We start from the raw sequence: 66,618 nt of genomic DNA on the forward strand, positions 1-66,618 counted from the left end.
AACACACTATATCAACATAGGGGGAAATAAAATTAGTTAGGTTGTTAGAATATTTCTACAAGATTTAGACAAGTGTACAACTGTCATTTTTCTGTATTTTCCTTTTTCTTATTTTCCTGCACAGAATACTTGTATATAAAGATTGAAGATGATGATAAATAAGGCATCAAAAAATTTCCACAAACGCCTCCTACATTTCCTACATATGGTTTTTAATAAAGTCCATATATTTTTAAGTGTTTTCATATTCTAGCGCTTCATAATAGCAACAGATAATAAATGGAGTGGTTTTTAATAATAATCTTTTTTTTGTCAGCTCAATATTGTCTAGAATTAATTTATTTATATATCCTTCTTTTTCACACGTAAAAGATTTCTTCAGCTAGAAGACCTGGCATATAAGTACTATTGTTTTACAGCATTGGTCAATATATGCCCATTTTTCTTGGTTTTTGTGCACATTCAAACATTTGTTGTAGCTGCAGTGCTGTAGTTGAGTTGGCTCAATTTAGAAAATGACTAATCATATAAGGAGCACAAAGAGAAAACGGAGTGTTGCTAATATATAGAGTTGATTTCAACAAAATTATTATCTCAAAAGTCATTACCACTTTTTTGTTAAAAGAAATTTTAAATCCAGAAGAAAAGTGACTTCCTAAAATATAATTAGTTGAATAGAGTTAGAAGCTTAAATAGTTATTCAACTTTGGCTACATCAAAGCGGAGGGAGTGTTTAATTTTTAAAACATAATTGTATAGAAATCTCAACTATTAAATTTAAAGTTATTAACGGTTGACAGCTCATAAAGTATTTGTAAGTGAAAAATAGATTGACTCTCAAAATTCAAACGATACCACATAGATTAAGACATATAAAGTAAGCTCATAAAATATTTGCAAAGGAGATCAACTCTCAAAAATCAATTTGTGCAACATAGACCATAACATATGAAGTAACTTTAAATTTATCTGCCTAAATTTAACGGAGCCAACAAACAATAAGTTGTACGTCCAAATTAAGTGTAATAAAATGTGCCCCAAAAAGGGGATAGGTAGCTATACTATTTAACAAGGTTCTCCAATTTCTCATTTGATCTTTCCTCAAATTACTGTTGTGTGCTTTTTACAACAAAAAAGAAGAAAAAATTAAAAAAAAAAAACAAGTTGTTGCATAGGGCTTGCCTACTGCGAGTAACCTCTCTTTTGTGGTTTGCACGCTATTACATAGAAAATGAGGATTTTAATTTTTACCATGTGTGCACTCAAATGATAGCGATTATGATTTCTATCCTAAAAAACGAAAACAAAGAAGACTATAAAAAGGATATGAATTAGTTTGTCTGTCCAACATATTGATCTGTATATACAGGAAAGCAGTTGTTCATTTTCTAACAGCCTTTTCTTTTGTTTTATAGTGATATTGTACTTTAGAAAAAAAGACCTTTTGCTAACAGCCATCTTGATCAAGAATGATTATACTATCCTTGTCTTTTTTCTTCTTTTAAATCCATATCAATAATAATAATTTACTTAATTTGCAGCATAATGACAAGAAGTAAATTAAACATTATGAAACTAGGTAATGGTTCTTTTAAAGTGACTTGTTTCGAATTGTCATTCAATCTAAAAGTTCAATTGTATTTTTATTTAGTGATTATGGAATATTATTGACTTTTTTCGATACACAGTAGAGTTTGTTCTTTCTCTTTGCACAAAAATAGATCCATTATTTGACATACCTCCTAAACTTCGTGTCATCTTTCTTCTTCTGTATAATATGCGCTTGATATGTATTTTTTCAATATACATTTACTAAAAGTAACTATTCAGAGGTGGGCGGAATCAAATTTTTTTAGTTTAGAAGTTTTGAACTATAATTTTTTTAATTGTTTTGAATAAATTATATATATATATATATATTATTTTAATAAGAACACAATGTTTGAGCTAAAATTACAGACTTCTATTAACCTATAATTCCCATTAATGTGGCTACACCATACTGAAAGAAAGACAATTAAATCAGGTGAATATTTCATTACACTAAATATTTTTTTATAAAAGCAAAGGAATTCATTTATATACATATAATCATTGTTTCCCCAAAATGAAAGATGTTCCAATTATTATCAGTGTTTTCAAATTCAACTAAAATCCCATCCAAGTACTGCACGGGAATTTTTAGGTGTATTTTATTTGGACATTGTTATTATATATATATTTATTTTATTCACATACTTATTTATTTTTGAATAATATTATATCGATATGAAGTATTTGAAATTTTATATGACAAAAGTTCAAATAAAAATGATCAAATTTAACCAACGTGTGACTAAAGTTTAATCAAAATAAAGTTAAACTTTAACCATATGTGCCCCAAGTTTAGAAAGAAATTTTTTTGGCAAGGAAAAAATTAACTGAACTTCAACCAAATGTACTATAAATTTAGCCAAAAATAACTAAACTTCAATCATATGAAACTTTAGGCATTTTACCTAAAATTGTGTTTTGTCAAGCCTAATCTCATACACCGCATATCTAAAATTATTTCAAAGTGAACATACTTATAAACTTGGAAAATTACAAATATATACTATTCGACTAACTAGTTTGAAATATCAACACATGCACTGATTGTATATATTGTGTTTATGTATATATACAAATTTAAAAAGGAAAAATTACGTGAGTTGGCAAACATCTCTAAGTAATTAGTTAATAGGGTATAGTTTAATTTATTTACAGTCAGTAAATATAGTTTCAGTTTTTTTGCCATAATTAATGGGACCCACCACCTCTTTGTATACCGAACCAACAAAGTCCTTCATATGCTTTTGTATATAATTTTATGCATAATAAAATTTATCTCTCCTATCCCCATTCCATATCTTTCTCCTAAAATCACTCTTCCACTTCTAATTTGAATTTTGAATTCCACCTTCTGCCTCCAGTCGTGCTTTCACTTTTCTCGGGTAACCACCAAAATCGTGGGTGAATCCATTTTTTTTTGTTTTTTCCTTCTTCAACAATTGTATATGTCTTATGTTTGTTATTTTTTCATATTTTTTTTAAAAAAAATCTTTCTTACTTATTAGATTATGAGTTTTTCAAAATCAGAATAGATGATTCATCTCCATCTATGAGGATTACGAGAGGTATGGCATTGCATGTCAGTGTTGTTGACAACCCACCTTCGTTTTTAATGGGTTTAAGAGAAAAGCCATAAACATTGACTCAGAGGAGAATGGATCTGCTTCATCATAAATTGACAAATCTGAAGAACATCAGGACATGATTTGCATGAAGTGTATGTTTATTTTCTGCTTAAATCATATTTTGTATATTAGTATCTGTATAATTTGTTAATATACAATTTTTATTTTGAAGTTTATGTATAATTTCTGCCTAAATCACACATGTATATTGATATATATTTATACAAATTGCTTGAAGTATATATGTATATTTTCTACTTAAATCACATTCGTATATTGATATTTATATATTTTGTTAGTTATATACAATTTTTGATTTGAAGTCTATGTACAATTTCTGCCTAAATCACATTTGTATATTGATTTGTGTTTATACAAATTGTTTGAAGTATATGCATATAATGATTTGTATATTGAGTTAATATATACAAATATTGCTTGAGGTATTTGTATATTTAAGTACCATATTCATATACACATACTCATATACATATAAATTTATAGCAATATACAAAGAAAATGTAAATACAAATATACCTTATTTATACAAATGTTTTAGTTTTGTTTAAAAGCATAAAACAGTGTGCAACACTTAACTGAAACATTTTGTATCTTTAATTTTTTTTTATAGGGAATTAGATTCATGCGCAAACATTCAGTTTTGTATATTGATATTTGTATATTTTGTTAGTTATATACAATTTTTATTTTGAAGTCTATGTATAGTTTCTGCCTAAATCACACTTGTTTATTGATATGTATTTATACAAATTGCTTGAAGTATATATGTATACATATAAGTAATCGTATAAAGTATAAAAAATTACTCGCATTAAAGAACACAATTGCACTCGAATCATATACAATTCATTTATACAAATTGTATCATTCAACTTTTTTTCAAACAAAAAAAAAGAATAGAATTGTTAATATACGATTTCTCTAATATTGTATAAACAAATACAATTTTTTGCGAAACATCCGAATCAATAAAACAAAAATTATTCGTTATTCAAAATTTTAACTATATACTATACAAATCAATTGTATACTTTCTTGCCGCTTCAAAACATGAAGTTTCCTTGAAAGAAATGATTACCTAGTGTTGAATATATGAAATTATTGATTAAGGGGATGCTTCAGTCGTTTGAGGAGACAAGATGTTATGGACTTTCTATCGCTGTAGAACTCTTTTTTGAAAAAAATATTTGATTTTGGACGTTTAGCTTAAATCATGGGTTAGCGCTCGTGATTCAATTTATTTAAAAAATAAAATATTGTATAAATTTTTAACCAAAAAAATATTATATACAAAATAAATGCTTAGTAGCAAACTACACTATACCTGGGGGTGTTCACGGTTTGGTTTGGGTCGATTATTGGTCAAAACCAAAATCAAACCAACTTAATCGGTTTTAAAATTATCAAAACCAAACCAAACCAAATATAATATACATTTATCGGTTTGGTTGTTTTCGGTTTCGGTTTGATTTGGTTTGGTTATTCGGTTATTAACCATACATAAAAATAAAAGAAACAATTCATTCAAAATGTGAAAAAAGTGACAACAATCCATTAAAACAAGAAAATAGTTAGAATAACTGGCATTACAGAACTTTTGATTATTGAATTTACTGAATAAAACTTCAAAATTCACTATTTTGGCATAGAAGGAAGAGACAATGACATTTTCAGTCCTACAAATAATTTCCATAGACACTCATATACATGAAACCAATAAGAAAAATGTTTTCACCTTGGACATTTTTCTTTCATAAGTAAATTATAAATAAATTTGATAAAACATATATAAAATCTTTAAAATTGTTTATGAATATAATATATTATGTATGTATAATAATAATATTTATATATATAACTTGTTGGTTCAGTTCGGTTATTTCTTNNTTATTAACCATACATAAAAATAAAAGAAACAATTCATTCAAAATGTGAAAAAAGTTATAACAATCCATTAAAACAAGAAAATAGTTAGAATAACTGACATTACAGAACTTTTGATTATTGAATTTACTGAATAAAACTTCAAAATTCACTATTTTGGCATAGAAGGAAGAGACAATGACATTTTCAGTCCCACAAATAATTTCCATAGACACTCATATACATGAAACCAATAAGAAAAATGTTTTCACCTTGGACATTTTTCTTTCATAAGTAAATTATAAATAAATTTGATAAAACATATATAAAATCTTTAAAATTGTTTATGAATATAATATATTATGTATGTATAATAATAATATTTATGTATATAACTTGTTGGTTCAGTTCGGTTATTTCTTAGATTTTTTCGGAACAAAATCATAACCAAACCAAATACTATCGGTTCTTAACAATCTAAAACCAAACCAAACCAAAACCCAAATTAAATCGGTTTAGTTTGATTTTTCGGTTTGAATCGGTTTTTATCCAAACCATGTATATCCCTAACTATACCAATGAAATGTAATTATATAAATTATACTCATAGAACGTTATTTTAAAAAATCTATTTACTATATATGAAATTTTTCCATTTAAAAACTAGTTGATCGAAGTATTTTGATCCGTAGTCTTTGTCCCAAATGCACACTTCTATATGCCAGGGCAAAAAGGAAAGTCCAGTCCAACCTATTATTTGGGGGCCTTCTTGCCATCCGTGGCCCATATAAACCTAGCTCAAGAATCAAGAATCTCATCTTACTAGTATAAAGAATGTCTAGAATCTGGATACCCGCCATTCTTTTTTCCCGCCAATCTACATCTCTCCATTACTCGAGAAAAAATGGATGAAAAATTTGAGGAACAGGGCAAGCTTCCCGAGCTTAAACTTGGTAAAACCCTAATCTGTTAAATCTTCCATTATGTGTGTTATTAAATAGATAGTGATTCTGGGTTTTAATTTTAGTTAGTTTGATTGATTGATATGTGTTTAATGTGAATGGTTTCGTTTTAGATGCGAGGCAAGCTCAAGGGTTTCTTTCATTCTTCAAAACCCTACCCAAGGTAAACGTTTATTCAGATTGTTCATTATTTCTACCTTAGCAGAAACAAAAATTATTCTGCTTATATGGTTAGAGGGTTCGCTTAATGGAGAGCTCTTATTTTCTTTGTTGCAGGATGTTAGGGCAGTTCGTCTCTTCGATCGTCGGGTGAGCCTTCTTTCGTATCTCTGCGCTCTTTTTCTCTTTTTGCAATAATTGTGCTGTCGGGACCAACTTGCACTCCGTGGTTTAGGTAGATGGAAAGAAATGCGTAGCTGTTTTTTTTTGGTTCTAATGTGATTCTAACCCTGGTCTCTTGTGGTCTATGTTTCAACTAGGACACAATTTTATTAAATGTGTGTGAACAAAATCCCACATTGGTAGTTGAAAAGAAAGTAAGCTACTTATAAGGTGTTGGATACTTTTAGTGTCGTGAAGCCTTTAGGGAAAAATCATGTCGTCTCCTTGTTTTTTTTTAACTTGGGTGCCTTGGTGCTTGCCATTATTATTTGTCTTTGCAACTATATAGTTAAGACTACATTCATTTGTGCCATAATTATTTGTCTTTGCAACTATATTGTTAGACTACATTTATTTGTGCGTGTCATAGTATGTTTTTTGTTTAAGCTAATAGTTCCATCTGAATTAGGTAGGTCTCACTTTTTCTTTCTTATCTCCATTAACTGATAGTTATTTCCTTCTCTTTTTTTTTATGCTTGCCATACTATGCCTTTAAGGTTGTGCAGCATTCCCAAACATTCCGTCTTTACTGCTACCTATAGTTTTTGTTGGCTGGTTGAATAGCCTGTTAAAACTTCTTTCTGTTTCTATGTCTTGTTTTATGTCTGGTAATTAGGTGCTATTAGTTTGAAATTTGTTCTGTGAAGTCTAAACCTTCATGCATGTGTGTGATCTTTGGTCCTTTCATTGTTTAACCAGAAACCGTTTTTGTTTTTGTTTTTGTTCCAGTGTGCATTTTCTTCTTTCATAAAATATAATGTATCCTTTCCTTTTAGGACTATTATACTGCCCATGGAGATGATGCAACTTTCATTGCAAAGACATATTACCATACCACAACTGCTTTACGGCAGTTGGGTAGTGGAGTTGGTGCTCTTTCCAGTGTTAGTGTGAGTAGAAACATGTTTGAAACAATAGCTCGTGATATTCTCTTGGAGAGGATGGATCGTACTCTTGAATTGTATGAGGGCAGTGGTTCAAACTGGAAACTGGTCAAAAGTGGAACCCCAGGAAATTTTGGAAGTTTTGAGGATATTCTGTTTGCTAATAATGAAATGCAAGATTCTCCAGCGATTGTTGCTCTTGCGCCAAAATTTGATCAGAATGGATGTACAGTTGGGTTAGGCTATGTTGATGTTACTAAGAGAGTCCTTGGTTTAGCAGAATTTCTAGATGATAGCCACTTCACCAATTTGGAGTCTGCTTTGGTTGCTCTTGGTTGCAGAGAATGTCTTGTACCAACAGAGACTGGGAAATCCAGTGAGAGCAGGCCTCTATATGATGCAATATCGAGATGCGGGGTGATGGTAACTGAAAGAAAGAAAACTGAATTTAAAGGTAGGGATTTGGTACAGGATCTTGGTAGGCTTGTCAAGGGTTCAGTAGAACCTGTTCGAGATCTAGTCTCTAGTTTTGAATGTGCAGCAGGTGCTTTGGGGTGCATACTTTCCTATGCAGAACTACTTGCGGATGAGAGCAATTATGGAAACTTCACAGTCAAACAATACAACCTCAATAGTTACATGAGATTAGATTCTGCTGCTATGAGAGCACTGAATGTTATGGAGAGCAAATCAGATGCTAATAAAAATTTTAGCTTGTTTGGTCTCATGAATAGAACCTGTACTGCTGGAATGGGTAAAAGGTTATTGCACATGTGGCTGAAACAGCCGTTACTAGATGTAGATGAGATTAACTGTAGACTGGATTTAGTTCAAGCATTTGTGGAGGATGCTGCACTTCGCCAAGATTTGAGGCAGCATCTGAAAAGAATTTCAGATATTGAGCGGCTGACACACAATCTTGAGAGGAAAAGAGCCAGTTTACTGCACGTTGTAAAACTCTATCAGGTTCTTTTTCTGTTCTCTGTTTCTCCATCTCCCTCTTGTTCGCCTGACTCCGTAGTTTTCAATCAGCTACACAGAGAAGTACAAATGGCTTTAATCCCCTCTTCTCTTAGCTAAATAATGCACAGGTTCTGGCATAACTTTTTCTTTTCTTCATGTGCAGTCTGGCATCAGAATACCATATATCAAAAGTGTTTTGGAACGTTATGATGGGCAATTTGCACCACTAATCAGGGAAAGGTATATTGATTCTCTTGAGAAATGGAGTGATGATAATCATCTGAATAAGTTCATTGCTCTTGTGGAAACTGCTGTTGACCTTGATCAACTTGCGAATGGAGAATACATGATTTCTTCTGCATATGACTCAAATTTATCTGCTCTGAAGGATGAGCAAGAGACATTGGAGCAACAGATTCATAATTTGCACAAACAAACTGCCAATGATCTTGATCTACCTATTGATAAGTCTCTTAAATTAGATAAAGGAACACAATTTGGACATGTCTTCAGAATTACCAAGAAAGAAGAACCAAAAGTCAGGAGACAGCTAAATTCTCACTACATTGTTCTTGAAACACGTAAGGATGGGGTAAAGTTCACCAATACAAAACTCAAAAAACTAGGAGATCGGTACCAGAAGATCTTAGATGAGTATAAGAGCTGTCAGAAAGAACTGGTAGCTCGGGTAGTTCAAACAGTTGCGAGTTTCTCCGAGGTATGTATATATTTGATATATTTTTGTTGAGCCTCCTCTTCTTCCCCAGCGCATTTATCTGAGTTTACCAAGTATTGGCTTTCCAGGTGTTTGAAGGTTTAGCTGGTTCACTTTCTGAGTTGGATGTGCTACTGAGTTTTGCGGATTTGGCTTCCAGTTGCCCAACTGCCTACTCAAGACCAAATATCAGTCCACCAGTAAGGACATTTTTTTCTCTTCCTGTGTAAGATGATACTGATGCCATGTTAAATAAATTATATACAGCTAAATTTGGTGATTTGCCATATAGGATACGGGAGATATTATACTTGAAGGGTGTAGACATCCTTGTGTGGAAGCTCAAGACTGGGTCAACTTCATCCCTAATGACTGTAGACTAGTATGTGTCCTATAATGTTGAAATGTTCTGGTCTCTGATATTTTCTCTTCACAGCATTATAACATACTTCTCTGGTCTTCCCAGGTTAGGGGAGAAAGTTGGTTTCAGATTATCACAGGCCCCAACATGGGTGGAAAGTCTACCTACATTCGTCAGGTGTGAGTTCAGTATTTTGCTGAAAGTTCATTTTGCCTTATTTACAATCTCACTAGGTATGTGAGGGACAAGTTGTCCATCAAATAAATGTTGATGTAACTAGGAATTGCTTTTTGGTTATTCCTGCTTGTGAGGCTGTTTCTGTATATTCAGTTATTTACAGAATTCATAATCATTTGCTTGAAGATCTAGGGACAAGTTGTCCATCAAATAAATGTTGATGTAACTAGGAATTGCTTTTTGGCTATTCCTGCTTGTGAGGCTGTTTCTGTATATTCAGCTATTTACAGAATTCATAATCATTTGCTTGAAGATCTGATTCTATTTGTATTCCAGTATTTTTCTGTATTGAGTATTCATGCGTTATTCCTATATTAAATCCGTCTCTCTAAAAAGTACCTTAATTATTTGGCAAATTTTCACCAATAGGTTGGTGTGAATGTCCTGATGGCCCAAGTTGGCTCATTTGTTCCATGTGACAATGCTACCATTTCTATTCGTGATTGCATTTTTGCTCGTGTTGGCGCTGGAGATTGCCAGGTGAGAACATGTCCTTGTTGAATATCTAGATATTAAAGTATCTACTGATGTCTTAAAAGTCCACCCCGTTCTAGTTCTGATTAAGTGTCTCATTTTCCAAAAATAGTTGATCTACATGTTAAATTAGCTTAAATAAGTTTCATCTAACTGGCTTGTTCATTGTGTTGTAGATGTTTTCTACTTCTCTTTTGGTATTATGCCTTTTTAGTGAAAAGGTTGTGCTTGATTATGGAGCTGAAGTTGTGTCTGCATAGGTTTTTAAAAAAAATCAGAAGTCTTTGCACATAAAGTTGAATTGCATTCAGTGTTACTGCTCAACAAAATTATGTATTTCCTTACTAAGTGAGTGATCTTAATCTCCAAAAGAAAAGGGAAACCTTGTATATGGCCTTGCCTTTAGTAAGTACTTGATTCCACAATCTCATCAAATGCGCTCCTGGCTCTCCTATGTACTCAAAAGGAATGGAGAACTTCAATTTATTCAGCTTCTTTAAAGTTTGACAACCTCTGCCCTCCAAATAGTCCCATACTATGCATGCGGGAACTATCAATGTGTTTAATCCACACCTAAGCCTTCTGACTACTTGCTGCAACAGTGCAAAACACATCTTCAACTGCCTGTTGCATAGCTCACTCATACTAAACACATTAAACATCAGTACATCAGGTATAGGGTCGATCCTACCTGCCACACCAATTGGACAATAATGCCTTGAATTTCACCACATTTGTCCTACTTTCTGATGTTGTAGTAGAATGACCAATGTCTTTCCCTGCCTCTTCATACACGAAGTGTTCGGGACTAGATATTTAGGTTAGAAACAGCTGGTATTTCATAATCTTCCATTTGCCCAAAAATAAATTGTATTCTTTTATGTGTTGTTTGTTTATTTAATAGTTGTCACTATTTTGTTCTGTTGGTTTCCTGAATAACTAAAGGAACTAAGAGACCTGTGTTTTTCCTTCTTCCTCTTTGAATCAGCTGAAGGGGGTTTCTACTTTTATGCAAGAGATGCTTGAGACTGCATCAATCTTGAAAGGAGCTACTAATAGATCATTGATTATAATTGATGAGTTGGGCCGTGGGACGTCGACTTATGATGGCTTTGGTGAGTTTCTAATTTGTGAATTTATATAAACATCGTTTCTTAGAAATTTCAACACTTGTATTTTCTGGACTTGGTTTGCTCTCTTGTATTGCATCATTACATGATATAGATGTCCTGGACCTGTCATGTAACCCATGTGAAGCTTCCCCTTTAATTTGATTGGTATGAGGTTTTTTGCGTAAACATCCTTTTCCACATGGGAAAGAATACACAAGCAGAGTAAAAACCATTATATGTGTTGTCTCCCAATATGCTTTCTGGTAAATATTCTCGTCATGGAATAAGGGCATTACTCATAATCTGTCTGCAAGAAATCTATAATTTGGTGATTTATTGAAGTTTAAAGTGAGTTATACTAAAATGTGATTTTGGCTATCTGATGCACGTTAGCAAAGGCATTGCAAACAAACATTTGAAATAGTAGGATTGCATTGGAGAGTGAACATTGCTGAACTAGGGTTTATTTCCTTGGCAACTTTGTTAAGTCATCAGGTTGTTTCACCACTACTTCATAACTGTTTCGTGTATTTTACTCACATTATCAGGTTTAGCTTGGGCTATTTGTGAGCACATTGTTGAAGAAATTAAAGCACCAACATTGTTTGCAACTCACTTTCATGAGCTGACTGCATTGGCCAATGAGAATGGAAACAATGGACATAAGCAAATTGGCGGTGTGGCAAATTTTCATGTCAGTGCACACATTGACTCTTCTAGTCGCAAGCTAACTATGCTTTACAAGGTATGTTTATCTTCCTCTCTTTCTGGCTACTTCTGGCTCATTCTTGTCTTGTCCCAGTAATTTTGAAGTGTTTTTTTTTTTTTTTGGTAAACTGTGAAAAACTTACCATAACCAACAAAGTAACAATACACACTAAAGAGCACCTAACAACCAATACCACTTCTAGGAAGGGTGTAAAGGATAGAGGGGCCTCAACAAAATCAAATAAACTAATTACAAGTCAATTTCTGTATGTATCCTCGACACCTATGAGCTTTCCTAGACAACTTAAGAAGGTCTAAACACTCTACAATTTCCTTGATCTGGACTATCACTATGTCTGCCTGTACAATTGTATGCTTAAATTTTTTCGAGTTTCTAGCTCTCCAAGTGTGATATATAACAGCTCCCCATATAGCAGCCACTATCTCTTTTTTGAATTGCTGCCAATGCTTAGCTTTGTTACTTTTCAGTTTTCAGCACTTGCTTAACTTCACCTGCTAGTTCTGCACATCAGCCCATGTCAGTATTTTTTCACTTACTTGCTTGAACCAGTCACTCTCAACAAATAAATGCTTTGTAGTTTCTATCAGTTGTCCATCGCATAAACAACATGTACCATCTTCATCGCATAATTTTGAAGTGCTATGAGTAGTTTATTTTCAGTTAAATTTAATTTTTTTAAAACAGTTTCTTTCCTGATCAACTTGCAACTGTCAGGTTTGAGAAAGTTTGATCTTTATTTAGGATGATTTTTAAAATATAACCAGGGAACTTTTGTATCACTCACATAAGTGGAGTAGTAGCTAATATGGATATCATAAAAAAATGATAGAAAATGCACTTGTTATGCTTTATAAACATGTGGTTTCACAACATTGCTTCATAGCTGATTGAATTCAGCTTATGGTGATCAGTGAGCACTTTCCATTAATTGCTTAGTTAGTATATCTCCGTACCCTATTTATGTCAGAATCTGTTTTATATATGTTATGGCTTCACATGCAATCTGAAGTTTATTTGATGACCGCACCAAAACATCACTTGAAGTAGTTGATTTCACAACTTTTAACTTTTAATATAGAACTCTTGTAAACATGGACTGAAAAACTAGTTTCCTGTGCTTTTTAGATTTTGAGCAGTTGCTCAGCATCTAATTGTTGTGCCCTTCCAGGTTCAACCCGGTGCTTGTGATCAAAGTTTTGGTATTCACGTTGCAGAGTTTGCCAATTTTCCACAAAGTGTTGTGGCCCTGGCCAGAGAAAAGGCTTCTGAGTTGGAGGATTTCTCTCCTAATGCTATGATGCCAACTGACAGTAAAGAGGTATTTTCCTTTGGTTACTTTCCTATGCTCATCACAAATATCATTAAAAAATCAGTGTCCTTTCATTTAAATTTAGGATCATGTTTGTCTGTTGGCAACCCTGCCTAGATGCATTCTTAAATCTCCTTTGTTTCAAAATCATATGCAAGATTGCTAAATAGGTCTGGTCTACCTATATGATAATGTAAAAATGGTCGTTCTGTTATTTAAGCTTTTGGTGATCTTAATCATTCAGATCTCATTTGATGCTTTTGAATGGTCAATGGTGTCATAGTAAAACTTCTTATGGCATCTTGCTCTGCTCTGTTGCTTATTGCTTTTATGTGTGTGTATTAGGGTGCACTTATGCACTTGCATGCTGTAATATCCTCTTGGAAAACAATATAGTGGCACTATCACATGTAACTTTATTTTCCCCATGTCTTCTTCGAGGCAGGGGACATGTAACCAGATTTTAGTTCAAATACCAACCGAGAGTACTACCCTCAAGTTTTTAGTTATTGTGGATGTATAATCTTGTCTTTGTTCTTCCAGGCAGTCTCAAAGCGGAAGAGGGAATTTGACCCACATGATGTGTCTAGAGGTACTGCCCGAGCTCGTCAATTCTTACAGGATTTCACTCAGTTGCCTCTGGATAAGATGGATCTAAAGCAGGCCTTGCAACAGTTGAGCCAAATGAAGACCGACCTTGAGAAGAATGCAGTTGACAGTCAGTGGCTTCAGCAGTTCTTTAGTTCTTCAGATTAGAACTATCTTATATAACTTGGGCCAAATTTTGAAGCTGTATTTAAATCCTTACCCCCGAACATGATCCTCTGTATATTTTTGTATGCATCCTGTGTTATTTATAGTAAATGTTATGTTATGGTCACCCAAAAGAATTACGTTAAACCCCAACAATGGCGGTACAAGAAGATCCAGCATCCATGACATTACCATTTAAATTATCGAACATTTTGTGATAACATGATCAAGATCCCTATCATATTTAATAACTCATGCTTTCTACCTTGAAATTTAGCTTCTCTTTTTATTTACTACTGTAATATTAGAGATTATGTGATTTCTTTCAGAAGGTATCCAAACTTAGGCTGGCCAAGCCTAGCTAACTACTTTCAGCTCATATTTAACATGTTATCAAATCCAATTACATCAAATTCTGGCAAAATAGAACAATGAAGTGAAACATTTAGGAGAGATAATATTGTAAACGGATTTTCTTATGAAGAACACTATTAATGTTCGGTGATATATTGAATTTAATGTCAGACTTTAAAATTCCTCTTTTTTTTTTCTCTCCGTTCTTGTTTGCACAAAAATTTAAGCATAACTGTGAACTTGGAAACCAACCCCTCTCGGAAATAGAGTAGTATTTACAGAGAGAGCATAAGTAGACATAAATTTGACTGGTAGTTGAATGAACACACAAGAAAAAAGTAAGTTTTCTAGTGTAGTTAAGTCTTTGTTGCACCTGGAACCATTACTCCAGTATTTAATTAAGTGCAGGTCAACTCTTACTTTGTTGCTCTAAACTACCCACAATACCATAAATATCCTGACATTAATTTTGCAACTAACCAAAGAAATATACTCTATGTGTGAAGTCTTTTTTCCGCACCAGCTTATACTAATTTTACGAAATACCTGCCACTTCCCACTTCCCACTAGCAACAAGTACTAACCTTTAAATGAAGAATAAATACGGGAGGGAAAAAACATCTTTTCTTAAAACTCAAGAAATGCCTTCCGTAAATGAAAAGATAGTGGACGAGAAAGAAGATAGGAAAAGTAATAGGAGAAGAAAAGAATTAATGTGCCACTAAATTTATGGATTATTTAATAATGCAATTAAATCCTAGAAGAAAATGTCTCTGTATGTGACTTTGACAGGAAAAGGTCACTGAGATTTGAGGCATTAAATCAGATATTCCTTGTTGAAAATTTGGTAGGAAATTGATAGATTATCTTGTAATGAAGCATTGATTGAGCCACACCAAATAAACATAGAAGAAAATTGGAATTTTGAAATATATCATACTAATATATGAATGTACCACCAACATGGGTTGTGGTGCTCTGATGGGAGTGCTTCACTCTTAACCAGGGGTCTCGGGTTCGAGCCTTGGGTATAGAGAAAATCCTGTTGGGAGCACCACCCCCGAATGAGCCCTGCAGAGCGCGATCCGAATTTAATCGAAGCTCCAATGTAGGCTCCAGACACCGGGTGAGAAATCAAAAAAAAAAAATGAATGTACCGTTTTTTATAATATACTAATAAAAAAATAATATTAAACAAATTAGAACGTTGGAAGTACCGAATAACAGAAAAAAAAAGAAGTTCGTGTCAAAGCAAAGAATTAAAATTTATTTTCTCATTCCGTTCCTTTGTCAAAATAATAAAGAATGAAGAAAGATCTAGAGAATGAGCAGATGATTTCAGATAATATTATTTGGTGCAATTTTGACCAGTTTTAAAAGAGTATTCATCCATTTTTCCCTTACAAACAAATGTTAATAATATACACTTATCTGCCTTTATTCTTAATTAATCTAATTAGATAAAATTTTCGGATAGAAGAATTTACACAATGAGTGATTACTGGAGATATATACCAAGGGGAAAAACCACTTGTAGTAACAAGTCCCTCTGTTTCCCTTCACTTCTCATATAACTAATGTTTTAACTCAAAAATCTTATCCCAAAATAATTTTTATTTTAAAGAGTGCTTTCAAGTTTTTTTTTTTTTACCCTCTCCAGGAGCTCCCATCCCTTTTGCTCCCTTGATGACTCGAACTCGCAACCTTCGGGTAGGAAGTGAGGGGTGCTTACCATCCGAGCAACTCTCTCTCGTCAAGTGCTTTCATGTTAAAAACTGTTTTACTCTAAAAAAAATTTAAAAAATCTAATAAATTAAATAATTTAGTAAATTATACTTTTTATTTATTACATTAAAAAAAGGGAAAAGGGTAAAAAATGACCTTAAACTTTGCGAAAGGAACAAAAATGTCCTCCGTTTATAGTTTGACTCAAAAATGCCCTTGCAATCAATACTTTGGTCCAGAAATGCCCCTATATTTACTAAATGAATCAAAAATGCCCTTTTTTGAATAAATATATTATTTCCCCTCCTTTTAAACATCTCTTCCTCCTAATTAAAATATTATTAAAGAATCATGTTCTTGTTTTCTTTCTTTTAAAATCACTTAACAAATAAAAATGTAGGAAATGTTTTTTTCTTCTTAATCTCATTTTATCAATTAAAATATAATAATTCCGTGTACCATTTCGACATATAATATATGTCATATATAAAATATCATAATATATCCATCATTAATTTATATTTATATAAGAAGAAATATTTTTATTTTTTATTTATTTTTTGAATTAAAGTAAGATAAACATTTTCTAATTTAAAAATTATTATTAGAAATAGAAATTTGTTAAAAAGAAAACAAATAATATATTTATTTGGAAAATGTGCATTTTTGACCCATTAAACAACAAGAGCAATTTTGGACTAAAGTATTGACACAATAAGGATATTTTTGGACCAAATTATAAACGAATGGAATATTTATTCCTTTCACATAGTTTAAGAGAATTTTTGATCCTTTTCTCTTAAAAAACCAATCAAGCTTTACGTACCCTTGTCATTAGGTGATAAAAATGTATGTACTATTTTTCGTTCACTTTTACTTGGCCTATTTTGAATTTTGTACTACTTTTAAAAAGGTAAAGGAGTATACATACATACAAACAAATAAGTGGGAGTTAGTTTTTACCGGTGAGTGCTATGTATGAAAGCTTGCTTCCCTCCATTAATGCATGGTTTCTTATTCAAACTTTATACGTGAGCTCCTTTCCTTTCTCTCTTTTCTCACCTTTCGCCTTTTCCTTCCTCCTATTTATATCCATTCCTATCTTCACTTCTTACATTCATATGTCATTTCTCTTTACAACAAACTATAATGGCCTCCTCGTCATTTTCCAATTTCCTTTCCTTCATCATCACTATTTCTTTCCTTCGTAATGCTCTTTGTCGTCCCTCGTTAACTTCTTCACTACCACATTCCCAAATCCTCGATGTATCAAAGTCCATTCAGAACACTCTTCAAGTATTCTCTCCCAATATCAAATCTCTCCAACAACAAGAAGCAATAGAACAACAACAACAACCGCTTTATTCGTCTTCCTCTGCATTCTCTGTATCAATCTATCCTCGCTCTTCAATTGTGAAACCCCAACACACAGACTATACATCTCTCACTATCTCCCGACTTGCTCGTGATTCAGCACGAGTGTCCTCACTCAATGCTATGCTTCAACTTTCTCCCACTAATTTTACTTATTCTCATCTCAAATCGGTTAGAAACATGTCGGGACCTGAAGAATTTCAGACCCCTCTTATATCTGGATCAAGTCAAGGCAGTGGCGAGTATTTTGCTCGGCTAGGAGTTGGAGAACCTGCGAAGGAATTTTACATGGCTATTGATACTGGCAGTGATATTAATTGGCTTCAATGTGAGCCCTGTGACGAATGTTACCAACAAACTGATCCGATTTTCAATCCGTCTGATTCCTCCACATACAATCAGCTCTCATGCGACTCACCGGTGTGTGCGGCACTTGAACTCTCGGGCTGTTATACCGATACTTGTATGTATCAAGTCTCCTATGGAGATGGTTCGTTTACAAAAGGGGAATTAGCGACTGAAACGGTGTCGTTTGGAGACTCTGGATCGTTCCCTAATGTTGCTATAGGATGTGGCCATGATAATGAAGGGTTATTTATAGGGTCAGCTGGGTTGTTAGGTCTCGGCGGCGGTTCATTATCTCTTCCATCTCAAGTCAAAGCGACGTCGTTTTCCTACTGCCTTGTAGATCGTGATTCTGATTCCTCATCGACTTTGGAATTCAATTCCGCCGGACCTAGTGACTCGGTGTTTGCACCATTGCTTCGTAACTCGAGGAGGGATACTTTTTTCTACGTAGGTCTCGAAGGAATCAGCGTCGGCGGCGAGATGTTGCAGGTTCCGGCGAGTATTTTCCAGATGGACGATAATGGGAGGGGAGGAATTATCGTGGATTCTGGAACAGCGGTGACTCGTTTGCAGAGCAGTGCTTACAATGCTTTACGTGACACGTTCGTGAAGTATGCTCAGAATTTGCCGTCAGCCGGGGAATTCGAGTTGTTTGATACTTGCTTTGATCTATCGTCGATGAGTACGGCGAACGTTCCGACGGTGGCGTTTCATTTCTCCGGTGGGCGAACGCTGCCGTTGCACGCGCAGAATACCGTGGTCCCGATAGACTCGTCGGGGAAGTACTGCTTAGCGTTTGCTCCGACGGATGAATCAATATCGATAATCGGAAATGTACAACAGCAGGGGACACGTGTCAGTTATGACCTGACTAATAACCTTGTTGGATTTAGTCTTGATAAATGTTAGTAGTGGCAAAGCTGCATTAAAATAAAAAAGACTTTTAAGTATGAAAGAGAAAAGAGACAAAGAACTGATCCCAATAAAATATTTGGTGTGCTATAATGTTGTTATCATCTGAATGGCGTGATGACTTGGTTTCTGGGCATAACAACTCCCAGCTCGAACTTAAATATACCACAACATATATTGGTGTGATAAACTTTAATAGAATTTTTTTATATCCAAGCTTGAACTTTAACAATACTACAAAACATATTGGTGTGGTGAACGTCAATAGAATTTCTTCATATTTAGAATTGAACTTAACTTCATTGCATAGAAATATATAAATTTGGCTGGCAAGGCTCATAACATGTTGGTGTGCTAGATAGACTCAACCTCAATGCATAAAAATATATGAATTTGACTGGCTAAACTCGCAACATGTTGGTGTGATGAACTAGGCTCGAACTTATAACTTTAATGTGTGGAAATATATAAATTTGGCTGGTCATTAATTTTGATTCTCCATATCCAGGCTCGAGCTTATAACTTTAAGTATAACTTACATAAATCTCATAGTGTAAAGAGTAAATTACATCTTATCCCTACTATTTTTCTAATTACAATAATCCCTTAAAATTTGTACCTTTTGGATACATAATTCACCATCCGCATACATTAATTCTAATAGAAGAAGAATCCTTTTGTTGCGCTAAAAAGGGAATTAAATCTGAAAATCTAATTAAATCCATAAATTACGCTTCCGTTTCTTCTTACTCTCAATCATACATAGGCAAATCCAGAACAAAAAAATTCAAAATTTGAAATTGCTCCCCCCTGTTCAACGAAGAAACCTTTCAGATTTGATTCAAAAACTTTGTCGAAATTATGGGTTAGAGAGGTGAGTTATGAAGGATACAAAAGTGATGAAATTGTTGTTGGACAAACGATTTCCTTTTGAATCTTCAAGTTCATCGAAGATGTTTTCAATTTTGGTTCAAGTTGTTTGGATTTGCTATGTATACCCTCTGTTTTTTAATTTTTTAATTTGTATATTGATATATAAGTCGTGAGACATTACTAGTTTGATGTTTATGTAATGTGTTTTTAGATCCCAAAATTCTTCTTGCCATTCTTTCAAAAAAATTCTCAATTTTTAAAGCAAACTTGTCGACAAATTGTACTAATACAACATGAACATGTCGATCTTGTTGAGACATTCCAGAATCTGAGAAAGTGAGGTGAGGTATGAACGATACAAAAGAGATGGAATTTTTGTTGGTCAAATATTGGTTTGTGAATCTCAAATCAGTCATTGCAACTGAATTAGAGATCGATGAGTAAAGAAAAAAATTGGAGTTCTGATACATTGTTGAGATGAAGAAACAAGAGTTTGGATTTTTAATGTATCCGTTATGCATTGATACAACAAACAAAAAGGCTGAAGAGATGCATAGCTTTGATAGATCAGTCATACCTTTTATGATGTTGTGAAATCGTTTTTTGAATTTCGTTTTCGAGATTAATAGATTTATCAATATATTACTATTTATGTATCCTGTTTAAATTGATAAGTGTTGTATTTCTACTAGTTACATTAAATAAGAAATTGTTGTCCATAAGATGTTAGGTTTAAGATCGATACATTATTGTTTGGTAATTGTTATGTATCAGATAGATTTAGTATATATTCGAATTTACGTATCATGCATAAAAAAATAGTGCATGATATATTATTATTTATGTAAATTATTTTGTTTGAGAGCAGAATCCATATGTATTAGGAATTTGTAGATGAAAAGGTTGATACATGATAAATAATACATTTGGTAGAATTTTTGTATCAAGTATCAATACTAATTAAGGTTATGTATCAAAACTAATATTTGAACACGATACATTGTGCATGATAGAATTGTAATGTATCATGATGTTGAAACGAAGGCAATATATATTAGTTTAAGAAACAAAATCAACTAGATACATTAAAAATTTGAACCTATATGTATCAGAAAAGATGAACAACCAAAAAATTGAAAAAAAGTCAACAATCTAATCAACGGAAAGCAACGAATTGGGTAAGCCCAATACTGAAAGATCGAACCACTGGAATGAAGTGTATCAAGATCGCCATTAGAAATTCCTGGAACAATTCCAAATGCACTCCAAGATGAACTCTCTACATTAGCAACGTTTTTCACCCCTCTTCCGGTAAAAAAACTAAGAGTTATGTCATAAGATTGATGATCAATAAACAGATGAAAAACCGACAACAAAAAATTGACAACAAAGCATTATGTTAGCAACCACAGTTACCTGCCCATATCTCCTCGTCACATGTGTTTAGGAGATCCTTTTGTCAATGTTTAATCAATCACAATATTATTTTTTTTTAGTTTTTAAGATGAAAAAAAAAACTAATTTTTTTTTAAAAAGAAATTAAAAATTGAAGTGATGGAAAGAAATCTATCTCTTGAATAACTTGAAATCATTAATTGGAAAGAGAAAAGATTTGAAATTCAAAAATGGATTAATGTAGTTAACTGTAGAGAGATTTGTGGCTTGAAAAAAGGAAAGAAAATCATGGGTATGATGTTCAAATTAATGTATCTGAAAAAGGGGATGATGGGAGCAAAAGAGGAAATTTTTGATATTTTTTGAAATGATAGAGAAAATAAGAAAATATAATAATAAATGGTGTAGGAAAAAAAGTAGAACGCCGCTGCCGGGGATCGAACCCGGGTCACCCGCGTGACAGGCGGGAATACTTACCACTATACTACAACGACTTGCTTGTTAACACATAGTCAGCCTTTTTTAATGTTGGGTCTTCAACATGCAACAACACCAAAACTTTATATCACTTTAGTTTTTCTGGATCCACAATATTAAAAATGCTAATTGTTGTACTTAAGATAGTGAAAGGCTTATGGGATAGGGGCATTATGCATTATGATATTAAAAAAGATAACCCTTACTAAACCGATTGTGAAGTGATAGATCGTGAAGTAAAAGTAGTTTTTATGAAACCAAATCTTACTTTAAAGACCAGAAAGCTTATGAAAGAGGTGATAGAGCAAAATCTTAAGTAAATAACTTATTGAAGACAATACCAAAAACATTATCTTCATGAATTTATTCAAAATGGCTCAAAGACTATTATGCCTTTCCTCAAAAGGTAGACATGATTGAACTACGAGTGAGCTTGACATATATATTTTCTTTGATACTTCTTTTAGAGAGAAAAACTTACTTAATGAAGATTTGAATTACTTTTGACTTTCGACTATTTTCATAGGAAAAACTAGATGTCATTATTACATGATCTANCAAGTTGTTTGGATTTGCTATGTATACCCTCTGTTTTTTAACTTTTTAATTGTATATTGATATATAAGCCGTGATACATTACTCGTTTGATGTATATGTAATGTGTTTTTAGATCCCAAAATTCTTCTTCCCATTCTTCCAAAAAAATTTTAATTTTTAAATCAAACTTGTCGACAAATTGTACTAATACAACATGAACATGTCTATCTTGTTGAGACATTCCAGAATCAGAGAAAATGAGGTGAGGTATGAACGATACAAAAGTGATGGAATTGTTGTTGGTCAAAATATTGGTTTGTGAATCTCAAATCAGTCATTGCAACTGAATTAGAGATCGATGAGTTGAGAAAAAAAATTGGAGATCTGATACATAGTTGAGGTGAAGAAACAAGAGTTTGGATTTTTAATGTATCCGTTATGCATTGATACAACAAACAAAAAGGCTGAAGAGATGCATAACTTTGATGGATCATTCATACCTTTTATAATGTTGTGAAATCGTTTTTTGAATTTTATTTTCGAGATTGATAGATTTATCAATATATTACTATTTATGTATCTTGTTTAAATTGATAAGTGTTTTATTTCTACTAGTTACATTAAATAAGAAATTGTTGCCCATAAGATGTTAGGTTTGAGATCGATACATTACTGTTTGGTAATTGTTATGTATCAGATAGATTTAGTATATATTCGAATTTACTTATCATGCATACAAAATTATTGCACGGCACATTATTATTTATGTAAATTATTTTGTTTGAGAGCAGAATCCATATGTATTAGGAATTTGTAGATGAAAAGGTTGATACATGATAAATGATACATTTTGTAGAATTTTTGTATCAAGTAATACTAATTAAGGTTATGTATCAAAACTAATATTTGAACACGATACATTATGCATGATAAAATTGTAATGTATCATGATGTTGAAACGAAGGCAATATACATTAGTTTAAGAAATTTGAACCTATATGTATCAGAAAAGATGAACAACCAAAAAATTGAAAAAAGTCCACAATCTAATCAACGGAAAGCAACAAATTGGGTAACCCCAATACTGAAAGATCGAACAAATGGAATGAAGTGTATCAAGACCGCCACTAGAAATTCCTGAAATAATTCTAAATGCACTCCAAGATGAACTCTCTGCATTAGCAACGTTTTCCACCCCTCTTCCAGTAAAGAAACCGAGAGTTATGTCATAAGATTGATGATCAATAAACAGATGAAAAACTAACAACAACAAAACTTATTTTGGCATTATGTTAGCAATCACAATTACCTGCCCACATCTCCTCGTCACATACGTGTTTAGGAGATCCTTTTGTCGATGTTTAATCAATCACAATTTATTTATTTTTTTAGTTTTTAAGATGAAAAAAAACTAATTTTTTTTTAAAAAAAAAATTGAAAATTGAAGTGATGGAAAGAAATCTATCTCTTGAATAACTTGAAATCATTAATTGGAAAGAGAAAAGATTTGAAATTCAAAAATGGATTAATGTAGTTAACTGTAGAGAGATTTGTGGCTTGAAAAAAGGAAAGAAAATCATGGGTATGATGTTCAAATTAATGTATCTGAAAAAGGGGATGATGGGAGCAAAAGAGGAAATTTTTGATATTTTTTGAAATGATAGAGAAAATAAGAAAATATAATAATAAATGGTGTAGGAAAAAAAGTAGAACGCCGCTGCCGGGGATCGAACCCGGGTCACCCGCGTGACAGGCGGGAATACTTACCACTATACTACAACGACTTGCTTGTTAACACAGTCTGCTTTTTTTAATGTTGGGTCTCCAACATGCAACAACACCAAAACTTTATATCCCTTTAGTATTTCTGGATCCATAATATTAAAAATGCTAATTGTTGTACTTGAGATAGTGAAAGGCTTATGGGATAGGGGTATTATGCATTATGATATTAACAAAGATAACCCTAACTAAATCGATCGTGAAGTGATAGTAGTTTTTATGAAACCAAATCTTACTTCAAAGACCAGAGAGCTTATGAAAGAGGTGATAGAGCAAAATCTTAAGTAATTAACTTATTGAAGACAATTCCAAAAGCATTATCTTCATGAATTTATTCAAAATGGCTCAAAGACTACTATGCCTTTCCTCAAAAGGAAGACATGATTGAACTACGAGTGAGGTTGGCATATCAATTTTTTTTTATACTTCTTTTAGAGAGAAAAACTTACTTAATGAAGATTTGAATTACTTTTGACTTTCGACTATTTTCATAGGAAAAACTAGATGTCATTATTACATGATCTATATTTAGTTATTATACCATAAATCAGTTTTAAGCTTGATTTCCATATATTTCTCCAATGATAAAAACTAGTATTATCGATAATAGTTTAACTACCTAATCGAGATCGACTATAGTCGAAGCTATACAAAAGTTCATGTTTTAACTACAAGCATTTGTAGTTATTCATTTGTCAACATTCCTTTTTTATTTCTTCTAATTTTCAGCTTCCAAACATAGGCTGATTGACGAATTTTAAGACTTGAAAGATCACAAAACATAAACATGGGGAGCTTGCTTAAGTTAAAGAATTGAAAAATAAATAAAAATATACAGATGGTTTTCAGAAACCGTAAATTTACCAACAAAGTAATTTTATAGAATACTTTTGACAAATGACTAATTTAGTGAGTTCAACACAACAATAATTATTATTTCAATTTAATATCAGGCTTAGAAGTGTAAGCTTACTTTTGACTACTTTCTGACAAACTGCAAGGACGTATTCCACTAGAATGGAATGCAGAATTGCAAAAAACTACAAATAAGCTTGATCTCGCAATTGAACCATCTATTATTTTAAACCGACTTCTCTATAACGTTAAACACATAATAATTGAAAATTTAGGGGTGTGCATTCGGTTTTTCGGTTTAGATTTTTCGGTTTTTGATTTTGTAAAAGTGTAATCCAATTCGATCCAAAATAAATTTAGTTTGATTTGATTTTCTGCTATTCGGTTCTGCTTTTTTCGGTTTGATTATTCAATAACATAACCAAAGTAATAATATTTAGTCCCTTAAATATACTTTCTAATATAAATCACAAGTAAAACTTAAAACACAATACTTATAAGTATACCTATTATAGATGTAATTTAAACATAAGATATAAACATAATCATCATCAAAGACAAAAACCAAAAAGGGACAAAAGTGGTTAACTTATAATTCGAATTTTTTCGGTTTTTATTTTTTAAAATCCAAAACCAAACCAAAAAACCAAACAAAGTAATTTATTAATCCAAAACCAAAAAACCAATCCAAATAAAAATTTGGTTTGATTTGATTTGGTTATTCGGTTTAATCCGAATAATGCACACCCTAATTGAAATACAGATGAGTATTCGCGATCGTGGGTTGAAATAATAATAAGATTAAAAAAAAAAAAAGGAAAGGAAATGACAAACAAGTATACAGGACAAATGAATTTTGAAATTCAAAGAAAATGTCTATATTTCAGACTTCGCATTATCCTTTCAATTGTATATTGCGCATAAACTGGGATAACCACCAGCAGAGGAAAGGACAAAAATAGTAAAAACAAGGAAAGAAACCCTGTGATAAATAGTTTTTATATTTTCTTCGCACTATCAAACTTGAATGAAACAACCAATGCATTTTTTTCCAACTATTTACATCATATGGAGGGTTGAGTTGTTCCGTTGTGATTAGCAAAAACTTGAGACAATGAAGGAGTCTATAGTGCATGAGGAAGATTGAGATTCTTATCACCGACAAGAGATTCTTCGCCATGGCTGCAGAAAATTCACTCAAGCTAGTAAACAAACATCTCATAAATTGTGATATGAACTAGTTCACACTGTACAAGATAAATTCACATCAGATGGAGGGGGGAGGGGGTTTATGAGATATTGTACCTGAGGTAGCTCAACGCTGACATCCTGTATAGGCAGGTGAATACTAAAATGTGCAATCCAATGGTGTAGAAGAATACAAATGTCCGAGCATATCTGCAACATCAAGTATCGCTTCAGTTTATTTCATATAGGGGAGTTGATTGAAGACCCAATGACACTTCAAGTATAGAAAATATTGTTTATAGAGCGAGAGAGCGCTCTGCTTACAGTTTTAAAACCCATGAAGAAGTTCAAGACGGCCAATCAACAGAGTAGTTGACAGGTTCATGTAAATTTTGGTTTTAAAGTGTGTAATTGTTATTTAAGGTACATATTGTACATCATATTTCTTCTAAACCGGAGGACCCCCTCACTTTTAATCATAGTTTTTTCATAGGTAAAACACTTCAAATGTTTAATCCTTCTGTGCTGGATAAAAAGTGGCACCTACAGTGACTATTTATCACAACATCTACTGATCGCAGCATACTGAAACTAGCTACTGTTTTAAAGACGTGAAATGCATAGGCTAAATGATGATTCAGACGAGATTCAGCATTTTTGAACAAGAAAACCCTCAGTTTCCATTTCGGTTGTAGGTGTAACCAACCTGCTATTAAGGATATGGCAGAAAGAAATAATAGAAAAATATGGTCGCAACTCATGAATCTATGCAGAGAAACAATAAACTGCAAGAAACACAAGATCTAAACAGATCAAATCATCCTAGCTACTGGGGTTGAGATATAGTTTGATCATCTCAATCAAAGAAAATGCAACTTGACTGTCTTCATCTCCAGGCTTAATCAGCACTACACTTTATATTGTTCATTGGTTTAATCAGATTCAGAAATGCAATTTCTAAGGTGTTAAGAGGTCCATATTAAGAACCAAGATGAAAGCAGGTACATCCGTCTGATATCATCGTTTTAAGCAGTAACTTATCTTCTTCTTTTAACTCGTGATAGCTGTTAAGTAACAGTAGCTAAGTTTCCTACATACGATGTATGTCCCCATGTGAAAAGGGATTGAAGACGGCCTTGCATGTAAGTCACAAAATTACTCTAATCCTCAGTAAAACAAGCGACTCATAAAACAAGTTAACGATCAGCATGATTGCTAAAGGAAATAAAGATGACTTAGACAAAGCATTGCATCAGTGAGATTAGTCTGAAATTATCATGGAACAGAAGTAACACAATTCCAGCCTGAATAGATAAATAATGTCAAGCTGAAAAAGAAACCATGATAACGAAGCTTACTTGTTACCAAGAAGAAAACGGCCACTACTGAGAGTAATCTTGTCTCTCAAACCTAATTCCTTGTATCTTTGATCTCTTTCCTGTCATAAGGGTAAAAAAGATTCGGTAAAATGAGGATCAACGATATCTAACAATATCAATAGACACAGGCAGGCGTGTTTACAGATTCAGCAATCAAAACAAAAGTAACACAGAAAACAACAGAGGAAAGATATCAATCCATATTAAAAATGAAAATACAGGGAAAACAAAAAGAAATGAGAATATATTGAAATAATTTAGATTGAAGTGGATGTCTATAAAATTTCAGTTAAAGGTAGTAAAAGAACATGCATATTTTTTCCTCTTAGCACAATTAATGACTCTGAAAATGGAATTTTGAAGGCCTAATAGCCTGGCAAAACCGAGGAGAAGCATATGTTGAAATTTATAGAAGTATCTAATCCCAATTTCGAAGTAAATGACTGAGAAGAAACTTAATTAAGGATGTGGCAAAAGAGCTGGAACCTTCTTCGAGAATGCCGCAAATGGATTTATGTCATCCTCATACATCTTCTTGTATTTGGATTCCACATCAGAGCTGAAACCACCTTCTAAATCCTCTACATACTGAGAGCCAGAGGGTGGAGTTTGAGAAAAATAAAAAGTGAGCAAATATTTAATCAACAACAGAGCCTGATAGAACAACCTTTTTTGATCCTCTTGAAATCACTCTTTCAGAATTATAATCCTGAACATAACGGATCTTCCCATAAAGTTTGACATTATCTGCTTTTGTTTTATCAAGTTCTGAGGTCAGTGATCCTATCTTCTCCTTCAGCTGTCTAATTTCCTAGAGAGATCAACAATTCAAGAATCACGTACTCTTGCCAGTAAAATGACGTGCAAAATAAGGTCTTACTGTGGGTAGGTAGAAATATAGAGAAAACAGTTCAATGGAAAAACCTCTTCAGTCTCCCGCAAACGGGTACGGAAACGGTCTCTTTGGTTGCAGATCACCTTAAGCATTGAGCTTTGATCTTGGTCTGAGGAAACATGCCTCTGCTCTTCATTCTATTTCAAAGGATGTCTCCCATTAGAAAACTCACATTCATAAAAAACACAGGAGATACGAAAATGTTTCTGGAACTTCAAATATACTAACTGGATGCACTGATCTACTGAAAAGTCAATTCAAAATGCAATGGTTACTTATCAACAGATGATGATCTAATCTACTAAATCTGTTATTCCTTTTTCTTTTTTCTTTTTTCTTTTTTTTTTTTTACTTGGGGGGAAGGTTAAGAGTTTTTTTTTTTTTATAAAATCTAGTCCCAACACCAAGACCACACATGTGACTACAAATCTATCAACAAGTGCAGACTATTCTAGAAGTGAAATTACAAAATCTATCGGCGCATTCCCTTCATACACATTTTCAAACCAAAAGGCAAGTATATTTGAACACTTGTATTCAGTCTAAATTATCTGTATCTGGTATGCTTTCCCAACCAATTTTACTTGCTAAAACAAACACCATTTATGGTTTAGAGCTGTTATTCCATGACTTACTTCTACACCAGGGGACTTCTGAGATGATGAACAGTTGCTTTTTTTTCTTTTCAACAAAGTCATCATGTACTCATAAATAGAATTTTACCCCAAGGGAAATATACATTATACATCTTTTCCTACAACTTTACCATCACAGCACTAAGGAGCTCAAAACACATGAAACTCTTCTGTACAAGTTACATGTTGCTATATGCTCCAAAAACAGAGATTTTAGAATATGACCAGTTGTTTCCTCATTTTCAGAAAATCTTCCTCTCTCTTGAATGATGGAAAAGAAGTGATTTCGTTCAATCACAAAAGTTAGACTTCAGATAGTGTTAGACAAAAATATTGATCCAAAATTCAGCATTATATTAAATCATTGTTTCTTCTTTTAATTGTTCTACTGGCAGGCCAGCAGGGATATAGTAACAAATCCCTGGGCTGAAGGATAACATGGAGAATCACCACCTGCAAAACTGTAAGTTTCTACCACTTACAATATTTGAAAGATTGGAAACTTCAGCAACGAAGGATAAAGATGTTCTGACGGAAGATCAGCAATATACAGGAGCAAGGACTCACTTCCAACGAATCAACAACCTTGTTTATAAGGAGGCAGAAACATAAGGAAGCAAGAAAGGAAGAACACTCACCTCTGAAGGCTCTGTTGCACCAGACTCTGATAGATCCCAATCATCAAATCGAGTACCTTTTCTATCTTTAGAACTATATCCCTGTGTAAAAAACAAGAAAACTAGTCTGAAAAAAGTTATAGTGAAATTAATTTAGCAACAAACTGCACCGTAAAATCCACCTATTCAAGAAAAGCAAACAGATTTACTTAGGCAAGTTCAGATCAACATTTATCTTGTTTCAGGCACTTCATATTCAATAACCATCAGAGAAATATAACAATTTTCTGCACTAGATATAACTACAAAAACATACAATGATTATGTGCAGAGAGATGTTCCAGCAAACAAGAGAGAGAGAGAGAGAGAGATTTTGAACATACCTTAAGAATATCATCTTCTAGCTTCTGTATTAATCTTTGTTGGTCATTAACCTTGGCAGTCAGCTCTACAACCTTTGCTTCTGCTGATTCCAGCAAAGAAGTCCTCTCAGAAAGTTGGACCTGAAAGCCATGAAATAGTATACAAATAATAGCAATAATGGATTTATTTCAAGCATATTCTGTAAAACTTCTCTGATATGATGAATTTAAATCATCATACTCTGTTTATCAATGATCAGCCGAGTAACTTCAAATTTTTTCCATGAATATAAATGACAACAGACATATAATTAGGGCACAAGTACTAATTACCTTTAATTGTGTTAGCTCATGCTCCACTTTTCGATTCTTGTCAAGAAGTAATGACTCAAGTTTGCTCATCTCTTGCCCACTGGTAGCAACTTCCCAATCTTCAGCTTCAATTGAATTGTAACCCACAGCCTACGTAAAGCAAAAAAAGAACTAAATGAAGACACACCAGAAACATTCTTGACATACATTGTGAATCATGGAGGGACAAAAAACAAAGAACTCATGAAGAAAGGAAGGAAGGAAGAAAGAAAAGGAGTCTGATTAATTGGAGACAATTGGCATAATACTGAAAAGGAAAAAAAGGGAAGGAGCCGAGGATCTTAGAACATCCAAAATCAGTTCTAAAGCTTTCTGTGCTATTTTTGAGAAGTTAGACAATAGAAGATTAACAAATAACTGTAGAGCCAGCATTGAATCTAGGAATGAGGACACAGGGGGAGAAAACATACCTGTAAGATCTTTACTTTCTTCCTCAAATCATCTATCAGCTTCGTTGTAGGCCGTGTTTGCAGCTCCTTCTTTAGTTCTTCAAGAGCAACCTCCTGAGGTATGTAAATAAGCTAGAAAAATTAGGGGAAAGAAAAGAAGAAAGATCTTGAAAGGATCCCAACAAAAAACACAACTACATTGTCTATTGCAAGATTATGGAGTTAAACCAGAAATGTCACCAGATTTTAAGCATCACCAGTGTAAAATTCTCAGCATAAAGGCTCTTAGAAGTTCTGAGTTCAATTTGTGGCATAACTACATAAGGAAGTTACTAGTACTTGATAGAAGAAATGTTGAAAAATAATTCAGAGCAGTCTAGATTACCCCACTTTGTGGGATTTCACGGGGTATGTTGTTGTTGTTGTCTAGATTATTGAAAAATATATCGTTTTGGTGAATATAAATAGAGGGAATAATACAACAGTAAGGAGTACCATTTTTTGAGAAAACAAGATTTAGAATGTTGAAGTGTGTATCCATCTCATCTAAAAGCTTAAACTATTAGAGAGAGCACATTTTTATTATTTAATTATATTTTCAACCGCCCCATCACATGCAGACCTGATTATCTTTTTCGTGGCCCAAGTATGTGGAAATTCTTTTTGGTGATGGGTGATGTTGAGATTCAACCCCTGGACCTGTGCCTGCTTTAGATACCATGTTGAAGTGTGTAAAGTCTTTAGATGATATGGTTACAGACTTCAACACAAGATATATTAATTAAGCGGCATTCCATATTCTTTTGGTACTGCAGATATCCTTTTTTTAAGAGAGAAAAAAAATAGCAGGCACTAAGAAAGTGGTCCTACATTCATTAGTTAAAGACAACACAAGTATACCTTTTGATAAGTAAAATCAATGAAGGACGGATTCTCACACATAAGAAAGTAAGCATAGGCATCTTATACCAATATCTAACCAAGAAAAAATTGTCTTCACTTTCATTTAACAGATCATTATTTTATTTTATTTTCATAACCATGGTGTCAGGGCCAGCTTGCACACACCTCGACTAATTCTACCGCCTACTTGCTACCTACCACCAATTCAAATACTGGATAACTCTGTCCACGAAGGCTTGGACAGTTGGAAAAAAATCATACGGTATTTTTGTCTCCACTGGAATATGAATTCGGAATCTCATGGATCTCAATACAAGTCATTGACCACTAGGCTACACCCTTTGGGTGCTATTTAACAGATCATTATGACGACAAAGATGTATCTACATTGTTAAAAAGAGTATGAGAACGTTTTTGTGCATCGACCATGCTATCAGTTAACGAATATTGAGAGAATATACCTTTTCATTAAGAAGAGAATTCAACTTCTTTATCTCATTGATGTGTTCTTCTCGCTCATTTGATAAGGTGTTCTCCAACTTATGAAGTTCCACATTTAGTTCAGAGATTATCTTCTCTTTGGCATACAGAGAATTCTCAAGAGCACTATCTGCATCCAGATTATCACTGAAAGCAAACGGTTTAGACTTGGACAATATATCTAAAACCATGCACAAACAATATACGACAGATTTCAAAAGGGTAAAAGAATAACAGAGATACACGATGAACATGGAAGTGTGTCATTGTCATCATACTGCATGCAATTTAAAAAATATTCCAATAGGACTTGAGTTTTCAGCTAGTGAAGTATTTAGGCTACTCTTCATCACAAGCTCATTTGCTCTACACAGAATTTCACACTTTCTTTGCCTTCTGCTTGGCATGATCGTCAGATTGAACTGCATCACTGTACTCTATTTTTCTTTTCAATAAAAGCATAACTGTACTCAATTATGTGAAACAAGTTTCTTTTTCCTTTCCTAATTTCATTTATAAACTTCTAAGGAGACTATATGGCAAGCCAAGAACATCTTTTTCCCCAGCCTCCACTTAATGCTAAAGATGTCCAAGCTTGACTACTAGAGATCATTGGCCAGTAGGAATGAACTCAGATGACCATCACAAGATGTATAGGTGCATATATACATACTTAAGAGGTCAGTGGGAATAAGATCAACTTATCAAACTAGAGAAGACACCTGTTCTTGTGATCATTATCTTCGTTTGCAGTCTGTAATTGTGAGCGCAACAATCCCTACATAAGACAAAGCTAAGGATTATTAATACATTAAATAAGCTTTTTAACCCACAAACATTTTTCCATATAAATCCTAAGTTCAAGATCCTATTTTTGGTTGTCCCGGGTTTAGCCTGGAGCAAAATCATGTCCAAAAAGTATCTGCAGCTAAAACGTTCTCTGTGGAGGATAAAGGTGAGACATTGGGGAATACTGAAGGTAAGGGCTATTTTTTTTTTAAAAAAAAATGGAAGGTAATGGCTAATTTAATCCTCCTACCTTTTCTCTTTCAAGACTAAGAAGGCGACCTTGAGCCCGTTCAACTTCATCCATTAGGAGATTGAATTCCGATTGCTTTGCGGCTCTCTCTTCCTCTAAATTACAAATAAAAAGGGTAAAGTTATTCATGAAAAGTGTTTCCATGAACAGAAGTCTAGAAGATCACATGAGTTAAGAAGTCAAAAGAGTAATCAAGTAAGGAGATCAATATGTTTATGAGAAGGTTAAAGAAAAGGCAAAGAGAAAAGTTCTTAGCGATTTTTATTTAAAGCTGCAGACTTACTCCAGAAACATGATATCAACAAACAACAGTATAAGTCCAGAATAGTAGATCACCTGATTGCGCACGAACTTCAAACAACTGGCTTTGTGCAAGTTCATGCAACTTTTGCATGGTAGAAACACTTTCTTGAGCTTGTCGTAATTGATCCTGCAGTAATTGCTCCCTGCATCAAAAAGAAGCACTGCAAATCATGATATGCCAATTCCATCCGGACACATATTACACCACAAACATATACTAAAATAAAGAGGGATGCAACTTTGTTCCAATGTTATTTATGTGGGACGGAATCAGAGAAAAATAATCATCCTTTTGCTCATTGTAAAATAACTGAGATGTTATGGAGTTTGTTTCTTGATATCAAAGGCTTACAGTGGGTCATGCCTAAGACATCTGGAGACTTACTAGCTTGTTGGAATTTCAATGGAGGAGTTGTAAATCAGGAAAGATAGTGGAAAAACATATGTGGGTGCATATGGTGGATAATTTGGAAGGAAAGGAACTCCAGATGTCTTGAAGAAGTCATATATTTTTGGTGGAATGGCGATTTTTTAAGTGACACAGAATCTCTGCAGGCATTATAGAATCTTTGCAAGTAGAACAAAGCTTTGTTTTTCCTTATCAAAAAATAAAAGAACAAAATATACTTTCGGAGTTTTGGTTGGCTTTTGTAAGTTGTAAAGATGGCTCTTAGCACAGCCTTTGTGCTAAATATTTTGGGAGAAGGCATAAGTACCCCCCTTGAACTATAGTGAATTCCTAACTGACACGTTATCTTTATGTGGGACCAACTACCCCCTTGAACTTCTTAAAAACACAATAAATACCCCCTGAAAAGTCATAAACAGTTTTATGTTAACGTAGCAAAAAACACGCGACTACCAAGTGTATATTTCATTTTTATATTTTTTAAAAACATGCAACTACCAAATGTTTTCTGGTTCTCTTCTGCCAATAGAATGTAAAATACCTTTCTTTTAAAACCTCAAGTGTTTTCTGGTTCTCTTCTGCCAAACTGCGTTGCTTGATTTCTACAATTTCCTTGACTTTTTCCTCCATCTAAACCACAAGAGAAGAAACATTAGAGGAGAAACCAAAATGAACCTGCCAACCATCTGTTTCAAACTTTCAGCGTAACTTAAAATGCACTTTTCTCCATAAGTCAGTGCTTGGAGAAGCTCATATGAGAGTTCAAATGCCTCAGCACCCTTTCCCAGAAATATTTTTTTAAGAAAAAGGAAGCATGGACAGGATGAGAAATTTGGTCATTGGCTCAAAATTAAAAACCACTTATCAAAGGGGTGACCACAAGAGAAACTTATTCCTCAGCTACACCAGCTTGACACAGCTAAGTTTTTGTTTAAGGTTGAGTCAAGCTTAACCAAAATATGAGCCAAGCTCAAGCAAATGACTACCCAACTCTTCATCAGATTCTACAGTTGCATCTGTGTTTGTCCATAGTGCACATCAGTAAGCCTTGGCATAACCTAAAAGACACACAAAATGAATTACATGTCTCTTTTTATGCCTTTACATCACCAAACTCTCTCTTTTTAGTTTTTTGAAGCCCCATCTCCCTTTTAATTCAAGCTGGTTTGCACAGCTATTTCTTCTATTCCTAGACACCACCTGCCACAACCACCACTAAAACATCTTCGACAAAGGCTCCTAAGTCAATTAAAGGGAAAAATATCTTGAGAGTTGAGACTAGTCTCTAGCTTCTGATATCAATGGCAGTTTAAGACTATTTGTTTTAGAATTTTGAAACAGAAAAGAAGGATGTTCTGTTGTCAGATCTAATGGAATTTTCCATTCCCTTGTGAACATTTCTGGTTTAGAAAATTGTAAGGACTGCAGCAATACCAAGCTTGAACTTCCCATTTTGTTTGCAAATCCAGTATAAGCCAGGGATGGAATTGGTTCTGCTCAGCCTGGTTTCACTCATCTAGTTCAACCTGATAATGTAACGTTTACAGAGTATTGAAACAGAGAGAATCTAACAATTTCACATATCACATTTAAACACCAAAATAGTGATGTGGGACAGCAGAAGATTCAACAAAATTACTGTCAGTGTTCTCTCGGGTCATTCTTGAAGGGAATACACTTGATGTGCACAGACACTGATATATAGATGGAATTACAATATATACTAGCCTGTTGCTCTAACTGGCGGCACCGCTCTTCAAGTCTTCTTATTGTCGCTTGTTGATTTTTCAGATGAGTTGCTTCCATGCGAAATTCTTCAAGTTCAACCTTCATTTTTCGGTTCTCAGACTCTAATTCTGATAGTTTTGAATCCTTTTCCTGTAAAGTGACATGAACAATCAGATACGAAAAAAATGAACCTAAAAGTTGAAGGAAAAAGATAAACTTAATATCCTAGACATGCTTTTGAGCTGAAATCCAATTCCAGAGCTCTAGTGGAACTTCACATTTATGCTTTGAACACAACATCCTGAAAATTCCATTTTTTTATAAGGAACGCCATCTTGAAAATTCTCTATATTGAAATAGTTTCTCATCAGATAGACCCGCAAATCCCTTTCATATCTGACGATATTTTGTCACAAGCTTCATATGAGTCATGAAAGATCTTATCCAATATGCAACACTCCATGTATGTATATCGATGGACATTTACATATGAGGCGAAAGTAATTCAGAAATGTGATCTTCACGTTCAAGGCCTTAACCACCCGTGCACTGCCACTTCATGTATGTTTATCAATGGACATTTAACTCCAATTCCATTAGGTCAGCAATAAGAAATTCAAAGAAACAAGTTTATCAGGTACAAACTATTAAAAACCAACTAGCTTTTTTTCCCTCTCTTCATTACTTGTCCAATTCCATTTAACTTGGCATATTACAATTGTGCAATATCTGGCTGGATAAGTCTCGATACCAACATTCCATGAAGATTTTAGGTGGAAGCAGCTATCATGCATGATATGTCAAAGGTAACCTATGAGAAAGAGCATTCTTCTTCCAGGTGGTCCATCTGCCTCACAAATTGCAGTTGCAATGAGTGCAACTGTAAATTGCAAAACTCCTAGTTGGCTGTGTAAGCACATCTAGTAAAAATCCTAACAAAGAAATGATAACATGGAACGAACCTCCTAAACGTCTTAAATTTCTCTCTTTTCCTAACCATCTTATTGCGGAATACAGCTTTTTGAAGTCACCGTTATTCTTAAACTGAATCACTACCTCTTTTCCCTTAAAATTGACAAGTAATGTCTGGATAATCTGAATGTGAAGCTTTCCTACTGCTAATCAGCAAAAGATTTAAGTGTTTCCAGCCCACGTACACCACAATCTGACGCCATATCCCAAAATTCATGTGGTGTAGATAATTACATATCTTCTTTGAATTTACCATTATTCTTAACTACTACTAATTACATTAATAGTAGTTAACATGCATGCCGAAACCATTCATGGGCCACCAATGCAGTTACTCCACAACTCTGTAAGAAAGGTGATCATGTGAAAGGCCAAAGTTGAACTTACAGCAATTGAAGCAATGACTGGATAAGGATCTGGTGCCTCATATAGTTTTTGATAAATGTTAAGGAAAGCATTTTCCCCATACTTAGCTCTCTTGGTAAGATTGTCAACCTCTTCTTGGTACCCCTTGAGCAAAGAGTTGAACAAGCTCAACTTGTCTTCAGTTGAAGCTTTTTTAAAATCTGTCAAGAGGTGATAGACATAGCTTAAAATAAATGGTTAAATAGAAGTCGAAGTAAATGCAATTTACTATTAATGTTAAACAGCAGCAGAAGGAAAGGTACATATCGCACCTCGCGTGCTCTCTGCAAGTTTTCGTCGGTTCTTCTGACTGTTCTCCTGATTCTCAGCAATCCTAAGACCTTGCTCATCTAGTGTACTCCTTTCTTTCTCCAAATCAAAGTCTGGAAGGAAAAAATCAGATACACTTTAAATGTGTAGAAAAAATTAAATTTTCTTAGACAAGACAAAAGATATCACGGGAAGAATACATTTATACACCAATCTTTTTAAACAAGGTTCTAGGCTAAGGACTAACTCAATAAGAATTCATGAAAAACGTGTCAAAAATAAATTCACAATGAAGCACGTAAAGCAGATTGAGTTGTGTTCTCCATATACCCACATTTTTACTTCATCTTGTCCAATGGAAATTATCTAGATAATTAGTCAATTGAATAGTAATAAACCGGTGAGGGATTCTATCACAGACAGGTGTTCCTCATGACCAATCAGTTCAACAGGACTTAAGAACACATATTAGCAAAGCCAGCCAGCAAAAGACGGCGAACACAGCCATGCAGTCCCTTTTATTCAATAGCTTCTACATCTGAAAAGGAGCCAACTAGTTCGCTGATACTAACTGTCTGAGAAGATTGGGAGAGTTTTCATTATATAAGAAAAATGCCTACAACTACATCTTGTTACCAATTTCTGGTCACGGATTACATTCGCTTATTCAAGTAGTCTGCTGAAAAGCTATTGATCATATTGGCAACGGAAGACAATATACAACTACATCTTGTTACCAATTTCTCGTCGTAAACCGCTTATTCAAGTAGTCTGCTGAAAAGTTATTGATCATATTGGCAACGGAAGTACAATACATATTTCAGGCTCGCGTATTTCTGTTACATAACTGTAAATTACGAAATTAGTCAAGTTTTGTGGTCTTCTTTGGTTTGTATCTCAAACCATATGCTACTTTATATAAATTAAGTATACAGAAACTAACAGTCCTGGTTGTAATCATTAATCAAAGACCTCTCAAACACTCAATGGTTCTCATATTAGCTCTTTCAAATGCTAGAGTGAAACATAGCAAAGAGAATAATAATCTCAAACTGTTAAATGGAGCATGTTATTGGTCATCTTATTAACTTACTACTCTGTGATCATAAATGAAGTTCCTCACATGGTTTTCATATTGACTTTTCAAATGCTAAAGTGAAAAAATCGTAAAGTAACTAATATCCACACTGCTAGATTGCAGGTGTTAATAACTCAATCTGCATATTGCAGTGGAAAATGAGTATTCGGAACCTAAAAATCTGATTGCAAAATGAAAATAAACCAAACTTGTACTCCTAGAAATGAAAGGTGAACTCACATTTCCATTTGAGACATATTGAAGTGATGAATTTCCTGATTTTACTTTTGATGATAATCAGCAACAAAAACCGACAACAGATATGCAATTCGCAGAAAAAAGAGAGTAAGACTATGACTTGATAATTGCAGCCGGAGATATACCTTTCCAGAAGCTGGCGACGGCAGCGAGGGGAGTAGACGAAGAAGTTGAGTTCGCCTTGTCTCTCTCCGGTCCTCCTCGCGGGGAATCCATAGCTGATCCGCCACAAATTCAGCTTTTGCTCTACAAAAACTTCAATCTGTCTATTTCTCTACTCAATGCGAAGAAATTGTTACGAAACGATAGTTCTACTGGTTTTGATAGATCACAGATCTCGAGCTTTGTGGTTCCTTCGGAATTAATTTTGTTGCAGCATATGATGAAAGAGAGACGGGAGTTCGATGGAAAAACAGCTCCGGGTCACCCAGATTTTTCATCGGGTCTTTTTCCGGACTTTGTTTGGTACATAAGTAAAAAAATTTGGGAATTAAAACATTGAATAATTACAAAATTAAAAGATGAGGAATCACCAGAAAATGATTTTAGTTAAATGAAGGAAGTTATGGATTGATACATGATAAATATGTTTTTGGAAAATTACTTGGTTAAACAAACTTATACTACTTAATTATTTATCATAGCTATAATTTGCTATAATTACTACTCACGACTAACATTTACTATTAATTACGTGGGCTGACTTCGAGTTGTATAATTAGTCACGTTTGTATAATTCACAACTAACAGTTCCTCGTTTGATTTGTATTTGTATATGATGGTTTGTATTTGTATATGACGATGATTTCCTTTGATTTTTCAGTTTTGTTACCATATACATTCAATCTTTTTGTGTAAAATTTTTAAAGTTCGTATAAACATGTAGTTTTGTATAATATAATTTATATAATGTAATTTGTATAATTGTTTAAAGTTTATATGTTTATGTTTGTATCAATTCGTTATTTCGAGTTTTATCATATTTATACAATTCCAGACTTTATAATTACTCAATTATACAAAAACACGTGAATTATACAAACGTACCCGCGAATTATACAAAAGAGATGTGAATTATACAAATTATTGTCCTCTCTCGCTCACCTCTCTCCTCCCTCTCCCAATCTCGATTGCCATATATACAAATACATATGTATAATATACAATTATCTAACTGATATACATATAAAATTCACTTCTCTCCCACTCTCTGCCCTCTCTCGCTCGTCTCTCTCCTCCCTCTCCCAATCTCGCTTGTCATATATACAAATACATATGTATAATATACAATTATCTAACCGATATACATATACAATTCACCTCTCTCCGACTCTTTGCCCTCTCTCGCTCGCCTCTCTCCTCCCTCTTCCAATCTCACTCGCCACTCTCCTCAATATAACACGTAGCTACGAATCGTAATTAACAAACTATAGTTGTAGAGCGTAATTGGGCTATTTTTGAGTGGCTACTGGCTATATGCGAAAGTTTCTCATTTTTTAAATGCATCGAATACTTGCATCAAAATCAAATCGATAAATTTATCACAATAGAGTGATTTAAAAAAAATATGTATTGGCAATTAGTATAACCAATTAGGCTCAATCAATTTTATTAAAAAATTAAATTGTTTTTTTTAAACAGGCAGAGCTCGATCCACTTTATGATCATTAATTTTCAAATAAACTAATTGAAGAATTCACTTGGCTCAGTCAAATTTTATTTTTCCACTTTTTAGCTCCAAAAATTATTTGAGCTGAGTCGATTATCAATCAAAAAAATAAACCGGCCAAGTAAATCAATCTATGATCAGTCCGAAAGTTAATGATTTTTTGCAATCAATTATTGCTATGCTTTTTTTAATAATTGTCATTAGCTTTTAAGTTCATTTCTACTAGTTAAATCAAAGTTGCTCCACTATAATAAATTTTTAAAAAATAAAATATTCAAAACATATATTTAATGAATCAAATTTGTCTAGGTAAGCCGTAAGGGATAATATTTGGCTAAACTATATAAAAATATGTACTCACTTCATCCCAAAATAAGTATTATCTTAAGAAAAAAAAAATCCCATGATAAATGTCTAAAACAAAAATTAGTTTTATTTTTCCACTATACTATTATATTCTATATTCTTAATAACACTCAACTTTCATGAGACATTTAATAAATAAGATAATTAATAAATCACTTATTATATTTATTGAGTTTTTAATAAATGTGATTTTTGTTAAGATTCCCCTCATTTTGACGGAAGATACAATAGAACTTCTCTAAATTAATATTTGGTAAATTAATAAACACTTTAAGATAATAAGAGTAGTTTACTCCGGTCCTGATTTGGGCCAATGAAAGAAATCACTGATTTCGATAAGATAATAGCCCCTATATAAATATGTGATCCAATTAGTAATATAAATTAATAATTCTTTAAAATTACAAATATATCTAAGATAATTTAATAAAATATGATTCTAATGTTTTATGTTAAAATTTAAATATAGTTGAAGCTCATTCCGACATTTTCTTATTGGATTTAAAAGTTTTGGTTTTGTTTCTCATACTGCACAAACAAATGGTGAAGAGTTCTACATGAGATAAAATACTTCTTTACGAGTAATCGAGTGAATAGTTCTACATGCGATAAATATTTATTTACGAGTAATTGGTTTCAAAAATATTTTATCATTAATATTGTTTTCTCCTATGATATCTACAATTTTTTTTAAACGGTGACTTCTAAACATGTAATCGATTATTGATATTCACTTTATTGCGGTAATTGAAATCTTTACTCATGACTTCAAATTCATAATTGTCATTTTCATAGGTGGATCCATTTAAATTCTTTGAAGCTTCATAAATGTCGAAAATATAATTACAGTAATATTTTTACAAAATAATATCTAATGATCCCGACAATATCAATAATAATAGTAATATCTAGAGCCCATTTGAATTGATTTAAAAATAATAATTTTAAGTCAAAAATCAAAAATCAAACTTAAATGATTTAAATCAGAAAATAAAAAATAAAGAAGACCTACTTATGATTTGTGACTTATTTTAAATTATTATTCTTATATTTATCAAACACTTCCAAAAATAAAAAAATTGACCAATTTTTAATTCAATCCAAAGAGCAATGAAGTCTTATTCCCATTAAAGAAAAGAAAAAGTCATATTCCCAGAAAGTGCTTGGTATCTTCCAATTACCTGTTTCACCTGTCGTCAGTCATCATCCATTATTCTATTCAGTTTCATTGACTTGGTGTTCCATATAGAGCAAGCAGCAGACTGGAGCAGGTAGAAAAAAGGACACTTTTCTTTATCTTCAGAGCAGTACAGTAATGGAGGAGCCAAAAAACTCTCCTCCAATACAAGGGGTAGTGATAATCACACTACCACCTCCTGACAACCCTTCTTATGGCAAAACCATAACAGCATTTACACTCTCCGATTCACCCACTCATCAGCAACAAGAAGAAGAAGAACCACCACAACGAAGCCAACCGCATAACCAAGATTTAAATACAGGCGTTCTTCGTGCTTCTTTAGAAAGATCGTTCTTTTTCCGCCCAAAAATCGTTTTTGGACTTCTGGGTATCTCTCTGATTGCCTTATCTTTCTGGTCTTCACTTACCCAAGAGACCCTTTTTGAATTACGTGATGTGGAACACGATCATAAGAGTTCCAACAGTTCGTTTATTCTTCCTTTGTATCCTAAGCGTGGTGGTGCCTGGAATTCAAGGACGGATGTTGAATCCAAACTTGGGAGGTTTGTGGATTTCAAACCGGATATCTTTATGGATCAAGAAAAGATTGCCAAGTCTCTTTCTGCTGCAACTAAGTTGGACTCTTCTGTTAATTTTCCTGTTAGGGGTAATATTCATTCAGAAGGGTAAGTTTCCAACTGAATTTCCTTTTGTATATTTGATTTCATGATTATTTCTGAAGTCATTAACTAATTGGTGCCTGTTATGTGAATTCTCCATATCCATTCCATTGCATTAAGGTCCTTTACATATTTAGAGTCTTGTCACACAATTTGACTGTTTTTAGCTGGTTGTCAACACTCTACATGTGAACAAAATAAAGAGTTAATAACCCTTTACTGGCAGAATTATATCAGGGCGCATTGCGAAAAAGGAAAAGCTGTTGTCTCATGGCATCTGTATAATGATCAAGTCAAATTATTGTAGTCGACTAGGACTTGTAGAACATGATGATAGGAATCTCATTAATTGACAAAGTGATCATATGAGTTAGTCTTTCAAATTCATAGATTATATATTGCTTGAGTCACAACTCATGAGAGAGGTTTTCACATTTTCCTTATCAGCCTATAGTGACATTTTCTTCTCAGTCTAAAGTCTAAACCTTTTTTAACTTGCTCAACTGTTGCCTGCCAAGGAGAACAGGAATGATAACTTGACTCTCCAAAGTGCCTATAGAATTTTCATCTCAAAGGTTAAACTCAGGATGCCAGGTCTCTCTAATTGAATAACCGATTTATTAATAATTCCCCGTACTCTTCATCTTCGAAATTTGCAGTGCACTCTAAGTGATTTTGTTGCTATAAGCCGTAATTGGGTCATGAATTGTTCAACTGGAGTACAAAGTTGATTTTAACATCATTTCCTGTATAGGTTGTACTACACATCTATGCTTGTTGGGAATCCTCCTAGGCCTTATTTTCTTGATATTGATACGGGAAGTGACTTGATGTGGATCCAATGTGATGCTCCATGCACTAGTTGTGCCAAGGTGATGCCTAGACCTTGCTTGTGTTGTTACTAGTTGCTTCTTCTAGTTCCTCTTATTATCACTAGCATAACCAGAAGGTGCAAGCTATGATACTACTATTTGATAGGGAGATGGGGAAAACAAGATAGATGCTTTTAGTTAATAATGACATGTAGTTCCATATACCATGGCATTAGTCAGACACACTGCAGATTGTTATTGCTCTAAAGACCACACGTCCTTTTCCCAAATAACCAGATGAGTTTTGGTCAAAGTTTTAAGATATTCTAATTCAAGTGAGAAATGGTCTAATGTTTTCGTATTTTTATACTTCTTGTTGATGTCGTCTTTATTGGTTCAGAAACAAAGCTCATTATGAAGGATGATGATGTGATAAAAGTGTGTTGTTCTGTTATTGGTATTGAACTTGGAGTCCCCATCTTATGCTCGCCCCTCCTTTTTCTGGGGTCTAGTCCTCTCATTGCGGTGAAGTGCTCTTGTCAGAAATCATCTGTCTATGTCTTACTTGTGGGCCCTTTGAAAGGAGTTGATGAGTGTGACATGCCTTATACACCTTAATATTGCACCTAGGTAGTGGTGGACGAGGTACTGGGCCTCTCCAATCACACTTTCTCCACCACTTGAGTTGCCCAAGCATAGTTGGAAAGTCTGCTCTTTATTTTCAAACTTGTGATCCTATATTAGTTTCTAACGTTACAAGCTTTCTCAGGGAGCCCACCCATTGTACAAGCCCAGAAATGTCAATATGATACCTCCCAAAAACCCATATTGTGTTGAGGTTCAAGAGAATCTGAAATCCAAGTATTGTGATAACTGCCATCAATGTGATTATGAGATAGAATACGCTGACCGCAGCTCTTCTGTTGGGGTTCTTGCAAAGGATGAACTTCAATTGGTGCTTGCAAATGGGACAGAAACCAAGCCAAGTGTTGTTTTCGGGTAAACGTTAATTCAGACCCTTTATTTTGTGGCCATACTACTTCTTTATAAAGTTGTAAGTTTTGGTTTGTGTTTGTCAGCTGTGCATATGATCAGCAAGGCACACTTCTCAACACTTTAGCAAGCACTGATGGGATCCTTGGACTTAGCAGAGCTCCAATCAGTTTGCCTTCTCAGCTAGCGAGTCATGGGTTAATCAACAATGTTATTGGACATTGTCTCCGCACTGATACAAATGGGGGCTACTTGTTCTTAGGCAATGACTTTGTCCCACAGTGGCGGATGTCATGGGTCTCTATGCTGAATAACCCTTTTCCGTGAGTAAAGTATTTTGGTGGCTGTCCCATTCCTTTTCAGTACTAGTATATTTACTCCTCCTTTAGCTTTGCTTATAATTAAGGTCTGGTTCTGTCTTTTTGGTATTTGAGATGCCTTATTTGTTCTATTTCTTGCTTGCTTTAGGTTATAATAAGATCGCCAATTTATATATCTGGTTCTTCTTCACATAAGCTTTAAAGGTTGCAAACTGCTTTCTCTGTATATGGAATTTTCGTCATCCTCTGGTGCTACTTAAGAAGAGATGCTGACAAATGTCCAAACTATAAAAAGCTAAACAAAAGAATGACAGAAATACTTCCATATCATGCTTGTATCATTTTACTTGTCTGAGTTATCTTCTTTTCAGTTTCTGTAGGTTCTGATTACTTTCGCCCCTGTATGTGTCCTGACTAAGGGTATATTCTTAGGTCCTTATTAACCCTCATCCTTTATGTTCAGTAATCTTTATCAAGCACAATTGATGAAAATGAACTATGGAGGCAAAGAACTTCGATTAGGCAGCACAAGCTATGGACAAGGTACAGTAGTGTTTGACAGTGGCAGTACTTATACATATTTTACAGATCAAGCATACAAAGCTTTGATTTCCATGGTAAGTCAGGCTGAGAAATCCATTCCTTCAGAAGATCACAATTTTCTTTGATGATTATTCACCAACTATTTGCACTTTTTTTCACGATGATTACAGCTTGAAGAGATTTCCAGTGAAGATCTTATCAAGGATGCATCAGATACGACATTACCCATTTGCTGGCGAGCTAAATTTCCAGTAAGGTAGAACAATAATACCTGTTAATTAATGATTGGTTGGCGGAGTTGACAGTTAAATTCGGAAGTTTTATAGTACTTTTCAGTGTTTCCTCTGGTTTGTTTATGCTAGCTGTTAGTGCTTTCAAGAAAATTTTCTTCTAGGGCTAGCACAGTGATACAGGAAATAATATCAATTGAGAGATCCTCAAATCAGCACAAAACCTTTTGCTTCACTTTGTGATGTAACTTTTGATGCCAAATCTAAATGGAAATGATTTCTGCTTGAAGCCAGAGTTACATTTACAAGCCAGCTTCAGTATGCTTGATCTGCTTTGTTCTCTAAAATGTTGATCGAAAAGAAGAGTTCCCTTTCTTCATTCCCGTTTCTCTTTTTCTGTTGACTCATTACTTGTATAATTATTCTATTTTGTTATTTGCATGCAGATCCATTGAAGAGGTTAGACAATTCTTCAAACCTCTGAACCTTCAATTCGGAAGCAAGTGGCGTATTGTGTCCACTAAGCTTTGGATTCCGGCAGAAGGATTTTTGACTATAAGTGTGAGTAACCTCTTACTTTTCTTGGTCATTGGTACTTTGCCGTCCCCTTCCCCCTCCTCTTTTGCTTCCTCTCTCACCCAACAATGGAGAACTATTATACTGCAGGAAAAGGGTAATGTGTGCTTAGGTATACTTGATGGAAGCAACGTTCACGATGGTTCTGCTATAATACTTGGAGGTATTGTTTCCTAAATTGACAGAAAGTCATTATAGACTTATTTTAGCTGAATAGATGTTCACGAGCAATTCGTTAGTCAGTAGGACTTGGAGCTTTTCTAGATTTGACATATATATATATATAATCCTTTCTGAATATGATCAGTAGTGTTTTAATGGACTATTATGGATTTGAGCCATTAAAAAGTTATGATGAAAGCTTTTTGCTATTAACTTGTTAGCCTCCTGGTAATTGCACAACCAATGAATCTGATGACAAAAGTCCATAAGCTTTGAACATAGGAATTTCATGTGCTCTGGTTTGAGTTTTAACTATAGCTATCATTTGATTCTTCTAAAGTAAACTATTCCGTTACTTCTGTCACCCCTTGCAGATATTTCACTACGTGGCCAGTTGTTCGTGTATGACAACGTTAACCAGAAGATTGGGTGGATTAGATCAAATTGTGAACGGCCAGAGAAAGTTCCCAGTCTTCCATTAGAGAACAGTATAACGTCATTTCTGCAGTGATCGCACACTGTTAATCTTCCTATTCTATATGTTTGGGAAGAGGCTGTATATATTTATTCTGCTTTCTGATGTAGCTATGGTCATAGTGTGCATATCCAATTTTAAGCTTCATTTTTTTCTTCTATTTGATGGAATGGTAATGAAATCGCGAGTATTTGTAGTACAAAATTTGAACACTTCAACCAAATGTTTTGAGCAGTCTATTAAGTTATCCCACTAATTGTACCATTTAAAAGCAGATTGTTCATGTAAAACACGTAATCCCATTTCTCCAATTTAATCAACCGCATTTATAATACTACTGCCCCACTAGACGAAATCGGATGTAATGTTATCTTCCATTTTTTGGGTTGGGAGGTGTACGTTGGTAATGTACTTTGTGGCGACCTCAAGACAAATTTAGCAAGTTTGTAAGCACCCAAGAGCGGAAATCATAAATTCAAATCCTAGCCGAGATAAAAAAAAAAAGCGGGGGGGGGGGGGGGGGGGGGGGGGGGGAATTCTTCCTTATGGTTGTCACCTTAGCGACAAAATTACTCAGTACTTATGCTGGTGGACTGTTGAAGGTATCTAGTCAAATAATTGAGATGGCGTGTAAGTTGAGTAGAATAATTGAGGTGCTAATGTCTTCAGTCAATTTTGTGTACAAGACGGGGAAAACATATGTATCAACACTTGCCTCTCATTCTACTTTTTAAGTTTTCCCTGTTGGCATTCTCATTTTCCCAGAGAAATCTGTCCTCGGCAACCCTAATCAATATGTAAGTCACTCTTTCTCCAGATTCCACAATACTACTAGTTCTAATTCATGAGCAATTTCCTTGAGAAACCACCAACACAACATAAAACCTGTGCTGAAGTTCTATTGTATTTACTTTTATGGTGGGTTGAAAGAAAAGTGCTGGTCATACCTTGAAGTAACTTTTCTTAGACGATGTCCAAATATGCTGACAAGAATGATATTTGATATCTAAAGACGACAAAAGCTGTTGTACATCTTCGTTCACACTTGACAATAGACAAGGAGAAAACTACATTTGAACTATTCAATTTCCTTTAACCTAGACAACATCATCACTTGGTTGCTTGTAGGGCTTGGTTGGCGAAAAACCTAACATCAACATCTGGGTCCTCGCTAAGTTCAACCAAACACGGTCGAATTGTGTTCTCCACAACCTGTACATAAAGACTCATGGTTAATATTGGCAGACTCATTAATTAGAAATCCAAACTCTTTCCTCTTTTTCTTTCATTTTTTAAATCTTTGATTTCCTCTATTTCCTTACTCCTGCAAACCCACCCCGACCCCCTTAAAATAAAAATTTCCACTGTTTAGAAGTTAATTGACTATTAAACGTACACTACCAAGATTATCATACCAGATTAGAATTTGACAGAAAAGAAAATGGTGAAACTATTTGACTGGCAAGTCATCACTCAAATTTCTGTTCTTTACACACTTCCAGCAATAAAAACTCATCTCGCAGAATTCATGAGGTGATAAAAAAAAGTCCCCTATCAAGCATTTCAAGCCAAATCTTCACTTTTAACTTTCATGAATATATTAGTCATTACATTATTACTAAGGTTCAGTAGACAGTCTATCAATCAACTATACATCATCCCAAAATGATTGGATAGGCTATAAATCCTTATTTTCCATTCTGCTCTATTCGGACGGGTTCATTTTGTTCATTTATTGTTATACCTGGATGCTGATGTAACTCGTGCCAAGCGGAGTGCGACCAAATGCATTCATTAATACAAACAATCATCATAATTTGCCTATTTTTATACTTACCTTCAACCTAGCATAACTCTCCTACTTTGTCGGGACTTGGGACTAGTTATACGGAGTTCAAATAAGCTAATTAGTGTAGGTGGAGTTGCTCATTAGATGGTCTAATTTACAAAAATAAAGGAAATGCATGAAATACACAAATACACGCATGTCAGCCTTTAAACCAGGGAGAAGTAAATTGACACTTACAGATTGTTCAACTATTGGAATAACAGACTGCAACACCTTAGCCACATTGAACTTGATATTCGGTACCCTGGAACATATAAGTTAGACCTGTAAGTGTAACAATTACCCAACAAAATGGTAGATCATAAATATACTGAGCATTAACCTGTCTTTTGATGCAGCAATTATAACTGGCAGAAGTTTGGAGCAAGTAATTTCTGAGCCCATGACAGGGGCAAGAAGAGAAATTGCATGAAGGATGGTCATCCGGTAAAGATAATGTGGGTCATTGATCATATCCAACACCTGAAATATGAATCAGTCAAGTTATTTAAAGAGGAAAACCTAAGACTCCCACCCCCCAACCAAAAGAAATGTGAAAGGGTCTAATAGTTGAAACTGAAGTCAGATAATGTCCACTAAAAAACATTGATTCTGGAAAAGATATTCCACATATCACGACTCATCAAAGAACAGACCAAGAAATGATTTCTTCATGATCAGAGATAAACAATGTATGAAATAGAGAACAGTAGCATTAAATTTTTTTTGCTTGAAGAAAAAACTGCTAAATTATCGCAGCACCAACTATTAACCAGCTTATTAAAGGCAATAGCAAAACCTGTGGAATTATATGCTCCATTGCCCATGTTGGACCGAATTCCTCAGCAAGGCGCTTAACATTGTTTGCTGCTGCATCTCTAATAGAGTAAACCTGCAAGTCGACAAGTGATAATAAGGAAGACATAAAAGAGAAATACAAGAACACTACAAAGAGTTGCACAACGCCATGCAATTTGTTTCATTTTGGGTATCTCCTGAAAGAAGTCAGGAAGGATGCACAAGTAATATTCAAGATACTAAGTGGCCAATACAAGAAGCAGCATAAGATATGATCTCAAAAGGTTGAATTGAGACCAAAGAATCAGGATAGCAGAACTATTCCATCAGTGTAAGCCAGTGACCTAAAATATAGATCCTTCCTGAGTAAGCAAGTTCCCTGTATTATGACTGAGCAAAATCCCATCCTCGATCAGGACATCAAGAAATGGTATTTCATAATTCATATCATGTAGCATTCTGTCCAATAATGGCTTTCCATCCATGTATGAGAAGGTCTAACATGGACATCACATCAGAACTCTTTCCAGAAGTGCCACTTAAAGAGGCAGTCTCAATAGAAACTTTTTTTAAAAAAATGTCATGTATTATTGCTCCTTATAACTTTACGACATTAATGTGTCTCTCATTGTCAGGATATGCCTATCATGTGACCAATTCCTACTGACATGCTGACTTTCTTTCTTCCAAAACAAATGCTGCTTCCCAGAAAACACAGTCCATAGTGATTTTTTATGCTTTTATACCACAGTCCACGGAACAGGCATTTGGTTACAATCACTTTATCCAGACATAAACTAGAATATTCACAGTTCTTTCTTTCTAAAGCATCAGCAGACATAACAAGTAACAGAAAGCTTCGTACAAACCTTATCTTTTAGCCATTGCATGCACAGAGCACCAAGCTTGTCATCAAAAAAACCGACCCCCAGCTGACTAGCCAATAGAGGTATATACTCAATTATAGCAAGCCGAACCCTCCAGTGTCTATCCTCTGCAAGTTCAACAATTGCTGGCAGCAGTGATTGGGAGAGCAAATCAATTCCAATTACCTGCAATACATTGATTTAGTTTGAAATAGGAGAACATGAAAAACGTGATATAGGTACGTAGATTCAGAAGCCACCAAGCCTCAAATAAGGCAAAGTATCTTCAAGTACAGAGTTATAATAATGAATTATAGCTAACCTGGTTCACTTGATCAAGCTTACTGATAATATTCAAACGAACATCAGGAAACTCATCCTTCAGAAGAGAGAGGAAAATTGGGAGAAGCTGCTCGATAGTTGCATCCTATAATAACAAGTACAGTAACATTAAACTCCTGTTAGAGACATAATTGACTAAACATTGGACAAAGCTGCAAAGAAAGTCAAGTGTATTCCAAGAAAAGGTATTATTTTGGGTTCAAAAACTATATTGAGAACGATATTGTAAATGACTATCATCAAAGTCAAAATAACATAAACGCCATACTGGCTGTAAGACCGAGGAAAAATTTCTTCAGGATAAGCTGCTAATCATGTGCTTACAGTAATCGATAACATACTGCTAAAATATGTTTCCAACTTTGGACTCGAGAAAAGGTAAGAAAAGTTAAAGAAGGACTAAGCAGACAGAAGCACAAGGGAATGAGCATGTTATAATAGGACAACAATAAGAAGCAACATGGACAGAACCTGAACTTTACTGTACTAATATATACCGTAATTAGAGAGCAAACTCAATATTTTGGTGCACTGACGAGGGTATTTATACCTTTCCTAAAATAGGAGCCATTCCCATGATAACTGAAGCCAAAGCAGAACGAACATGCTGGGATGAATCTGATGATAGTTCCTATGAAAAAAGAATGTGCTTTAGTTAAAGTTACAAAAATCATTAAGGATCATTCGATGATTGATACTTAAATGTACTAGGAAAAGGAATCACACAAGGAGACATTATCCGTAGAAACCAAAAGATAGGAATACGGGACAGATAAATAGAGAAGGAACTTCATAAAGTTTCTACCTTTACACAAGGAAGGATATGCTGGATAGCTATCTCAGGGCTCAAAATACGGCAGAACTTAGTCACCTTGCCAGCAGCAGCTATACGCACTTCAGCCTCATTATCACGAAGTAGCCGAACATAGGCAGGGACCAAATCCGTCCTGATGAATTTTATGATGATCATAAGTTAGTCATAAGGGAGAGAACTTGCTAGAAAACCTAAAATAGAAAAAGAAAAAGAAATCCTTGTGGTGAGCAAAATTTGTGAGATATTCATATCCACATCATGTTCAGTTCCGAGCATGAAAAAGAAAGAACAGAAGATTCAGGAACGAAAAAGACATACTTCATTTGACTGGCAAGGTTGAGTTATCAAAGGTGTAAACCGTAACACAGATTAGAGAACGTGAGAAATGCACAGTATCACAAATATCTACCTGGTACCCTCCGGTCCAACTGCCTCACAAAGTTCATAAAGTTGATTTGCAACCATGTAACGAACACGCCAAGACTTATCCTGTTCAAATGGATAAACAGGTAATTAACATCAGTAACTACCGTCAGTATGACACTACAAACTGACAAAGCAGCACTGTTTGGTTGCATGAAAATATCACATTAGTTGATCATACAAATAAGCAAAAGAACCAAATTCCAGAAAGGAAAAAAGAAAAGATCAGCATAGGGGTTATATCATCAATGTCATTTGTTGGAATTCACTGACAAAACAATAACTAACCCCACCCCCCACCCCAGCGATTATGTCAGGGTAAAGAACGGCAAAAAGGAAAAACTTAGTTCAGCACTTAAATCCTCTTCTACAACTTCAAGGCCTGAAACAGTTTGCATCCTTTCGAACTACCTTCCATGACAGAGCAAAAACTTAGTTCTTCACAACTCATAATGGATAAAAAAGGATTTATTAGGATTTTTTCAGCCTATGCATCAATATGAATATACTTTAAGCTCATGCTAACAATTTAAGCTTCACTCCAGCTATAGTTGGGGTGTTGGGGAAATGTGAAACAGCAAAAGAACTCCCAGACAATCGCCTAATACCTCGTCAAGCTTAAAGTGTCAGGGCTGAGCAAAGCTACAGTCACACGTGACAAACGAAATACAGCACCAATATTACTATAAGATATCCAGAAAGACCACATGGCAGAAATCTTCATAAACTGCATTTGCATGCAAATAAAAGTTCAATGTAAAGCTGGTGGCCAACCTGCGCAAAATTAACTATGACGGGAAGAATTTGTGCTACACAGTCTTTAGGCTCCAGCAGCTTCCCCAAAGCAGCACAATCCTCAACAGCCAATAAACGGACAGAATCTTGATCTGAATAGAACCAATTCCTCCTTAGTCAGACTAATATAAATTAAGTAAACCAAATAGAGCTCAACAAAGACATCAAATATTAGCCACTAATGGAATATTGGTATGGTCAACAGAAAGCGAAACAATTCTTAAATAACGCACATGTCAGGCTAGTCCTTGACAAATAGAAATTAATCAGGCTAAATTTTTCCTATGAAAAGGGGAGGGTAGACATGATTTGGTAATGGATAGCTTCAACATTTATCAAGTTTTAGTGTATACTGAAGTATCACCCACACTCATGAACTGATATATTAAGACAAAATGAAACAGTCCAAGTAATTAGACTATGATAATTGTTCCTCTATCTCAGATGAGTGTATGCACTCAAATCTAATGAACAAGAAAGGACCCTTGAAGATGTACCAGAACATGCACACAAATAAAGAACCTCAATCAGAGAATTTTTTGAGAGAAGGTATATTTTAGTAAGATAAAGAGCACCAAACGTGTGCTGTATTTCAAATGACTTTGACCTTTTTGCATGTTCATTTAACTGTTGAATAAAGATGGGTGTATCAACACTAACTTTTACCATTCTTTCCAATACTTCTCTCATACTTAGACACTATTATGAGCTGTGCTACTAGAGTCAACAGAAATGATGAAGTAAAATAATTCTGAACTGTTATTTACTCAGACAGCATATTGAGTAGCCCAAGTGCTAGAACCAATCCTAACATCAAAGCAGAGCCAACTTGGAAATGCTCATTCCAAAATAATTCTCAAAAATCATACTAGTTATCCCCAAACACTATGTTAACCTAAAGACTAAAGAGAACCATAAAGAGCCAAACAGAATTAACAGGAGTTCAAGGACTCCAGGGTCAAGAAAGATTTTTGCTCCAAAAAGAGACCACTTTCAGAAAGCAAATTTCGACATTCCAAAGAAAAGATAAAATACAAAGAGTACATAATGAAAATACCATACCATCCTGTGTCAGGGTCTCAAACATTGACATGATGTCAGTCTTCAGATGGGGTTGTTCAATAGTCGCAGCAAACTTTCCAAGATTTGTAGCAGCAGCTCTCCTCACCATAGGCATATCATCTTGGCAAAGTTGGCTATATATGGTTCTCAGTTCATTCTTTAATGGCTCTGGAGCACTAGGATAAGCAATGTGAAACAATCCACAGGAGGAAACTCGAGCAGTGAACCACTCTCCAGCAGCCAGTCTCTGGTTACAAGAAACCACAGAGATGTTACACTACGTCTCAAAAGATAAAAATAATAATTTTTGAACTTGGTAACTTTATCTCAAAAGATCAATTTTGAAGGATCATATCTATGATACGAGCACTGATCTATTATTTTACCAACCAATGAAGGAACTAGCAAATTAAACACAAGCAGTAATACCCTAGCATGGACTTGGCTATATTTCAGGTGTCCCAAGATCCTAAACTAACACACACGCGTGCACCATCTGTATTTAGGCGATATCTTCAATAAATACATAAGCGCTCTTGTTTTATGTGACCTTTCTTTTTCATATAAGCCAAGATAAGAAAACTTTTTACCAGGTGGTGTATTATCTATTCCCAGAATTAACATTTACATCAAGTAAATTACATCGGAAGTTTGAATCACACACAATATCCTCCTCATAACCTAAGTTACTCGGACTCTTCACTTTGGGTGCCGCACCCGTGTCGACACGATGTGGGGTGTGGGTGCGGGATCCATACCCGCTCTAGTCAACTAGTTTTGGGTACTTTGACCAAATTCAAGGGAGAAAATCCGGACAGATTCGATGATTTCTATAATCAAAACAAAAACTAAGGTGAAATTGAAGAAAATGAAATACCTTGTATAAATAAATTTCTATTGCCACTCCCTTTCCTTTTTATCTCCTTTCGGGATTCTCCTCATGTTCTCCACATAATATCTCATAATTTAGGTTTTATAACTCTATTTTTAGACATTGGAATTATTTTATGCCGAATCCCCGCACCCATATCCATACATGGATCCATACCCATATCGGAAACCCATACCCGAGTCCAAGCAACTTAGCTCATAACCGATTCAAACTATTCTAAGGGACAGTGCATACCAAATATAGTAACCAATTTATATGTTTCCTCAAATTCTGCACCTCATTAGAGAAGGATAACCTGAAGGGAGCATCTTTAAAAGCTCAAAGATTATTTACAAGATCTCTCCTGCTGACTCATATAATGAACCGTGAACCTTCATTTCTTTCTACCATCTTTGCAATAGTCAACGTGAGACAGAGAATCAAATACCAAGAACAACGTTAGCTCAGCATTTATCTCAGCATCCTCTGACTTGCCGGAGAATATGCGTTTTTTTTTCTTTTTTTCTGTTGTTCTTTAAAAAAAAAAAAACTGAAAAGATTAGATATGTTTTCTTTATTAAACTAATTGAAATCAGCACCTACCATATTGAAGTTGCAGCAGCCTTAATTTAAGGTCTCAAAAGCTCACAATACCAACCAAAAATGAGAAAAAAGGAATAACCCTATTTTACAGCAGGCTGACCTATACAATTATACTAGAATATAGGAGTCACCAATCTTACAGATTTTGTAGAGCTATATAACAAACATAGAAATAGAGTCAAGCAGCATTTCAAAGCTATTAGGACAATCGACAAACCTTCACAAGTGGAATAAATGACTCCACCAAATCCGATTCCTTCATTTGGGACCCAATTCTGCATAATGACTCAACTGCCTTTTCTCTAACACAAGTTTCCTCAACACTACAAAGACCTTCCAAGGGTGGAAGCAATACATGCGCATGTTCAACTCCTCCAACATATGGAATAAACATGCCCAACTCTTCGGCCATTGCAAGAAGAACTTCGTCATCGTCATCGTTGTTCTCACTTAGAAATGGAATCAACTCTTTCCGTGTTCTCTCCTCACCAAGAGCACGGGCGATGGTAGACAATCGCCGGATTGAATTCAATCTTAGCTGAATGTCTTCATTCTTCAACTCATCAATCAAAACCGCAATAGGATACAATGGTTCATCAATACCCGACATGGTTTCTCGCAATGTGAAAATACCTGTCTATATATATTCATGACAACTCAAATTATTTAACTGTACAAGAACAATAGATATTTCGAAAGATCAATAGCTGGGATTTCATTCTTTTATTATTTTTAATAGAAGACAATTAGTAAATGTCCGGAAAAATATTCATTCACATCAGTAAATTAACTATGGCTGGCACTATTTAGCATTAAACAATATTTCCATCGGTATAACAAATCTTACTCACTTATAAATTAAAGACATGAAAGATTTGCATGAATAATGAAGTGATCTGATCGAAACAACTAACCATAGAAGAAATTAACTAATCAAACTGACAACAAAAAAAAAATCGGTCAAATTACTGATCTTTCGCATTTTCCACTCTACATTTGTGATCGGAAGCATAAAAGTAACTTGTAATTAATGCGCATATTTATGAAGCAGTTTTTTCAGATAAAATGAAAACTGACTTCGATAGCGTACAGAAAAATTCAACATAATTTAAGCGACTATGTGTCTGTCTAGTTTATAGGTTGAGTGAAAGCTTGAACCTTAAGATACAGAAAATAAAAGGGAAAGAAGGTTCTAGAAAACCGAGATATCAAAGCCGAGGCATCTAGACTGTATCCTCTGTGTGTGTGACAGAGAGATTCGTACCTGAGAAGCAATAGATGGAATGAGAGCAGCAGAAATTGATCAGAAGACTGATCTATTGCCGGAGAAGATGAGAAGGATCTGCTATTTCCGGTGCTTTTGGTTTCTTCTTCTTTCCTTTTTTCCTTTTATTGGCATTTTTGGGATTTTAAATTGTTTATATTTTCTTTCCCTTTATTTTTATTTATTTATTTAGAGTAATTAATTATTTAATGACTTCCTAATACCGAAAACCTCTTTTACTAAATTACTAATGACCAAAATAAAGAAAAAGAAAACAATAGAGAAAAACTCACATTAATGGAGTATAGATTTCATCTCATTAAATTATTAATAATATTAAATTTATTATAAACATATCTTGTGCATAAATATTTACCAACGGAATGAACCAAATCATATATATTTCAAGTCATTCCCAATCAACACATAGTACATTTTATTAGTAAGCATTAATTTGTTTCTTATTTTATAAATTTATTGTATGAGTTATGCCATTCGTTCTTTAAATATACTAAATTTAATGTTTCTTAAAATGAATTTTGGAAATAACATGGTGTAAGTAGTAAGTTATTTTTTAATTTCTTAAATTAAGCAATTAAAAGTTATTTTTAGTATATTGAACTATAAATAAAAGGGGAACTTTCACATATAGCCACTCAAAAATAGTCTAATTACTCTCCATAGCTATAGTTTGATAATTACAATTCGTAGCTACATGTTATATGGAGGAGAGAGGTGAGAGAGAGGGGGCAAAGAGTGGAGAAATGTGAATTGTACATGTATATAGGTTAGATAATTGTATATTATACATATATATTTGTATATATGGCAAGCGAGATTGGGAGAGGGAGGAGAGAGGCGAGCGAGATTGGGAGAGGGAGGAGAGAGGCGAGAGAGAGAGGGCAGAGAGTGGGAGAGAGGTGAATTGTATATGTATATATGTTAGATAATTGTATATTATACATATGCAATTGTATATATAGCAAGCGAGATTGGGAGAGGGAGGAGAGAGGCGAGCGAGATTGGGAGAGAGAGGAGAGAGGNAATGGTTAGTAGATATAAATGTGGGGTTGTTTTAATAAAATATAAACTCATGGATCAATTATTGTATTAAAATATCTCAAATCATGATATGGAATCACCATATAATTCCATATCATGGTTTTTAGAGAATATGATATCACCTATCATGATACGGAATCATGAGATGGAATTAGCGTAAAATCGCATGTCCAAATACTGATTCCATCTCACGATACTATATCGTCATATGATATCGCATGGCCAAACGCCTACTTAGTAAATGAGCAAAGAACATCGTTTTATTCCCGTATCTTCACTTTTTTGTACATTTCTTTATTGTTGATTTGGAAACGACATTAAAATTATGGAGAAACCCAAGATAGCGACAAAAAAAAAAAAAAAAAAAAACGTAAGCAGAAAATGAAGTAATGTATATCCCCACTTGACTTGCATTCCTTGACAAGTTTTATTAATCTTAAAGAATAATTAGTTTAATTTCATAAAAGAGAGTAAAAGTATATATATAAATTATAATCGCAATTTAAACTTTAAAGTATTAATTTAAGGAAGGTCACTCAACTTCTATTTATTGCACCAAAATCAATAATTGTTTTTTTCCTACCAAAGAGTCTGTTTGCTTTAATCTGGGAAGCCACTAAATTATTTTTCACTGGTGAAGTTTGTCAAGTATCACAAAGGCCACCAAACATTTTTATTTTTGTGGCCAAGAAGCTTTCAACTTTGCCCAAGTAAAATGTATTTTGTTTTCTCATAGTGACTTTTTTCTGATACTTGCGTGAAGTTGAGTGATTTATTGACGCAAAGGACTATCATCATATTTCCTTTTATCTTGCGTGATTATTGTCTATTGATAAATTTATCCCGGTTACTGATAGTTAAAGTGTAAATGTATATCGAGTTGGTGAAACGCATTGAGTGATTTATCGACGCAAAGGACTATCCTATATCATGCAGGTTGGCATTTCTACTTGTTCAGGTATGTAATCTCAAGTTCTACCTAACTGAAGGAAGACTGCATCTACACATTGATGCATGTATTCTGCTGTACTAACATCACAAAAATGCTACAAAGCTAGTAATCTTCTGTTTTCAGACACACTATAATCTCGAAAAGTACCAGAAATAAAAAGCACACCAAAGAATTGAACATAGTGTTAAACATGATATCCTGCAAGTGCAATCGTCTATCCCTTTCCTCCATCAATATCCTATAGACAAAGAAGGGCTCCGGGGAAGCAATCACCCCAAATCATCGATCATTGTTAGCTCAAAAGCAACTAGTGTAATCGAATTCACTTCTTAAAGCACCATGGTGAGTACAATTTTTTGTTGTAATAAATGATAGTTCATGTCTTCAGCATGACAAACACCTGGAAATAAGGTGTTTCGGGTTCTTTTATCGTACAATTTGGTATACTGCAGTAATATACATGATCCAACTCATCCATGCGACAAAAGTCTCAAAACTAACACAATATTGTATAAGATGAAACGAAAATTGCATGAGAATCACTCTGTGAGCATTCTTTTGACTTGTAGTTGAAAATAAAGAAACAACTTCCATACTTTCATCAGTATATTTTGCACTACAATTCCACATGGATACAAAGTATAAAAACGTCTACATTTCAGCTTGTAAGAGTAACTTTGAATCTAAGTTGGGCACTCTTAGCTGGACTTCTGTTTTACCCGTAATTATCACAATATGAAGACAGAATTCTTCATTAGAAGTGAACTTAGCAAACTTATCTATTCCAAACTAGGTGCCTCTTCAGTTGGATTTGACTCGAACACATCCGAGTTAGAAGCCTCTGGTTCTTCAAGAAGTTCTTGTGATTCCATTGCTTCCTTATACACAGGAGTAGCCTTGAAATCTGTAGCTCCATCGTTATATGTGGCCACAGCAATACCACATGCAATTAGCTGCCATAAAGATGCCAAAATCAAACGGGTAAGAACCCTATAAAGGATATTAAAAACACCACCTTAGAGAAAAAGAAGATGCAAAAATAGAAAACAAATACTAAGTTTTCCCTGCATTACTTCTCAATACATAACATACTGCAAAAGGTGTCTCAAGTTGTTCCATTTTCCCATTTCCATGGTTGTGATACCCAAACATAACCATTATGGAAAACAGGCATAGGCTTCCTCTAGATGAGATTACACCAAGACCCATCCTAATTTCTAAATATTAAATGACATGGCTCATCATTTTGGTTGTCTTCTTTGGTCAGAGAGAAACAACTGTTGCTGGTAATCCAAACTAATCTAAAGTAGCAACAAGAAGAAACAAGAGACTTATTTATAACTTTCATGACCAACAGCAAGTCGTCATGGGCAGTGCACCAGTCATTAAATAACCCGATAAAGTCGGATAAGCTAACTACACAATCTTTTAAAAAAAAAATTTAAAGAGGAAGCTAACTACACAATCAAGAATGAACCAATGGTAACTTCACCTGGTCAATGTAATTTTTCAGCTTTCCATTATTCCCTTTCATCTCATAATATTGTCCATATCGAAAAATCTTACAAAAATATCATTTTTTGCATATATGACAATGGAAAAGAAACCACTTAGTTTTAATCCTAACCTTTCATAAAAGTTAATGTTAGTCCAGTGCACAAAGCATCCCACTTTAGCATGGTCCGGGGACTGGTATCTTATGCACTGTGGTAGTGAGTGTGAACAAGATTGTGGAACATCTGAATATCTAAATGTGGGAAAAGAAATTTTGAACATGAAAAAGTTGTTCTTTATAGTCATTTGATCTGTTATAACCTATTGACATAAACTCAGCTATAATATTTTCTCTAATTTTTGGTATGTCACGAAGAATACAAACCAAACAACTGTTTCGCACAAGGCAGAACTAGAGTATTAGTTATGTGTTCGCACAAACCCAATTAGCTTTTGCTTAGACACTGGTATTAGGAAATTCATGAAACATGCAAAGTTCAGAAAGCATAAACTTCAAAACCTAGCTCCGCCTAATTCACATGTATTCAACACAAATAAATCAATTCAAATGAATGATTTAGGCAACATTAGCTTTTAACCAATACTATACTTAGATAAATTAGCAAAAGGGTTGAGAATGCACCGAAAAGAGAACACCAAAAGCCCACATATACTGAACAAAGAATCCAAATCCATCCCATTGAGGTCCTTCCCAAAAGTCAGTTTCCTCTCCAGGAAGCTTCGGAATCACAAAAGCATCACCAGTTGTTGTAGTTGCAGAAATCCTATCTTCACTACCAATACGAATATTGATCGTCTGGAATTCTTCTTCTTCTTCGTTTACTGGCTCTTTAGTTGAAATTGAACTTCTCTTGTTCTTCCCTGAAGTGAACTTCTTTGCAGCCAATACAGTGAATTGACTTCTTCTCCCCTGAGAGGGAAGTAAGAAGGGACGGCGAAGAGGGAATTGGGTAAACGGTATTTTTGTTGATGCGCTGTTGCAGAGAATTCGATTTCCTGTGAGAGCCATTGTTGTGGCTGATAAGAAGTGTGTGGACGAGACTCTGATGATAAACTACTTTCGGATCCGAAATGCGATCCGGTTCATTGGTCGTTAAGATCCGACTCACACAGGATATTTCGGTTGATTTTTCTATATATTAAAAAATTAGTTTCAAATCACCCAAGAAAAACTACCTTATTAGACATGCATTCATACCTATATATATTAATTTTATCTACACTTTTAAATAACTATATATCTTATGACTAATTAAGAGTTTATATATATATATATATAAACGAAGATATACTTAAATATATATGTATTTTTCCTACTAGATATATTAAATAGAGAGAAATGAATGAGATTAGGAGGGGACGAACGTGATGGGAAGGGAGACAGTCATGTATCCCAGTTACATGTGAATCACACTAGATATAAGTGTATGGTGTGATTCACATATATCTAGTATACAAGATACATAAGAGAGTGGTGAGTGAGATGAGAAGTAGGCGAGTGATATTTATCTATGTATCTCAGATATATACAAATCTACTTAGATACAATTTATCCAGAATAAATTACACTTAATTTTGACTTTATGTATTTCGAGCTACATGTATCTCCACGTATTTGAATGTACCTAAATCTGGTAAGATTCGTGATATTGCAAACTAAAATGTATCTAAATAATTAGCCGGTAAGATTCGTAATATTGCAAACTAAAGTGTATCTAAATAAGTATATACTTGTCTTTTTCAAATTGATTTCTAAATATTTAGAAGTTGTCTCTACTTAGTCATATTTAAGACAAAAGAAACGTTTCTTTCATTTTGCTTCAAGTATATTCTAAGGGGTCGTTTGGTAGAGTGTATTAGAAAATATAATGCATGCATTAAGTGTGTATTAGTAGTACCTTGTTTGGTACACTTTTTCATGTCATGTATAACTAAACACTCTATTGTGTATTAAGTTGTGTATTACTAATACCAAGGAATTCTAGGTATTAGTAATACATAACATTTAACACTTGCAATAGATTAAATAATTACAAAACTACCCTTAATGCCTTTTCATTTTCTTTGTTGTCATAAGTTTTTTTTTATTTGCTTTTCGGTGTCTTTTAATTTTTTGGTGTCTTAATAGGCTTTATGACCTCTTAAGTATCTTTTTTATATAAAAAAAATAATAATCCAATTTCAATATAATTTAATCAAATTTTTTACTATTGTGACGATAAATTTGATAAAAAAAATTATTTGCCAACTTTCCACAAAAAAATTTTGACGCAATAGTACAACTATTTAATATTATTTTTGCAATAAAAAGAAGAAGAAGAGTTAATGATGTTTTAGCAAAGATTTTTTTTGATATTTTAGCAAAGAACTTTGTTGCAAAGGAAGTGTACAAATAAATAAAGTGTGAAGGGTATATTTGTAAATATATATTTTTTAATATAAATTATGTAAGATTTGTTATTTCTAATACATCAAACCAAACAATGTCTAAGAAATAATGCTTGCATAACTAATGCACCCTATTTTGCATTATTCTTATACACTCTACCAAACAACCCCTAAGTGTAAAAAGTTTTATTTCTTAAAGAAATCAAGCCTGCCTATTTTCCTAAGTTAGCCAAATATTTTAAAAAGTCGGATAACCGCGTGTTAGCGGACACTTCAAGTACTTTCTGGGGCAAGCATACTCGGAGAGCGGGGGGGGTCCTTGGGGCAGGCGTTCTCGGGGTAGGCGTCCTTAGGGCAGACATTCTTGGGTCAAGCGTTCTTAGGGCAAGAAAACTCGAGGAGAAGGGGTCCTTGGGGCAGGCATCCTCTAGGTAGGCGTCATCGGGGGAAGGCTTTCTCGCGGTACTCGGGGTAGGCATCATCAGGGGTAGGCGCCCTCGGGGTAGGCGTGCTCGGGGCTGGCGTTCTCAGGGCAGGCATTCTAGGGATAGACGTCCTCAGGTTAGGCGTTCTCGGGGTAGGCGTTCTCAGGGCAGGCATATTCGGGGAAGACGTTCTCGGGTCAAGCGTTCATCTTTCCAATTTCAAAGATGTTAAACCCCATTTGAAATGAAGACCTCCGTGAGTCATTCTCAGATCAGGCTTTCTCAAGTCAGGCGTACTCAGGTCAGGCGTCCTCGGGTCAGGCATTCTCAGGTCATGAGTTCTCAAGTCAGGCGTTCCCAAGTCAGGCGTCCTCAGGTCAGGCGTTCTTGGGTCAGGCGTCCTCAGGTCACGCGTTTGCAGGTCAAGCATTTTAAGGTCAGGCGTCCTCGGGTCGGGCATTCTCCAGTCAGGCGTTCATTTTTCCAATTTCAAATATGTTAAACCCCATTTGAAATAAAGACTTCTGTGAGGAATTCTTAGGTCAGGCGTTTGCAGGTTAGGCGTCCTCGAGTCAGGCATTCTCAGGTCAGGCATCATTGGGTCAGGTATTTTCAGGTCAGGTGTTCTCAAGTCAGGCGTTCATAGGTCAGGTGTTCTTGGTCAGGCATCCTCAGATCAGGCATTCTCAGGTCAAGCGTTCTCGGGTCAGACATTCTCAGGTCAGGCGTTCTGAGTCAGGTGTTCATCTTTCCAATTTCACAAATGTCGAAGCCATTTTGAAGTGAAACATGAATTCTCGGAATAAGCATTCTCGGGTCAGCATTCTCATGTCAGGCGTCCTCGGGTCAGGCATTCTCGGGTCAGGCGTCCTCAGGTCAGACGTTCTCGGGTCAAGCGTTCCCAGGTCACGTGTTCTCAGGTCAAGCGTCATTAGGTTAGATGTTCTTGGGTCAGGCGTTCTCGGATCAGGCATTCACAGGTCACGTGTCCTCAGGTCAGGCGTTTGCAGGTCAGGTATCCTCAGGTCAGGCATCCTCGGGTCAGGCATTCTCCGGTCAAGCGTTCTCGGGTCAGGCATTCTTAAGTCGGGCGTTTATCTTTCCAATTTCAAAGATGTCGAAGCCTTTTTGAAATAAAGACCCCTGTCAGGCATTTCTCAGGTAATGTATTTTCATGTCAGGCGTCCTCAAGTTAGGCATTCTTGGGTCAGGCGTCCTCAGGTCAGGCATTCTTGGGTTAGGCATTCTGAGTCAGGCATTCTCAGGTCAGGTGTTCATCTTTCCAATTTCAAAAATGTCGAAGCCCTTTTGAAATGAAGACCCATGTCAGGTATTCTCGGAACATGCATTCTCGGGTCAGGCATTCTCAAAACAGGCATTTTCGGGTCAGGCGTTCTCAGGTTAGGCAATCTCGGGTCAGGCGCTATCGAGTCAGGCGTTCTCAGGTTAGCCGTTCTCAGGTCAGACATTCTCAGGTTAGGCGTCCTCAGGTCAGGCGTTCTCGGGTCAGACGCTTTCAGTTCAAGCATTCTTATGTTAGGCATTCTCAGGTCAGGCGTTCTCGGGTCAGGCGCTCAGGTTAGGCGTTCTCGGGTCAGGCGTCCTCAGGTCAGGTGTCCTCAGGTTAGGCGTCCTCCGGTCAGGCATTCTCAGGTTAGGCGTTCACAGGTCAGGCGTTCTCAAGTCAGGTGTCCTCAGGTCAGGCGTCCTCCGATCAGACATTCTCAGGTCAGGCGTTCTCATGCCATGAGTTCCCAGGTCAGGCGTACTCAGTGCAGGCATACTTGGGGCAAGCATACTCGGTGATGGGTACTTGGGGCAGGCATTTCGAGGTAGGCTTACTCGAGGCAGAGGAGATGGGTCGAGGCAAGCGATCTTGGGGTAGGGGGAGGGGAAGTAAAGGTAGATGGCCTCGGTGTTGGGGGTCCTCGTGACAGGTGGCCTCGGTGCTAACGAGCCGAGGTCCTTGAGGCAGGTGACCTCGGGACTTAGTTTTTAAGAAAGATAAAAAAAAACATAGAATTTTCAAAAGATTTTAAAATTGAGAAATATCATTTGAAAATATCATAGAGGTAGGGCAAACCCTACCTTTTAAGCTTGAAACATATTTTTATTTTACTAAGTTTTTGAGAAAATACTTAAAATAAATAAAGACAAATATAAATCCCTTGAAAATAAATTAACTTAAAGCACCTAAAATAATTTATACAGAAAGTAAACTTTATTACAAAAATGATCAGGTGAAGAGATGGTAAAATCATTTAAAATATAACAAAAATGGTTAGTCTTTTAGGGGATTAATTAAATTAATTAACATTAGAGTCAAAATAAATTACAATCACTTATTCAAACAATAAGGAGAAAAGATTCCTAATTTTGATCAGCAATAAATCAGATAGGCCCAATCTCAGTTTCTGTCCACCTGGACTGAGATTTAGGCCTTTCTGCTGCTGCTTTGTCTTTGGGCTTTGGCCCATTTTCGTTGTATATATTCATTGTATATAGTAATTGTATATCACTGTATTTATGTGTATACAACCATGTATTTCAACTCGTTTTGCTTTCCCTGTAGTTCAATTTCCTTTTCTTGTACATCAACTTCCCATTCTCGAACAACATTTAAGGCTGACTTCGATAAAAGAGTTTAGGCTTTCGTAGCCCATCAAAAATGCAAGGAGAATGGATTTGGGTCCAACTTGGACTCCATACGAATTCACATGTAAAAAAACTGAAGAGGAAAGAAATAACGAGAATAATCCAAGATTGTCATTAAGCAATTTTACCAATAAAAAAGCGTGGGTTCATCGAGCTTTCGCACATACGAAGGTATTAATTAATAGAACAACGACTAGAACAAACAACTAAAATGCATACTCAAGGACTTCACTGGAAACATCGCTATGAACTAATGGATATGAATCAATTTTAAATAGGATAAGCATTTGAACATTTGTGGGAAGAATTAAAAATGCATAATGGATAAGCTAATAAATCACGACCAAATTTTCCTATTTACAGTACCTCATGGTGCAAATTAGTAGCAGCGAAATGCTAGAAACCAGAGTTACATCAAACAACAATCACTCATTGAAATATTCATGGCAACATTATCAACTCAGCCAAACAACTAAAATTGAACTTAAAATTAGGATTTCCCCAAGAGAGGGAGAAAAAGATGTATCTAGAGTGCTGCTACTGGAAACATACATCTCAATCCATCAAATGTTGTCACGCCCCTTATTTTCCTTCAAAATTTAAATGTATATTTTGAAAGAAAAAGAGTTTCTCCAATTAAAGTGACATTTTGAAAAGGGATTATTTTATTATTCAGAGTCACCACTTGGAATTGAGTTTTGGTGTTCCAAGTCACCTTATTATTTAAACCCCTAATCAAAAGGAAATTTGACTCTTTATTTTTATTGGTCTGCGAACTAAAAATTCGGGTAAGGAATTCTGTTGACCAAGGGGAAGGTGTTAGGCACCCCTCGAGTCCCGTGATTCTAGCACGGTCGCTTTATTGACTACATATATGACTTAAATTAATTTTTTGAATATTGTATTATTAGCTTAATAAAAATGCTATTTACCCTCATTTTTTGATTTATTTTAAACTTATTTAAGACTACTTTATTTTATTAATATCTATTTAAAATAGTCTTATTTTTTTTCGATGTGTGTCCATTAATTTGAAACTTGAAACACTAGTATTCTCTCTTTTTTTTTTGCGTGTATTTGTATTTTGTTTTAAATATTATTATGTGTAGAAATATGTATAGGTATCTAATAGTAAGGAATTAGAATTTATGTAGGAAGAGAACTTTAGAGTTTGAATAATTTTAAGATTGTATTTTTTCAAAGTTAGATTTCAAAATAGGAGATAAAATTTTATGAAATTTATGATTAGTTTTAGCAAGAAATTCAAAAGAGATTAGGACTATTTTTTAGGAAGATTTTCCTTTTATTTTTAATTTCTTTTTCTTTTCGTTTTTACTTTTTCCTTTTCTTTTCTTTCTTTTGCCCGTCTTTTTTCTTTACTTTTTTTTTTTTCGTTTTGTTTTATTAATTTTATATTTTACTTTTTCATTATGTTTCTCTCTTCGTATTTTATTTTTATTTTTTTTTAATTTTTTTTTTCTTTTTAAGTTTTTGTTCTGTTTCTTTCTACTTTTCTTCTTTATTTTTTATATTTTTTTTTACATTCTGTTTGTCTTCTTCTTACTTTTTTTTTTTGTTATGTTTTTGTTTTCTCTCTTTTTAATCCTTTTTATTTCATTTTTTTTTACTCACGTTATTGCTCTTCTTTTTAT

General features: G+C 34.4%; 6 protein-coding genes and 2 non-coding genes across 9 annotated transcripts; 3 read left to right on the forward strand and 5 right to left on the reverse strand.

The window, feature by feature from the left end:
• Positions 1-5,896: 5,896 nt before the first annotated feature.
• On the forward strand, positions 5,897-13,998 carry LOC125874351 (DNA mismatch repair protein MSH2). Its single transcript, XM_049555227.1, has 13 exons — positions 5,897-6,055; positions 6,178-6,227; positions 6,341-6,373; positions 7,222-8,295; positions 8,456-9,010; positions 9,097-9,207; positions 9,300-9,389; positions 9,474-9,545; positions 9,975-10,085; positions 11,068-11,194; positions 11,740-11,936; positions 13,090-13,239; positions 13,774-13,998. The coding sequence occupies exons 1-13, from the start codon at positions 6,007-6,009 to the stop codon at positions 13,984-13,986; spliced, it is 2,832 nt and encodes a 943-aa protein (XP_049411184.1). The 5' UTR covers positions 5,897-6,006; the 3' UTR covers positions 13,987-13,998.
• Positions 13,999-17,211: 3,213 nt separating this feature from the next.
• LOC125873428 (protein ASPARTIC PROTEASE IN GUARD CELL 1-like) lies at positions 17,212-18,693 on the forward strand. The gene has a single exon (XM_049554368.1). The coding sequence runs from the start codon at positions 17,212-17,214 to the stop codon at positions 18,691-18,693; it is 1,482 nt and encodes a 493-aa protein (XP_049410325.1).
• A 2,693-nt stretch (positions 18,694-21,386) lies between these two features.
• On the reverse strand, positions 21,387-21,458 carry TRNAD-GUC (transfer RNA aspartic acid (anticodon GUC)). The gene has a single exon. It is a non-coding gene; the product is annotated as a tRNA-Asp (tRNA).
• Positions 21,459-23,690: 2,232 nt separating this feature from the next.
• TRNAD-GUC (transfer RNA aspartic acid (anticodon GUC)) lies at positions 23,691-23,762 on the reverse strand. Its single transcript has one exon. It is a non-coding gene; the product is annotated as a tRNA-Asp (tRNA).
• Positions 23,763-25,399: 1,637 nt separating this feature from the next.
• On the reverse strand, positions 25,400-38,724 carry LOC125872706 (protein CASP). Its single transcript, XM_049553472.1, has 19 exons — positions 38,423-38,724; positions 36,964-37,074; positions 36,674-36,852; positions 35,315-35,464; positions 34,128-34,216; positions 33,211-33,320; positions 32,875-32,969; positions 32,558-32,613; positions 31,817-31,982; positions 30,474-30,566; positions 30,025-30,153; positions 29,713-29,832; positions 29,351-29,431; positions 28,107-28,214; positions 27,850-27,993; positions 27,669-27,770; positions 27,162-27,241; positions 25,921-26,013; positions 25,400-25,797 (listed from the first exon to the last, which is right to left on the reverse strand). The coding sequence occupies exons 1-19, from the start codon at positions 38,511-38,513 to the stop codon at positions 25,740-25,742; spliced, it is 2,055 nt and encodes a 684-aa protein (XP_049409429.1). The 5' UTR covers positions 38,514-38,724; the 3' UTR covers positions 25,400-25,739.
• Positions 38,725-41,563: 2,839 nt separating this feature from the next.
• LOC125874006 (aspartyl protease APCB1) lies at positions 41,564-46,438 on the forward strand. The gene is made up of 9 exons (XM_049554811.1): positions 41,564-42,198; positions 42,947-43,064; positions 43,774-44,003; positions 44,084-44,320; positions 44,781-44,934; positions 45,031-45,116; positions 45,537-45,651; positions 45,757-45,829; positions 46,203-46,438. Exons 1-9 carry the CDS (start codon positions 41,648-41,650, stop codon positions 46,337-46,339), a joined length of 1,701 nt encoding a protein of 566 aa, XP_049410768.1. The 5' UTR covers positions 41,564-41,647; the 3' UTR covers positions 46,340-46,438.
• Positions 46,439-47,241: 803 nt separating this feature from the next.
• On the reverse strand, positions 47,242-56,104 carry LOC125873057 (serine/threonine-protein phosphatase 2A 65 kDa regulatory subunit A beta isoform-like). Of its 2 annotated transcripts, none has more exons than XM_049553912.1 (13): positions 55,970-56,104; positions 54,923-55,338; positions 53,232-53,478; positions 52,149-52,261; positions 51,361-51,440; positions 50,943-51,084; positions 50,688-50,768; positions 50,118-50,222; positions 49,799-49,981; positions 48,931-49,023; positions 48,475-48,614; positions 48,330-48,396; positions 47,242-47,515 (listed from the first exon to the last, which is right to left on the reverse strand). In XM_049553912.1, the coding sequence occupies exons 2-13, from the start codon at positions 55,313-55,315 to the stop codon at positions 47,414-47,416; spliced, it is 1,746 nt and encodes a 581-aa protein (XP_049409869.1). In that variant the 5' UTR covers positions 55,316-55,338; positions 55,970-56,104; the 3' UTR covers positions 47,242-47,413. The 2 variants fall into 2 exon arrangements, with proteins under 2 accessions (XP_049409869.1, XP_049409870.1); XM_049553913.1 differs by having other exon boundaries at positions 54,923-55,342.
• A 2,448-nt stretch (positions 56,105-58,552) lies between these two features.
• On the reverse strand, positions 58,553-60,586 carry LOC125873102 (uncharacterized). The gene is made up of 2 exons (XM_049553977.1): positions 60,121-60,586; positions 58,553-58,936 (listed from the first exon to the last, which is right to left on the reverse strand). The coding sequence occupies exons 1-2, from the start codon at positions 60,505-60,507 to the stop codon at positions 58,763-58,765; spliced, it is 561 nt and encodes a 186-aa protein (XP_049409934.1). The 5' UTR covers positions 60,508-60,586; the 3' UTR covers positions 58,553-58,762.
• Between the last annotated feature and the right edge of the window lie 6,032 nt (positions 60,587-66,618).

The sequence above is a fragment of the Solanum stenotomum genome, chromosome 8 (genome assembly GCF_019186545.1).
Source record: "Solanum stenotomum isolate F172 chromosome 8, ASM1918654v1, whole genome shotgun sequence".
Lineage (NCBI taxonomy): Eukaryota > Viridiplantae > Streptophyta > Magnoliopsida > Solanales > Solanaceae > Solanum > Solanum stenotomum.

Coding starts and splice junctions, on each gene's coding strand:
- LOC125874351 (XM_049555227.1), top strand. CDS start 6,007: ATGGATGAAAAATTTGAGGAACAGGGCAAGCTTCCCGAGCTTAAACTT. Junction 6,374..7,221: donor TTCGTCTCTTCGATCGTCGG/GTGAGCCTTCTT, acceptor CTTTCCTTTTAG/GACTATTATACTGCCCATGG. Junction 11,937..13,089: donor AGCTAACTATGCTTTACAAG/GTATGTTTATCT, acceptor GTGCCCTTCCAG/GTTCAACCCGGTGCTTGTGA.
- LOC125873428 (XM_049554368.1), top strand. CDS start 17,212: ATGGCCTCCTCGTCATTTTCCAATTTCCTTTCCTTCATCATCACTATT.
- LOC125872706 (XM_049553472.1), bottom strand. CDS start 38,513: ATGGATTCCCCGCGAGGAGGACCGGAGAGAGACAAGGCGAACTCAACT. Junction 36,853..36,963: donor ACTTGCAGAGAGCACGCGAG/GTGCGATATGTA, acceptor ACCTCTTGACAG/ATTTTAAAAAAGCTTCAACT. Junction 32,970..33,210: donor TGAAGTTCGTGCGCAATCAG/GTGATCTACTAT, acceptor TTTGTAATTTAG/AGGAAGAGAGAGCCGCAAAG.
- LOC125874006 (XM_049554811.1), top strand. CDS start 41,648: ATGGAGGAGCCAAAAAACTCTCCTCCAATACAAGGGGTAGTGATAATC. Junction 44,004..44,083: donor AAGCCAAGTGTTGTTTTCGG/GTAAACGTTAAT, acceptor TGTGTTTGTCAG/CTGTGCATATGATCAGCAAG. Junction 45,830..46,202: donor TTCTGCTATAATACTTGGAG/GTATTGTTTCCT, acceptor CACCCCTTGCAG/ATATTTCACTACGTGGCCAG.
- LOC125873057 (XM_049553912.1), bottom strand. CDS start 55,315: ATGTCGGGTATTGATGAACCATTGTATCCTATTGCGGTTTTGATTGAT. Junction 52,262..53,231: donor TGAGACCCTGACACAGGATG/GTATGGTATTTT, acceptor GGTTCTATTCAG/ATCAAGATTCTGTCCGTTTA. Junction 49,982..50,117: donor AGCTTGATCAAGTGAACCAG/GTTAGCTATAAT, acceptor AATGTATTGCAG/GTAATTGGAATTGATTTGCT.
- LOC125873102 (XM_049553977.1), bottom strand. CDS start 60,507: ATGGCTCTCACAGGAAATCGAATTCTCTGCAACAGCGCATCAACAAAA. Junction 58,937..60,120: donor CTTTTGGTGTTCTCTTTTCG/GTGCATTCTCAA, acceptor TCTTTATGGCAG/CTAATTGCATGTGGTATTGC.